The sequence below is a fragment of the Columba livia genome, chromosome 1 (genome assembly GCF_036013475.1).
Source record: "Columba livia isolate bColLiv1 breed racing homer chromosome 1, bColLiv1.pat.W.v2, whole genome shotgun sequence".
Classification (NCBI taxonomy): domain Eukaryota; kingdom Metazoa; phylum Chordata; class Aves; order Columbiformes; family Columbidae; genus Columba; species Columba livia.
The window spans coordinates 77,545,482-77,615,842 of record NC_088602.1 but is presented as its reverse complement, the minus strand read 5'-3'; the positions used below and the strand labels follow the sequence as shown (position 1 = coordinate 77,615,842).

The 70,361-nt window shown below is 44.2% G+C and overlaps 2 protein-coding genes across 7 annotated transcripts; one reads left to right on the top strand and one right to left on the bottom strand.

The window, feature by feature from the left end:
• Positions 1-797: 797 nt before the first annotated feature.
• On the bottom strand, positions 798-19,989 carry PLA1A (phospholipase A1 member A). Of its 2 annotated transcripts, XM_065063541.1 has the most exons (11): positions 19,674-19,989; positions 17,706-17,907; positions 16,103-16,280; positions 14,636-14,744; positions 12,266-12,367; positions 11,321-11,410; positions 10,269-10,436; positions 9,213-9,302; positions 8,674-8,782; positions 5,062-5,226; positions 799-3,777 (listed from the first exon to the last, which is right to left on the bottom strand). In XM_065063541.1, exons 1-11 carry the CDS (start codon positions 19,744-19,746, stop codon positions 3,693-3,695), a joined length of 1,371 nt encoding a protein of 456 aa, XP_064919613.1. In that variant the 5' UTR covers positions 19,747-19,989; the 3' UTR covers positions 799-3,692. The 2 variants fall into 2 exon arrangements, with proteins under 2 accessions (XP_064919622.1, XP_064919613.1); XM_065063550.1 differs by lacking the exon at positions 12,266-12,367 and having other exon boundaries at positions 798-3,777.
• Positions 19,990-24,770: 4,781 nt separating this feature from the next.
• Positions 24,771-57,240, top strand: CD58 (CD58 molecule). 5 transcript variants are annotated; one of them, XR_010472774.1, is made up of 11 exons: positions 24,778-24,942; positions 34,889-35,188; positions 35,841-36,095; positions 38,984-39,088; positions 41,391-41,450; positions 41,656-41,712; positions 44,116-44,187; positions 46,955-47,023; positions 47,358-47,423; positions 51,375-52,276; positions 57,100-57,240. XR_010472774.1 is itself a non-coding variant. In XM_065063505.1 (10 exons), the coding sequence occupies exons 1-10, from the start codon at positions 24,891-24,893 to the stop codon at positions 51,386-51,388; spliced, it is 1,050 nt and encodes a 349-aa protein (XP_064919577.1). In that variant the 5' UTR covers positions 24,778-24,890; the 3' UTR covers positions 51,389-57,240. The 5 variants fall into 5 exon arrangements, 4 of the variants coding, with proteins under 4 accessions (XP_064919604.1, XP_064919598.1, XP_064919592.1 ...); XM_065063505.1 differs by having other exon boundaries at positions 51,375-57,240; XM_065063526.1 differs by lacking the exons at positions 44,116-44,187; positions 57,100-57,240 and having other exon boundaries at positions 24,773-24,942; positions 51,375-52,321.
• The last annotated feature ends 13,121 nt before the right edge of the window (positions 57,241-70,361 follow it).

Below are 70,361 nucleotides of genomic sequence, written 5' to 3'. Positions count from 1 at the left end.
GCTGGAACACAAGAGGTTTGTGTTTTTTGAGAAAAAACTTCTTCTCAGTGAGGGTGACAGAGCACTGGAACAGGCTGCCCAGGGAGGTTGTGGAGTCTCCTTCTCTGGAGACATTCAAAACCCGCCTGCACATGTTCCTGTGCGACCTCACCTAGGTGTTCCTGCTCCAGCAGGGGGATTGGACTAGATGATCTTCTGAGGTCCCTTCCAACCCCAAACAAACTGTAATACTGTGATAGTGATGAACAAATTAACCATTCCACAGGTCTGCTTTCCATTCAGAAATATCAACTAGAGTCAAACTTACAGCCTGCCACTCAAAACAATAGATCAAACTTTAAGCCCCACACATACAAGCCTGAAATCCTTGGAGATTAAACCTACTTCACTCCCGCTGAACAGCCACTCCCAAAAGGCTCCAATTGAGTCCCTAAATCACTAGTGAAGGGACTGTCCATTTCCCCTGCCCATGGCTACTGCATCCCAGGTGACTGTGCAACCTTCCCCTACACAATTTAGGCATATCAACAGATTAATCATGGACTCCTAGTGCTAATCCACCTGTCCCTGACTCTACACCTCTGGGTAGAGAAGCTCCAAGCTACACGCGCACATGCGCAGACTGACATTCCACAGAACACTATGGAAAATATGACTTCAACAGCAACAAAATTGCTCAACAACAAGAATGACCCCTGGACCAGAGACACTGTTGAGCAAAAGAACCTACAGGGACACTGCAGTGAGGTGAGAAGCCTCTACTGCAACCCCAAAAGAAAAAGGAGTCAAACGTAACGGCCCCTTACAAGACGTTACTGTCTAAACAGAGATGATGCATGTGTGAGAAGCTGGCTTCAAGGCCTAAGAACTTTGGGATGCTGGGAAGAAGTGTCAGTTCATTAAACTGGATGGCTAGAGAGCAGAGCTGCCCACACAGGGCCGGATAACACCAAAACACAACCAACCACATGTTTATTAGTATTGATTGTAGCATTAATATTAGCCTGGTTTCTTTGTAGATATTTGTTTAAACATTTTACAGTTACATAAATCTTTGCCTGTTATATGGTATAGTAAGTTCACATACAAATCATGAGAATCCATAGACCCAAAATGTACATTTTATGATGATCCAGAAGACCATGGAGATAGCTGCCAAGACTAGTTGCTGAGTAGGCACACATTTCCTGGAAAATTCAAATAAAGGGGTTCCTGTATTAGGAATACCCCTTCCTATTAACATATCTTGGGACCACTTTCGGGAAAACACTTCATTTGAATGTTGATCAATCTAAAATAAAAACTACTGAGTTGGAGATCTAGAAACATACTACCATTTTACATGAGCTACAGAAAAACAACACATCTTACGGATTTCAAGAATTTTGGACATAATTGATATCCTGGATTCCTGATTTACGAACGTATGTTAAGAAATTGATTGTCATTATTGTATTAGCAATTATTAAATTTGTATGCTCTGTTGCAATGTGTGATGAAGTGTTGTGTTGCAGTCACTAAAAGACTTTAGAAAAGGTGAGACTTATTTGATATATAGATGTATACAAATAAGTCCCCAAAGGTGGGGAATTGTTGTTATTAGCACTTAAAAGAACGAATCCTGACAAATGCTAACCTAAGGATATGCAAATCTTTTCAGTTTCAGGTCAGTCTGACCAGGATGAGAGCAACTTGCAAAACACCTAGTCACAAACTACAGACACTACTGACCTTGCAGCTTTAGACATTTTGAAGTCTGCACAATTAGTTGAGACCTGCTTTAACACATATCTCGAGACTGTTGGATAGAGTGTCCTTTAGTTGAACATTGCTCTTTATACACTTAAAGCTTTATGTAATGCAACATGCAAATCTGTAGCCAATTAGCTCTTTAGGACTGCCCTGAGTAGTGATAAGATTTTGTATATAATGCCTGCTACTTTTCTTTCTGGTATGTTGGCTTTCTTCTAGCACACAGACTTGCCCAGCTCTGTAATAAGCAGTATCTTGTCTCTGTGTGCTAACCTTGGCTTATTTGTATGCACACTGGCTAAGGAACCCAGGTTTTGGGACAACAGTGGGGGATTTCAGCTTACCAAATGTCTGCTGGAAATACAGCACAGCAGAGAGGAAACAGAGCAGGAGACTTATGGGGTGCATGGAAGACAACTTCCTGACACAACTGGTCAGTGAGCCAACTAGGGAAGGCACTCCACTGGACCTGTTGCTTGTGAATAGACAAGGACACATGGGTAACATGTCGGTTGAAGGTCACTTTGGGCATAGCAATCATGAAATGATCAAGTTTTCTGTTCTTGGAGAAGTAAGGAGGGCAGTCAGCAGAACTGCTGCTTTGGACTTCCAAATGGCAGACACTGATCTGTTTAGGAGGCTGGTTAGCAGAGTCCCTTGGGAGGCAGTCCTGAAGGACAAAGGAGTCCACGAAGGCTGGTTGCCCCTTAAGAAAGAAATCTTATAGGCACAGGAGCAGGCTGTTCCTGTGTGCCGAAAGATGAGCTGGCAAGGAAGAAGACCAGCCTGGCTGAATACAGAGCTTTGTCTGGAACTCGGTGCTAAAAGGAGAATTTATAATCTTTGGAAGAAGAGGCAGGCTACTCAGGAGGATTACAAGGATGGTGTGAAGTTATGCAGGGAGAAAAGTAGAAAGGCCAAAGCTCAACTAGGGCTGAGCCTGGGTACTGCTGTAAAAGGGAGCCAAAAATGCTCCTAGAAATACATCAGCAACAAAAGGAGGGCTAAGGAGAATGTCCACCCTTTGGTGGATGCTGGGGGGAGGAACATAGTAATGGAGGATGAGGGAAAGGCTGAGGTCCTAAATGCCTTCTTTGCCTCAGTCTTTAAAAGTAAGACCAGGCATGCTCCAGGTACACACCCCCATGAGCCAGAAGACAGGGATGGGGAGCACAGTGAAGCCCCAATAATATAAGGGGAAGTGGTTAGCCACCTGCTACACTGCTTAGACACACATAAGTCTATGGGGCCAGATGGGAAACTGGGTACTGAGGGAGCTGGCAGAGGTGCTCACGAAGACACTTTTCATTATTTCTCATCAGTCCTGGCTAATCAGAAAGGTCCCAGTTGACTGGAAATTGGCGAATGTCACAGGCAAGAGATTAATTCTGATTATTTAGCAGGAGCACTAACATGAAATCCATAGGGTCTCACTCTGAAAGTGTCTTGTAGACTGAACTAGTGAGTTTCCCACTGGAGCATTGGCTAAGAAAGACTCCTTCCTGTGCCAAACCTGAACCACACAGTTTCCCCTTAAGGAGGAAAAATAATACTTCTCACCTTTAATATGAAGTACTCAGGACGCTTTAATATAAACCACAAATGAATCATCTCAATACTCCTGTTGTAGGAAGAGCAATATTATCTTCTTTCATACAGATTCAAACTTTGCAATTAAATGACTTGCCCATATCACTTTCAGAGCTGGGTACAGAATCTGTAAAAGTCTTAATCCAGACTTTTAATTTAGGTGTCTTGATGTGGTCAGTCAATCTCATACTCACCGATCTGCTACACTCTTCCTTGACATCCTGTCCCTAATGCAGCAAGTGAAAAACTCATCCAGTTTTATGGTGAAAGTACCATCTGTGAGCAGAGATAGCAATAGGCTTAGTACTCCTTTTCAGTTTTGGGTACGTCTGCATGCTCCCAATGCAGTGCTAAGCACAAGCAGCAGGCAGCTCATAGGAGATCTCTGTCTTGCCAGGGAGGGTGACATTCCAAGGCAGGCATAACGTTGTCCTGCTGTGGGAAGAGCACAGGGAAGTCAGCTGAGGTTGCTGTCTTGACACAGAGGCAAGCAAGCTGCTGGTGGACTTTGTGCTGCTTTATAAGTGTATGACGAGCAGGGTGTTGTGTCCTGGCTGGGATTAACTGGCTGGAGAGGTTTGTGTGGGGCTGTGTCCTTCACCTTTCCACCATCTCCTCTTAGCAGCACTTTTATTGCTCTGAGTGCTCCCAGTTTTGCGGTAAGAGTGTGTTTGTGAGCCTGTGCACCTCTACAGCTTTCCACCTGCATCAAAGCCAGGTCTGGTGCTTCCAGGCATGCAGGTTAGCACCCCTTTAAGGCAATGTGCCATGCTGTCCCATTTGTAAGGGACAAAAAGCCCATCTCAACTGTGGAGTGTTTTTTTCTGCAAAGCAGTAAAAGCAGTGACTGGTATTTGCATAAGAATACCTATCTCTATCTGGACCTACTGGATATATTTCTACTGCCTTGTGCTCGAGTCTCCTTGCTGCAGATAAGAACAGAATTTGCATGTGAACACAGGTCTCCCTTCTGCTTCTGAGTTTCCCCACTTTGGAGAGCCCGCTACCTTCCTTCAGCCTGGAGCCAGCATAAGCATCAACTCAGAAGCAATGTGGACAGAGTCCAATCTGTGAGTATAGACACAGCTATTTTTCCCTACCTGCAAGAATTCTGGATCTGCAAAACTCCTGGTAAGCATACTGTATTATGAAGAAGACCATTGTCTTTTTTGGCATGAGAAGGACTTGACTGCTTTTACTCTCGATAAGATAATTACAGCTGAAGACATATACTCTACAATGCTTGTCCTAGAAAATGCACAATTGTTGTCTTTAGCCTTAGTGCTTTATAAACCTGTGCAGTATAACAAGCAGAAATGCATTACTGGTCTTCTGTTGTCTTATCCTCTCTGTTGTGTTTCAGATGGGGGCCCATTGTACACAGAGGGGAGATGGAGAGAGCAAGCAATGACAAAAGGAGAACACTCTAGTTCGTACAAGCTTTTGTCATTGCTTGTGACTTCAGCATCTTCAAGGTGATGTGAGTTGCAGCCATTTTACTTCCATGGCACACTTTTATCCTGGGAGAAGAATCATAGAAAACTAGAAAACTACCTTGGAAATTCTTCTATCTCACGTAGAAAATTATTTTTCTACACAGAGGGGGTGGGATAGACCTCTATATATGTTTATCTAAATGGGAGAGAGAACACATTGTTTCAAACCACAGGCTGCACCCATAGGCTTAGTGAATCCCTGCAAGATACTTCAGCAACTTACTTGCTATCAAGGGGCAGCAGGGCTGCACAGAACTTGCCAACAATGGATGATTCGTCCTTCCTCCAGAACAGATTCCTGGGAAGATACTTCAGTGTCACGCTGTTTATCTGGCAGAGGGGAACTCTATGGGCCAGTAGCCGCCTTCCCATCTCCTTGTGCTTAGGTCTGCAAGGCAGGGTGAGAGATGTGAGGGAGAACATTCAACCAATCTGCAGATGCAGGCTGTATGCAGATGTGCACCCGGGTTATTATTTTGAAACCCTCACATAATAAAAGGGAGTGAGAAGACTCATCTACCAAAACGGGGCATTGCATGAGAGTCTTATTGGCTGTCTCTCTATCTTTCATGTCTGTAGTCAGGAGTATTTCTGTATAAATAGCCTTCTTTCCATCGTACTGCTATATTACAACCCTTCCTGCTATTACATACAGATTAAAACATAGATTGCTACAGAGAGTGAAGTGGTAGGTAAGGTCAACATCTATGAAGTCATGAATGGCATGGTTAGGGGTTGGTTGTTCCCCATGTCTTCTAGTACGTGAACTAGGGGTCATCAAAGAAAGTTAACGGGTGGGAGGCTCAAAAAGATTACACACTGCACAGAGTACCATTCATTTTAAGCTAAGTCCTTGCTGTGGGATGTTGTGGATGTTAGAAAGTTTATATGACTATACAAGTCGTGGGAGGGGGAATGGACAAGTTCATGGAAGACAAAAGCATTGGGAGCTAGTAAGGACAAAGATCTCACCTTCAGCTCTGAAAGTCCCCAAAGTGTAAATAGTCAGACACTGGGAAGCTATTTGGGGAAGTATTGCTACATGTTTACACCGCCTCTTTGTATACTCTTCTCTAGGTATTTGCTTTTTGACCATGTTGGAGGTGGGATGCTTGGATAGAGGAATGTCTGTCTGTCCCTATGCTCTTACCCAGGCAACATGAAATGAGAAATGCCAGAGCTTGGGTGAACAGCCAATGATCAGAGCCCAGTTGGTCATGTGGTAAGAAGGTGTGCTGCTCAGCCATTTTACATAGGTAGGTCACCTCCCTTCTGTGAAGTCCATCCAATGGGCCTTCTTATACTCGATCTAGCTGGTACCTTTAAGAGCCTGGAAATCATTGATTTCCTTGTATTCATGAAGAATATGCATGTAGCTTGACTCAACACAACCCCAGAAGGACCCAGGCAACTGCCTGATCAGAAACATGATGGCAGGGAAAGGGTAGAGGTGACAAAAGTGTCAGGAAGAGACTATAATTCTGCTAACGAAAGTTGCTCCTGGGAGCGGGCTGACAGCTGCACTCAGCATCCTCCTAGGCCAGAGAGGCCAACATAAACCAGTACATCCAGTCTCTCCCTTAGACTGGAGTGGTAGATGTTGGATGTTGTGTGTGTCTGACTTGAAGCTGCCAAAAATAGGAAACATCATTAAATTATGGTTATAAAGGTAAATAATGGATAGCAAATGGACAAACAGAGGGGAGGCCATCTCTCTACTGCATATTGTCCATGGGCAGGATCCAGCCCTATCCTAGGACAGAGGAGCACGGTAAGGTTAAGCATGTTAAAGAAAGGCACTCCCGGGACTGACATTTGGCCCAGCCCCACACAACCTTTGGGTGGATATAGGACTCTTGGCTGGCTTCAGAAGTATGTTTTCTTGGATATGGAAGATGATGTCATGCGATGTGTAAGCAATGGCAATGCTGGGAAGTGTGCAGTGTAACAAGGTCCTTACACTGTCAGCCCCATGGCAGCTGTGGGCCTTGTGGACATGTCTCTTGGGGCACTCTAAGCAACATGTGGGGCAACAGCATCCTAAGGAGTGAGATCAGAGTTGATATTTGGGAGAGGAGAAGGGCAGTGCCAAGCAACATATAACCATGTGAGTCACTTGCTGAAGGTATGAGACTGGTTGAACACTTCAGGTCCCTGTGCATTTCCAGGGAACCAGAGGATGCCACATATGCACGGCAGATCACCTGAAATAAGTCAGTGATCAATCAGCATCTGAACTGTGGGGTTAGAAACTATGCTTAGATGCCTCTTTGACACTCTGGACTTGACTGCACTGGAGGGCTTCGCTTTGCCTAGAGTAGGGAAGATTCTTTACTCTTTGCTACAGTGTGAATTAAAAGGAATATCTTCAATTTTATACTCTCAAATCTATAGATTTATCGCTGTAAGCCTTGTGTTTCTTAGGAAGGCACTTAAATGAAACACAGCTGCTGTTCTGCCAGGGTAAGTGTATCTCTGGCTAGGTTACCCTGTTTCATTAAAGCTTGAGGGTACAGCAAAGCCTCAGGATTATCTGCCTGTCTCTCTTCCGCAGACATCCTTTCCCTCCACTGCTCACATGCCACTTGCTGGACACTCCTGTGTCTGACAATTGCCAAAAGAAGTGCTGCCTGCCTTTCTGAACAGATAAAGGGTCCTGATTTGACCCAGGTGTTACTATTTTCTTCTTCCTGCATCTTTGGAAGGGGCAGATTTGGCTTCCAAGCTGTGGAGTCATTGAAGAGATTGAGCTCCACCAAGCAGGAGTATGAACTCCAAATTGCGGTGTCTGTCACCAAGCAGCTATGTCACACTGGAGCCCACCCTAGAGCATAGCTTCCCATTCCCTATTTCTCACCCCTATCTCCTGGTGCCCAGGTCTGAAGCACCAATACAGTTAGCTTCAGGTCACAATGTTTTGGCTTAATTGTAAGGACTACGTGGGAGCCAGCACTGGAACCTCTCTGAGCCTAGGAAAGCTGGCTGGAGATCCTTAGCGGACTTCCTGAAGTGGTCAGCAGCATGTGCTAGCTGCGTCTCTCTATCGCAGCTTCCAGCCCACAGCAGTGGTCAGGAAGTTGTTAGAAGAAGAGAATAAGACTTCTGTGAAACTTCTTTGTGGTGGGGAGATCCCACTGAGGCAAGGGTTGTGGAACAGAAGTCTGAGTCTCGTTCTTTAATCCAGACACGGTTTGGATGAAGGTGGTGCTTTCAAGAGAGATCCATCTGTCTATACATGTGGTCCTGGTCCCCTGCCCCCTGGACTCTTCCCTACAACGGGAGCCTGGGTGCTCTGCTGCATTACTGCAGAGACAACAAGCTACTGAACACACTTCTGACTGCACAGAGATGCACTTGTCTTCTCTTTGCCACTGCTGTCCTATTGGGCATCAAGAGTAATGTCTGAGTCCATCTGTCTGGAACCTCTGGTGGATGGACTCTTGCTGTAGCCATCTCTGTCTGTCAGAGTAGGGCTAATAACTATCTGAGAGTGATTGTGGTTTGAACTGGCACCAGGCAAGAGTATGGTGTAGAAAAGGAACCAGTGTAGCAACACAGCAGTATATAAATTTGGGGTTTCCAGAGTATACCAGCTGCTTTGTGCCCACAGAGAAGAGGTGGACCTAGCCATGGTTACCAAGTAATGGTGGCACATGCCTGATGCTTGAGAGCATTCAAGGTAAATGTGGAAAGACTCAAGAAGAAAGGTTGTGGTTCGTTCTCAGTGACTGCACTCAGGAAGAAAAGCTATTGTTATGCATTTCCTGGAGCAGAATAAACATCCTTACATGGAGAGCTGGGGAAAAAAAAGCCAGAAGCATGCATGGTCACTCACATGGTGATCTTCGCTGTGTCCCTGGTGCTGTTGCTGCAGAAAGTTATCTCAATGCTGGTGACTATGTTTCTTTTCTTCTGCAAGTGGAACTCAACCAGGCTATGATGGACTGAACAAGAGGAAAAGTATGTGGGAGTGAGGGCACATACTATTGTTTGGACCTACCCCTGCCGAAAAAAGGCCTCTAGCACGCGTTCCCTGTTCCCACCAGCACAAAGAAAATTAAACAATTAAGAAACTAGTCTATGTGCTGTGAGAGGCACAGTGGGCAAGTCTTCATAGTTCAGTGTAAACAGGCAGGTATTTTTGCTACCCTTACTTCAGTTCTGAACCCATGTGTTTGTGTTAATCCAGGGCTCTGCACACACTAAGAAATCCATTAGAAAGGGCTTTTTGGGGGGAGATGTGTGCAGGGTTATTGCTCTTCAGCTGTGTGTCTCAGACTGCCTGAGCCCCGGCAGCTGATTCTGATCCTCCTCAGAGGATCTGTCTCATTTGGTCAATGCCCTTCTGACTCAAGTTTTTCTCATGCTACTTACCACAGAATGGGGCTGAGGGGCCGGTCTTTAAATAAACTTTCACTTCCTTGGGCAGCCTTCTCATGTTGAGACCTGCCTGCTCCAGCAGGCCTGCAGGAGGAAATAAAGCCAGTGCAGGAAAAGTCGTGAATGACCCAGAACAGAAATATATTTGGTCCTAATTCACCCCCATTCATCCCACCCAACTAGCCTGTCTCAGAGGACAGACCCATTTTTATACCTGTGCAAATCAGAGCAAGTACAGGTTTGTGGTGTCTGTTTGACAGGTTAACATTCCCCCAGAAAAACTATTCTGACTACTCCAGGTCACCATCATCAGAATACCTCTTGGTGGCTTTGTTTCACTCCTCTGCTAACAAACTGTATCATCAGTTGCACCTGTGCAAAATGAGCAACGCTGAACACTATGAAGTCAGGAAACTTAGTGTAGATGTAAATGACAATGCAAACACAAGGTGCTGGGAAATTGAATTTCTTGGTCAAGTGAGAAGACCACCATAACTTGAGGCCTGCACCACTGAGTTGCTGACAGTGTGGCTTGGTGAGGTGGGTAGCTGATCTGAGAGCACCTATACCAAAAGAGGGCTCTCCTTATGTTCCTCTGGTACCATACTGCAAGTAGCACCAGAGGACACTTCCTCTCTTAATGCCACAACCCAGTTTCGGTAGCCTAAAAGAGGAAACTATTACCTTCTCCCAGTCCACGGAATTCATCTTTGAGGTGGTCATGGCAGGAATTTATGAGAAGGAGGTGACACAGCAACAGTGAGTAGTTTGTAGAAGAATGGGATTTCAGGCTTGGGCTAAAATTTCCAGCTGCTTCTCAAAACCAGACACTTTTTAAGCTAATTGCCCCCTTGTTAGGCAGGTGTTCCTGGAGACTCTCTTTCAACTCATTTTTGGGCCATGTGAAATGATTAAACATCATAAATGTTCATGAATTTTAGTGTTCTACCTCACGCAATATATGAGCTTTTAGAGTTTATCTATAGAAACCTGAAAACAAAACAGCTTCTCACTATCCCCAAAGAGATCCAAAGCATACTGGTACTTCACCTATTCTGGGACAGGAGAACAGGAAGGGGTCAGCACAATCCAGGCAATGACCATTTAAAAAATCTTGATGACTTGCACAGGGGAATGCCACGACTGGACAGGAATGTTTCAAGGCACTGACATAGAGATGTACTGCCCTCATGTGATCACAGATCAGAAACTTATAGCCTGCAAGAAAAAAAATCACCTGTAGAAAAGCAGCCATGAGCCTTTCTGTTGGCTTCAGCTTTTTTGCATTTTTCCAAGGAACTGAGAGTCAAGAAACATTCTTACTGATCCTGCAGCAATCCCCTTCCCATTAATAACATTTTGCAGAGCATCTCTGTGACTACAAATCCAGTCCCCACTGAAGGAGAAGTTATGCAGGAAGTTAGAAGTGTATCTCCCAGACCAACAGAGTTCTTTGGAAGAGCGGGACCACACAGCTGCCACGCCACCAGTATACCACTGATGAGGCCCCAAGCTCTCTGCAAGGGGGTACAATAGATTTGACTCCCACCTGCAATGTGCTCACAGCTATGGGAAGTGAGGTACTGTCAGTGTCCCCTGTAAACTGACCTTCAATGCAGCTGGCTCATCCAGAGCATATTTGAATATTTATCCATGCTATTTACTGTGTAAAGTCCTATTCTCTGGAAGGAAAGGGCAGTAATTTTACAAGCTGTTTCTCTAGGAATAGGCATAGCTTGCAGCATGAAAACAAAATGTAGCTTTTGCTAGTAGTACCTAAGAGCCTTTATAGCAAAAATGTTTTCTTCATTGATGCAAACTCTATTGATGCTAGGGTTTTGGCTCATACAGAAGTGTCACCAAAACCACGTCTCTTGACAGTGATGATGCCAAGACACTTGACCTGTACGCAATTTTAATTTCAGCTTCTTGTTGTACTGCTGAGAGGAGATGTGGGCTGTGAATCTCTGCTGCCGTGTGTGTTTACGAATACATGTATAGACGTCTGCCCTGACTATAGCAGGAGCTGGTTGCCAAACAGCATTTTCACAGGCTGCTAAATGGCCATGAAAGCTCCTTGCTTGGCCACAGAGTATTCTCACCTGCAGAGATGAATCGGGGGCATCCTGGTTGATCTTTGCCTCCATTGACGAAATAATCGATGTGGCCTACAGGAATCCGGATCCCAAAATCTGAAAGGAGGTGAAATGCCACTTCAGTTTTTCACTTAACTCTTCTATAGGCTTTACCCCATGTGGTGCATGACAGGTCCCAATAATTGGCTGAACATTAGTAGTGCGGGACCCAGCTCCAGTACTGGAAACAAGGAGGACAGATCTCTTGTTCTTACAGCTGCGTTGTGTAGCTTTGCTGCATGGAACAGAGCATGCTCCAGGCCCTGACATCAAAATGACTGAGGGCTGTGATTTAACCACCACCTTCGTGACTTAGGTGACATCTTGTAAAGGAGAACAAAACTGACCACAAACTTTATGGGGTATTATGAGGCATGATTGAGAGTTACGTTGGTAGAGATTTTCATGATCTTCAGGCAAGAGGTGTGACTCAAAGGCACCACATTATTATTCAGCACATGTTCTGCTTACATAGACGCTAAGTGCTTTGGAAAAGTTACTCTGCTGCTGCCTGCTGCTGTTGGTTTGACTCTATTACTTTCCAGCACTCGCAGTAGCACATTTCTTATGTCAGGTGGGAAAAAGCAAAGTGAGACTAAACATGTAAATTCCTTCCAGGGGGTAAAAGCCATGCTGAGCTGGTTCTGCATAAACTCACTTTGCTGCAACAGGGTTAAGGAATAAACATTTGCTAGAAGGTTGGCCTTTGTCTAATGTCTACCTGTCTGTTGCTTGAAATACTCTGGGGTAGGGAATTCATCATTAAAGCCTATGTAATCAAGAAACTTCCTCTGAGTGAAGCTAAATTCATTGTAACCTGGCAAAAAATGGACAATGACCTACAGACTCCTTAGTAATAATGACAGCAGGAGGAACAGAAGCATGGGCTAAAGATGATGGAAGCCAGCTTACTATCAGCATCGGTATGAATGGCCTCCACAAAGAGGGCATCCCCAGGGTCCAGGCGCTCCTCAGGGCTGGCTCTGGTGAATTTAGGGCCTGCGGGATCCAGGCCTGTAACAAAAGCAAATGCCACAACAAGTGCTGTTCAGCCCCTCTCTTTCTTGTTTCTGGACCAGTTATTTTATCCAAAACATTAAAAATGTTGCTAGGCAGAAGTGGTAAGTTATTCCCAGGTCACACTGATGATGCTCCAGAATGGTTTCTGTCCCTGCTAACTTCCACTACAGCTACCTTACCTTGTCCTCCACTGTTCCACTCCCCTTCAGCAGTTTTGTACCTCAGGTTTCTAGGCTGCAAAGCCATGATTGATCTCCCAATTAGCTCTGACAGAGTGGGTGCAGAGTGTCTTTTGGATTTTCAGTGAAAGACAATAAAACTCGTAACACCTTTCCTCATTGTACTGTCATCTGTATTAATGCTACAGTCTGAGAAATGTCACTGAAGACCATCAGTTAGGTGATGAATTCACAATCCTAGGCATTAAACAGTCCAAGCATTACAAAGGCTCAATACTATCAAACATTCTTAAAACAAAGAGGATTCTGAGCCCTCTCTCCGCAAATTAAATCGAGTCCTTAAGCAGCCATTAACAATTTTGCCTAAACCTGGCTACTACAGAAGCTTCTGGGGCGTCAAAGGAATACAGAAATTATCCTCAAAAATACTAAGGAGTGGGATAAAGATAATTTTGCTGTTGTTGTTGTAGCTGAGGTTTATCCTGTTCGATTTTCATAGAAAAGTAATCGCACAAGATTTTTTCCCTCCCCAGGCAATAACAATAGTTTAAGAAGCAGCTCTGTTCTGCATGCCACTTAGGCTCAGAGCTGGCCAGTTTGACTGCCTTGGACTCTGTCCCATTAATTATCAACGGACAAGGAAGGAAATATCAACAATACACAAACTGATGTGTCTGCGTTTGTGAGAGGTGAGGGAAGGAGGAAAAGGGCAAGAAAGGAGAAAAAAATCTTTCCTATTCTTTCCATAAAGAAAGGGGTACAACTGATCAGAAGATTTTGCTGCTTTATTTTTTCTACTGTGTTCTTTAATCTTGACATATACAAAAAGCTGAGAGGTTCCCCACCCACTTCTACAGACTGAGGTTCAAGTTTTAGCTGAAGGCTTTAAGACATATTGAAAAGTGTTATTTGGTGTAGCTTAAAGTTCTTCCTGAGGAGGGAACAACATGAGAAACAGTCAATTCTAGCACAGCTCTGAGGCAAGCACATTTCTTTCCTCTGTTCTCTATGCCTACCTCCTCCAAACACAAGCTGCATAAACTTCCTTGAGACGTACATCCTCAGCAGCTAAGAAAACTGTTCACTGAAGCTGTACTATATGCAACTGAATTCCTTCAGGTTTTTTCACCTCCTCTGCAAGTACTGAAACAAATTGCTCTTCAGCAATTTTGGATATGGGCTGTTCAGTCCAGTTCCTGTACCATTTGCTTTCCTGCACAGGGAGATATCCACAAGATACCCACAAAAACAGGCATGGGTTAAAGAAACTCACTTCATAAAAATAAAGTCTATGCTCTGGTATCCAAAACTCACTCTGGTTTTGCTCCACAGCTCTTTTAAGGTATGTGAAAACACTTCAGCCTTATCTGGGCCCTCCCAACATAGGTTCAGGCTCTTACCTCTGGTCCTTGCCTCAGCTGTAGGGATGCCATGCCCAGCCCTGTGTCTTGTTGGTCCTGCTTTTATCTTGCTGACTTGATTTTCTGACTCAGTCTTGGACTTCCCTCAGCACTACAGACTTGCCTGGTGATCATTGCACTGTGGATGACACTGGTTCCTGTCACTGAACCTGCTCTGCTCTTCTTGCCCAGATACAGTAGGACTGTGTCCCTTGTCAGTGAGGCCACTGCCCCTCCCTGCCTTGCTGTCCTCTTGGTTCTCAGCTCACCATTTCCTGCAGAGCACCTCACTCTTGCTGCTCTCCCTCAACAACATTCATTGTGGGCTTTAATTCTAAGAACTACAGACTCACACGGTATAAAGGGGAAGCAAAGCATGTGGGTGCTGTGGGTTTTCTTTAGTCAATAGGCCTCATATGTTTTAAGCTGGCATCAATTTGATGAGTGGTGCAGAGGCAGAAGGACACCTTTGAAAATACATGCATTGTTTAGAGGTGGTGTGGAGGGGACTGATGTCTGGAAAGCCATTGTCAGGCTCTTCTGAAGCTAGGAAGAAGCCCATAAGCTTGGATCTAGAGAGCCCTTATTCAATTAAAAGACCACCATGGATGACTCCCCTTCCTAGCCCTTTCATCCTCTCCTTTGAAGAGCAGGTGATGATCCAAGACTCAGTTTTATGATACCTGTTATCCGTCCCAGCTGGCCACCATGGAAGTGCCCCACCAGGCCCCCAACGTGTGCACCGAGGCTTACTCCAATGATGTGGATCGATGTCCCTGAGACTCCCAAGGCCTGCAGATTGATTATAATACAAATTAATGTTTCTGTGGCAGAAAGGTGAAATACCCTGTCCCAGCCCAGGCAGCAGTTCTGTAACACTTCTAATACGGGATTGCTTTTGAGGTGTGTGGTAAAGAACCAAATACATGTGGGAATTATGAGTATTGCCCTTTCTGTTTTTCAGAGTCATTCTTCAGGTCCACAGATGCAAACCCAACCCTAACCAGGCTGTTTGGTCAGATGCTCCTGTTCATAACTACACAGTCTGTAGCTGTATACGGTCAGTGTCACGAGGATGGAGCCAGGCTCTTCTCGGTTACAACCAATGATAGGACAAGGGGCAATGGGTTCAAACTGGAATACAGGAGGTTCCACTGAAATATGAGAAGAAGCTTCTTCACAGTGAGGGTGACAGAGCACTGGAACAGGCTGCCCAGGGAGGTTGTGGAGTCTCCTTCTCTGGAGACATTCAAAACCTGCCTGGACATGTTCCTGTGCGACCTCACCTAGGCGTTCCTGCTCCAGCAGGGGGACTGGACTAGATGATCTTTCGAGGTCCCTTCCAATCCCTAACATTCTGTGATTCTGTGATTCTCTTTCCACAGCTTGCTTCAGACTGAATTTCCTTCTCTCAGCTCAGTGACCTGTGATTACCATGTCAATATTTTTCTCAGTAAAGCAGAGGATTTTTTTTCACTTTATACCATCTTTGTACCAATATCCGGATCAATATTTTAAGCTTATGTCTTCAGAGATTAAGGATTTATCCATGGACTGAAATGCCAGGTAAAGCACAGCCACTTAGACCTGACATCTGCAGAGCAAACATTATACATAGAGTTTACACATGGCTGGGCAACACAAAGATGTAACACCCTCATTGTGTAAGTGTTGCTCAGCTGTGCTGTGCTGTGCATGAATGAACTGTGACACATCTGGGGATTTCCAGCTACTGGAAAGTATATCTGCAGCCCATAGCAAATATAAAAGAGCCTCAAATCTCACCCCCTCCAGCTCCCTGGACAAAATTTCTGGGCAGAAGAAAAAGACTGTCCAGTGAAGCATAGACCTGAGAAAACCCAAGGCATCCTGCAGGTTTATCCTAGGCTAGAGAGGCAGCTGACAACAGGAAGGCTTTTCCAGAAAATGTCAAAACTCAAGAGAAAGAAGAAAAACAGTGTCATGCTCAAGTCTGGACTAAGAGAAAGGGAAAAGAAATCTCTTTAGTGCTACACCGCGCTCACTCTGGAATAAAGAGCCTGCTTGTCCAGCTCCTGGAGACAGCAGGTTGGGAGCAATTCTCTGGATTGTTTGCATGAATGAAGTTCACTGGCCATCATGTCCCTCACTGTAAGTGCACAGTAGCTTACCAGTAGCTTGCTGATGAACTGTGAGATGGAGAGGGCCAGCTCTGGGACGTTTTCCACTGCAGAGGCATAGGCTCCTGTAGACCCATAAACCCAGTCTACGGCAATCACATTCACCTGGCTCGTGTGCAGTATGGCATGGACAAGCTCTTCAATCCAGGAAGGTTTGGTACCCAAAGCCCTGTAGATTCATCAGAAACAAGTATGTTTGCTGTCTTCCAAAGTAGGGCATGTGCCAATATGTTGTTCACTGGTTCTGGAACTTCACACGTCTCTGAGGAGGCTGCCAGACAGTTGCTAAAAGTTTATTTCTGGTGTCAGACACACACACCTGCCGTTTCTTTGCAGTGGTGTAATAACACTTTCCAGAATGGGCTGATTCAGAAGGGAAACAGATGTTTTAATGAACGAGATAACATTTGCAGGGCTCAGGCTGAAATCTCATTCTTGGTGTGGTGCTTCAGTTAGGCACCACTGAGCTCATCTGGAGTGAGCTGACCAGGAACACCTGGATCCCACTCTGCTAACAAATGGAGGGAAGTCCTTGATCAAATCACCTAGTCTTCCACTTCTACATTTCCTCATCTGTCAAAAATTTTAAAATAAATTCTATACCCAAGAATTCAAGGAGAACTGAGGAGGCTGTGTCCTACCCACTTTCCCTAATACCTCCTGTTGGGAGGTGTGCTATGCCACACGAGGGCAACAGTTGGTTTTCTGAAAAGACCCTGCAACATCTTCCGTGATTTCATCCTGGTATTTTATGCACTTTCCACTCAGGTTTATGCACATCAAAATTCATAAAGTTATATGGTCACACCTGGTTGAAAAATGACACAGTAAAATAAGCTTGCAGAATGGTGACAACTTAAAAAATCCCAGCTCAAATACCTACAATTTCAAGAACAGAAGTATAATCTATCAGGCAGGGCTTCTAAATGGCTGACTAATCCAAGCTGTTCATAGATCAGACATGAGCTCCAATGAGATAAGTTAAAGGAACAAGAATCTTGAAGAAAAAGCTTCTTAAATAAAAAGTTTGAAACAAGGAAAGAAAGGGAAAGGGGTAAAGGAGGAAAGAGCAAGAGGATGAGGAAGGAAGGAAGGAAGGAAGGAAGGAAGGAAGGAAGGAAGGAAGGAAGGAAGGAAGGAAGGAAGGAAGGAAGGAAGGAAGGAAGGAAGGAAGGAAGGAAGGAAGGAAGGAAGGAAGGAAGGAAGGAAGGAAGGAAGGAAGGAAGGAAAATAAAATTTCTTAACCTTTTTTTTTATTTTTAGGTTCGAAAGAAACCATGAAACACATACAAAAGAGGCAGCTGGTCAAAAAATAAAAGACTTCAAGTTGTGTTGTAATGAGGGTGGTCAGCAGCATTTTCCACGCCTCTGGCCCTGGTCCACAGCCTCCCAGAGAACTTGCAGGTCCTGTTTGGGGATGTGGACTCCAGACTATTCTTAGCAGGTGTTTTGCACGCAGCCACTCTGCTGGGAAGACTAAGAAGGTCACACGAGCAACGGTTTTCCTTGCCAGCCCCACCCAGTGCTTGGGAATGCCCCAGGAGTGTTTAATTAACCAGTAAAAACTTAGTCACAGCACTCTTCTTTCTCTCACCTGAAGCCATGGATTATGATCTTGGTTTCTAGGCTGGTATTGAAGGTGGAGTTCTGGATGTCATCATCAATTAAAATCAGCTCCCCGCAGTTGGGGCTTGCAGAGGTGAACAGGATAAACTGGACCTTAAGTTTACTGCCCCGTAGGAAATTTGCTGTCTGGAAGTCTGTGCAGTGATGCCCTGAGAGTCTGTCCCTGTTCCCTGCAAAGAGAGGGAGTGAATGGCATATTTAGACTGCGCCTGAGCAATGGGGAAAGAAAAAGAAAAAAAAAAAGCTCGTTATCATTAATCAGGAAAATGAAGGTATCAATCTTGCTTCTACTGATAAAGATTAAAAGGATAGAACATAAAATAAAATCAGCCTATTTTGGAAGCTTTGTCTGATAAAGTTGTTTCTGCCCTTGGATGGAATTCCAGCACTGTCTGAGGAAGATAACCATGGATGTCATGGTAGCTTTGACTTCTGAGACTTGTTTTACTGAGACATGAATGACATTCCGTTGGGTTTTTTCCAAATCAGTCACACATGCCAGCAAGTACATTTATGAGCTGGCTATTAGATCTTAAAAATAATGGCTGCCAACAGATAGTCACCACTGAATGGGGATATTTCGATTCAGATTCTGATAGGCTTAGTAGAAGGTACAAGTATAGTTGACAATAGTACCAAAACTCCAGAAATAAATATAAGAATGCCGATGACAAAATGTGTCTGTGATAATTTCCTAATTGATTAATTTACTGGATGTAAATGCTTTATGGGAAGGAAAAGGCAGCTACCGGAAGGCATTTTGATCTAGAGAGGAAAAAAAAATCTCAAACCTGTAGCTGGTAAAAAGAACTGAGCAACCTTTGTCTAGAAAGCAAGCACAGAAGTCTAGCACTATGTATGGCTAATAGTATGCATAAGTAGGTTACCCACAGAAGAGCTGGATTCTCCATCTCTTGTCATTTCAGAGGACTGGCTGCTATTTTGGAAGGCTTGCTGAAGGTAAGATGTTGGATTTACTGAAGGCCTAATGGAGTGAAATTTATTAACCTGCGATGAACAGGAAGTCAAATAATTGATTAAGTGATCTCTTCTGACCCAAGAAGTGTTACTTTATGAACTCGCATAGTTGCTTTCTGCTGCTATGACAATGCATGTACCTTCCCTTTTCTGGATTAGAGGAAGCAAAACAGCATTGAATCTGCACATACAAAAAAATTAAAATTTGAAAATAATAATAAAATATCAAACCACCAGCTTCCTAACTGCTGGCTGTTCCCATAGAAGATACTTTACACTGGCTAGGCAGAACATGGCTTAATGGTCAGCACAAAGGAGTGAGATTCAACATGCAGATTGCCCCTTGTTGGATGTGATTATCCCTTACTGTTGTTTGTTTTGGTCTTCCTCTGTGCTGAAGGCAAGGGAGAAAGTTATGTTCTCTGAGATCAATTCAGAAGACAGTGCAACTCATAAGCCAGCCTAGCCAGCAAGGGCAGGTTGAATGCAAGCACCGTGCATGTCAGAAATACCGTAAGACAAGGTGGATTGTGAGTAAAGGCAGGATGTACACTGCTGTGAAGCTGCAGGTGAAGCAGCGCTGTAGCGATGGTCACAAAAGCAGCTTAATTGACAGTTCAGTTAAAGAAAGAAATGGAAGTGTGGTGTCTGTTTACTTCTTCTCGGCTACTGCTGAGATGCCAGTGCCAGAGGTCAAGTGGTCCCTTTTCCGCTTCCTTACACTTCAGAGCAAATCCGGACCATTCTTTTAAATCAGGTTAGTGGAATTAAATCACTGAGACTGATTGAATCAAAGCACAGGAAAAGAAAGGGCCATTCTTGCACTAGCCTTTCTCCAGGCACCTAACTAGAATATAGCAAGGACCTTTTGACGCACAGGTTGTTTAGGGAGAACGGAATTCAGATCCTTCTATGTAAAATCTTCAGTCCCCTTGCCAGATGCTCATGTTTTTCTTACCTGCTTGTGCTGAGCTGAGCAGCAAGAGAACAGCAAGACAAATGAGCAGCTTTCTTTTCAGATCCTCAACCATCTTCCTGTTAGTCCACTACAAGCACAAGGATTGTACAGAGAAAAACAGCCGTGGTGGGTTGCTCGATCGGCTTGACTCTGTTAATGATCAACCAGCCAATGCTCTTTTGGGGGAAAAAAAAAAAAAAAATAGGGGCAATTACCTCTGCTATTATTTGACCATTAGCCAAAGTCTGTGTCAGCAGAGGGCTTCACTGACTTCAGGGTTAAAAAAGACGCCAACACGCCTTTCCTCCCTACCTCCTTCCCTTTCCTTGAGGTAAGCTTCTTACTCCAGAAATCAGCTAGTCTAACCAGTCACAGCAGCGCTTTATCCTTGCCAACTAGACCTGTTTCCCAAATTCTGACTAGGTACACTGGTGTGTCACAAGGCTTCACAGTAAGTCCACGCCAGGAGGATTCATACTGGCCTTGCATCTGTGTGTTTTCCTATTGCATTGCTGTCTCTTTCCCGTATTTCTGCTTTTGGTCATATTCCTGTAACTGCCAAAAGAAGGCAAAGCAATGGATTACTTCTGAAAACTGAGGAGAAAGTTCTATGAAGATTTTGAAATGACATGTAGTATAAGGCAGGCATTGGTATTACAGCCTTAGAGTAAAACAAACTTGCAGCTAAGAAGTGCAGATCTGATTTAGTTTTGCATAGCTAAGTGTATTTGTAGAGTTGTTAAACAACATCCTGGTATGCAAAAAAAAAAAGAGAACACCTTCATGAAATTGAATATTCTGTTTCCTGAGCAGTTTTTTTCTCCAATCTCAGATTTAGTAATTCCAGAAAATTAGTGCTTACATTAGCACACAGTGGTGATGATTCATGCTAACAGTGAAAGCCACACAGTTCCTCTGTATTTAAAATGCTTTTACCAGTAAAACTATTTTGGTATAAAGGGTTTTATTTTTTTTTGTTTGTTTGTGAACATAATTACTCAATAACTACAGTTATGTTAGTTCAGAAACTTCATGTTGGTGCCCATTATTTTATTCCCCAGTGGGAGTGATTATAATGACAGCGCGAACACTGTTGCAAAGGCTTTCAAACCACATTAGATTTCTTTTAACAGTTCCTTACAGCATCTGATCACAAAGCACAGTGTGATTCCCTTGAGAATGAGTCAGGAATAATGAAAGCAAACAAACTTGATTTTATGCACAAATTCTTTACATAATAAAATTGAAAAGATAGTGCTGTCTGCACATTCAAGCAAATGCTGAAAGTAGTGCCCATCTCAGCTGAAAATGTCATCTCCCCACCCACAACACAACAGTTGGCAGAGGCATATAAGAGCTGCAAATGGCCCATAGTCAAGTGGAAATCTGATCACAGAAAAATTCACTAAAACTGGAAAACTGTTCATAGATACCGAAAACAACGCAGTTGGGGTAGCAGTGTGGGACCTTGGGAGAGACCAAGTGTGAGACAAGCAAACGACAGCTATTTAAAACCACTCCCTGTGGTCTTTGCATTCAAGGGAGGGTATTAAATACATGCAAAGTTTAGCTTACTGTACATTAAGACCTAGATCAAACCAATTGCTTGAATACTTGTTATCACAGCTTCTGTATTTTCTGTTCTTTGCCTGTGGAGTAGAAAATATGGCTCCTGTGTATTGTTCCCAGGATTGACAGAGGAACTGGGTTTAGTTCTCACCCCAAGAGAAAGCAATTCAAACTAACTCCTGACTTTCAGAGGAGTGTCCTAACTATGAGATAGCAGGAAGAAAACATTAAGGATTGACTTGGCAAATGAGAAAGGGAAAACACAGGCAAGTACTCAGTCAGAAAAGGAGGAAGACCAATCATTTTCTCGAATACTTCATGAGTACTTGACGGACCTTCTACCTTATATGGCTGTATAACTACACATAAGAAGGGAGAATGCATCCTTTCCACATATCCGTGTATTCTCCCAAAAATAGAGGAGCCTACATGAGGGCATCAGCCATGAGGCTCATGTTTCTCTCTCACTTTCTCTGTCTCATGAAGCCTTTACAACATCCTTTACAACATGGGTTGTGGGTGATCTCTTGTGGTTCTTTCCACCCTAAAATAATCCATTTCTAAGTGAAAGTCTCAGCCACTGCTTCAGATTTCTCTGTGCTAACCCTGAAGATCATAGAATCATGGAATCAAGCATAGAATGATTTGGGTTGGAAGGGATCTTAAAGATCATCTAGTTCCAGCCACCCTGCCATGGGCTGGGACACCTTGCACTAGACCAAAGCCCCATCCAGCCTGGCCTTGAACAGTTTCAGGGATGGGGCTTATAACCTACAGGAACCTACAGGAAAGTTGTAGTGTGCAATGCGGGAGGTGACGCCCTCCCAGCAACAAAGTTCAATTCAAAATCTTTGACATCTTGGGAGGACATTTTATTGACAAGAGGGCAAGTCAGCAGCAGCAAACAACTGGTCTTGCCATCAGGATATGGCAGGAAGATAGCCATGTTGCATTTCTGGTGTAAACGCTATGACTTGGAGCCTTTACAAGTGTCTTGGTTTCAGCAGGGATGGAGTTGATTTTATTCCTAGTGGCTAATGTAGTGCTGGGTTTTGGATTTGGTATGACAGAAGTGTTGATAACATACTGATGTTTTAGTTGTTGCTGAGCAGTCAGGAACTCTTCAGCTTCTCATACTGGCCTGCCAGCAAGAAGGTGGGGAGTACACAAAAGGTTGGGAGGAGACACAGCTGGGACAGCTGACGCTAGCTGACCAAAGTGACATTTGATACCATACGACGTCATGCTCAGTATATATTTTGGGGGAAGAAGAAGGAAAGAGAGGACATTCAGAGCGCTGGCATTTATCTTCCCAAGTAACCATTACAGGTGCTGGAGCCAGGCTTTCCTGGAGATGGCTGAACACCTGCCTGCCCATGGGAAGCAGTGAATGAAGCCTTCATTTTGCTTTGCTAGCATGTGCAGATTTTGCGTTACTTATTAAACTGTCTTTGTCTCAACCTATGAGTTTTCTCACTTCTACTCTTCTATTCTCTCCTCTACCCCACCAGGGTGGAGTGAGTGGCTTTGTGGGGCTTAGTTGCTGGCTGGGGTAAAACCATGACAGCAGGGTAGGGAGCTCCCTTTGACACTTGGCAGAGATCGAGAATGGAAGGGAAAAGAGAACAGAGGGACAGAAAGGCTAGTTTTGAGTTTCTGCCACTGAGCAAAAGGAACTGATGAGATGGGCCTGACTCCACTTGGAAGCCACTTACATGCTATGTCATTCCAACACAGCTATGGAGAATGGATCAGTATTATTCTGATTTTGTAAGAACTGAATGAGACAGCACTGATTAGCCCAAAGTACAGTGTAATTCTAGCTCATGCTGCAGCCTGCAGTGATGAGGTAAGGGAGCTTACAGAGACTCCTAGAAGGAGGAGGAAAAAAAATTCAGCACTGAAACATCTTCAGTGTTGACTTTGGAAAGTCCTCTGGTTAAAGAACTCCATGGTTGCCAATATATTCTTTTTCTGAACTGCTACAGGCACCATTGTATGAAGAATGGAGCTGAGGTCTCTCCGCATGGTGGTGAATAGCCTGACATATTTGTTGGCAGTGAGTGTGTGGACTGAGCACACTGAGAGCCAACCAAGGATGAACCTGTGATGACAGCCTCCCCATACAGCACTAATGCTATGCTGGTGTTCCTCAAGACAGGCAGTCAAGCTCCTGGGAACTGGACATGCTTTGAAGCTGTATGGTCTGCAGCTGCACCTGCTGGCAGCTGGACTCTTTTCAGCCAGGATAATGCACTGTGAGTGGGATGCAGGCAAAAGAGGCTGAAGTATCCACTTCCAGCAGCTCACTGCCATGGGAGGAAGGCAGGCTTATGGCTGCCACTGGAATATTTGGCAGAATAGCAGTACTCCAGTAGGTGCTGGGTATTTATGTTTCCCAAACTGTTGTGGTATTTTATCTTTGTTCCTCAAAACCACTCTGTAGTGTCAAGAGGCCAATCATCCATGAAAGGGAATGTAGGTTTTAGTTTTGTGAATGAATTTCTGAGCAGCTGGTGTCAAAGGAGACCCCTAGAAGTCAGAGCCGGTTTCTGTTTTATTTCATTCTTTTTATCTTCAGTCAGACAGAAGGATCTCCCCCACAGAAGTCAACCCAGCCTTGTGTGCCATGGGTAAGCACAGCCAGGCTTGAGCCTACCCCTCAAACGAAGGTATTGCCAGGTATCCCCTGATGAGAACAGTGGGCATTTTGGGCCCATTGGTGTCAAACACCAGGCTCCAGGGAGTACTAGGTTCAGATGATCACAATTTTCTGAGGTGGCGAGCTGTATGTTACCTGCAGAACTTTGTTCTCCCCCTAACCTGTGGGGATCCCACTGCACATTAAGTTGAAGGAGAGTCCAGTGGTGGGCTATGAAGGTGATTAAGGGGCCTAGAGCATTTTTATTATGAGGAGAGTCTGAGAGAGCTGGGTCTGTTCAGCCTGAAGAGGAGAAGGCTAAGAGGGGATCTCATCAATGCTTGTAAATATCTTAAGGGTGGGCGTCAAGAGGATGTGACCAAACTCCTTTCAGTGCTGCCCAACCATAGGATGAGGGGCAACAGGCACAGACTGAGGCACAGGAGGTTCCATCCAGACACAAAACTTCTTTACTTTGAGGGTGCCAGAGCACTGGAACAGGCTGCCCAGAGAGGTTGTGGGGTCTCCTTCTCAGGAGACATTCAAAACCCACCTGGACACATTCCTGCGCAATCTGCTCTGGGTGAACCTGCTTTAGCAGGGGGGTTGGACTAGGTGATCTCCAGAGGTCCCTTCCAACCCCAACCATTCTGTGATTTAACTTAAGCTTCTCAGCTTGTGGAGCTGAAACTTCCCTACTGCAAGAGCAACTCGACAATTTCTGCCGGTAGCAGTTGCTGGAGTTGCATCCCACGAAACAGAAACCCCCTTCACGTCACCTCGCACCGCAGCTCCTCCCTGGCAGACACCACCCACCAAGACACACTGGACGCTACCGCGAAGCCTGAAATCCCCCCCGCTAAAGGAAGGGCGGAGTTTCCAGACGAAGTTCCGTCACCCGGCGCCTCTGAAGCATCCTGCTGGGGCGGAAGGGCGGGGAATTGCCGGCCTTCACTTTTCCGTTCGTGCCTGAGCATATGTAACGCGGGCTGTCCTGGCGGGCAGCGATGCGGCTGCCGACTTCTCTGGGTGGGCTCCTGTTCCTTATGTCCCTCCTGGGTAAGTCGTGAGGGGGGCGGTGGCGACCCTTCCCGTGCCCTCCAGCTCCTCTGGCTGGGGCGGAGGGAGCGCTGCAGCGGGGAGGCGGGCAGTAGGTGTTAGCGGCGGCACTGCGGGGAACGGGGCAACCTTAACCGGCCCTGCCGAGGCGGCCCGGCGGGCTTGGGCCGTCCCGGGCTGCGGAGCGGGGGAGCAGCGAGGGCGGTGGATTCGCTGGGGTTTGGCAGCTGCGGTGGGTCCTGGCCTGGGGAGTTGTCCCCACTCGCCGCCCCCGGCTGGCTGAGGGGAGCCCGGCGTGGCCCTGCGGCTGTAGCGGTGCTGGGGCTTCCTGGCCACTTGTGTCCTGTCCTTCTGACTGTGAGTCAGCAGAATCAAACAGCTGCTTTTCCACCCGCATTTAGCGCTAGAATTTCATAGTATCACGCCCGCCACCGTTTTTGCTGAGGGTAATACTTGTGGCCTGATTGTCTAACACCCCCCCCACCCCCGCCTGATTGGGGCGGGGGGGGCGGGTGTTACAGTGGAGAACGGGGGTGATTTTTGTGGTACCCGATGTCATTTGTATTCAAGTTACTGCGCTCCAGGTGAGGTGTGCCTTGTACTCGTTCCTGGTGTGTTAAGGAGTTCAGGAAACTGGCTTTTGTTGTAAAAGTGTTCTTGTTATCCCTGTATATGAAAATGCTGTTTATTTTGTATTCTGTGTTAACATCTTTCCCAGAGGAAAAAAAATCATCAAAGTTCTCAATGGTTTGGTTTTGCGTGTGTGTTTGTGTTTTGTTGTGGTTTTGTTGTGTATTGTTTTGTTGTGGGGTTTTTTGTTGTTTTGTTTTGTGGGTTTTTTTGATGGGTGAGGTGCTTTTTTGTGGAAGTAAGTCACTTCTGGTGAAATATTAAACAAAGGCCTTCTTAATCTAAATTCCACCTATGTGCCTGAGGAGCACAGCTCTCGTGTCCATAGCCCTTGCATGGGGCTATGGACTTAAGAAGCACAAACAAGACTAGCTCATTTTTGAAACTGAACACAGATGTACAAACTTTGTCATCAGAAGTAGCTGCTGCTATTGCTAGACGGGCCAAGCAGCATGGCTTGCTGAATATAGACTTTCTTATCATTTCTCTAGTCTAAGGGATTTGTCAGTGTCATTTTTTTGTTGCTTTGGGAGTTTCCTCGAAGTACCTACAGTCTTCAGAACAACTCCCTGAGATTTCCTCCTGTACTGTTCCAGAAGCCTTCAGCCTGTTTTGTTTAATTAACATTGTGATACCCTCTTCCGTAGTGAAGACTGTAAGAGAGCTTTGGGACCGGATGTGTGCAAAGGACTACTGGGAAAGCTCTGCGTACCTGCGTGGGTCAGTCTGCCTGTCTTCCATCTTAGAAGCAGTTTCTTCATCAGCAGTGCTTTTGCAGAGTGTTCTAAATGAGCGTTAGTAATGCATGATTAATTGCGTATCCTCTTGGACCTTTGTGTGTGTGTGGAGGCATTTTGTTACCTTATGTTACATAAGTTGATGTGTCACTGCTACTCTGAGTGTCTGAATCCAGGTGCTGTGGACTTAATCAGGAAATGAGATTGCAGGTTCCAAACAACATACAGTTGAAAGGGAAAGATGATGGTAACTTGGCAACTAGAGAGGGTAATTGTGGCTGCAAGTATCATAATGTCTTCCTTTAATGAAAAAAATAACTAGCTCTGTATTTTCCTCTCTATAAAACTTTGATTCTGCGGTGGTTGATTAGGGTAGGAGATCGGGAATACAAATACAAATTCTTTACTGTTGTTCACTAAACTAAATGAGCAGGATTTCACTTTCTCTCTTTGTTTGTATGCTTGCATTACTGCTATTATGTGTGTTGTTGCCTGTGTGTAAATGTTCTTATGTTAATTTTATCAAGCTAAGTGATCTGCCATCTCTATATGAGAAAATCAGGAGTCTGAAAGTCAGACTGATTTGCCCAAGTGCATAAAGTAAATCAGTAGCAGTTTGACTTAGCATGTAAGTTTCTAGCCTTGCAAATGCTTGTTGTAAACACCAAGGTATTGGTATTGGGCGTGATACTCATTCTCTGTCAGCCTTTCCCTCCTGAATCCCTGCTTTCCCAGCCTCCCTGCTTCTCCATCCGAATTCAAAGCACTGTACCTATCCCAGTCTCATGTCGCTGAACATCTGGAAATGGGGCTGGGGGAGAGAGAAGCACATAGCATAATCCACCCTGAAGATGTGCTTCTTCGTGAACCTGTGACACACAGAATATGCAGTGGAGCTGTGACATCTTCAGGATCCCCACTTGCCAGATAGGGAAAACTGTTTTTCACAATGCCCTGCCAGGTCAGGTTTTTGTCTGGTAAAACCTCAGATGTGCAGATACAGTGCCTGAAGTGTAAAGGTCACACTGAGGCTATGAAGGACTTTGATTTTGGACCTATCAAGATGATACTCCTTCAGCCATTTGAAATTCAAGCAAGAATTGTGTTCAGTTTTGTATGTGGGTGGAAAAAAAGTAACTGTATCTGCGCAGAAGGTAAAAGTATCTGTGCCCCAGTTTGCTGAAGTAAGCCTCAGAGAGAAATTTGCACCCTTCTGGGATGAGTCGAATAAACTGTTGGCTACCACACTAGCAGAAGGATTGCGATGCCAGCCGCACTGGTGGAGATGTTCTGCTGCACTGTAGGTGCTTTCAGTGGTCTGAGCATCAACTAAGTTTTAAGCAGCATTACTACTATCTAGTTCTCGCATATTTTGCTGTGTGCCTTAATGCTGCATTTCCCAATTCAGCTTCTTTTATAAAAAATTGAGTTGAAGGGAGGCAACCTGATTCACTTAAGAGCAGAAGTTACCGTGTACCATATTTAGCATGGGCTGACAGAAAGGTATTTGTCAGCTACTCTCATGTTTACTTTCTGACTTCTTCTGAAAGTGACAAACACCGAAACCAGACTTACCTTAAATGTGGCTTTTTGTTTCTTTCCAATTAGGCAGAATCACAGGTTTCAGCTTGGTTTTCTTTTTAAATTTCCTCCCTTTCTTTCTGTACGCACACAAATACATGCTCCTTTCTTTTTTTCATTGTTGATCATAAAAATACCAGGATTGCTCAGTGTTTTTTCGTATGTCTTTCCACTCCATGAGAGATGTCATGGATGCTATATTACAAGGGACTTTTCTAGTCATCAGCTGTATGAAGCCAACACCTGATTTTGTTGTCCTGTTACCTTACTCTCAAATCTTCCTGAATAAACAGAGGAAGTTCTGAATTTCTCACAAAGGAAAAATCCTCTGTCTGCTTCTTGCTTAAAAATTAGTGATAAGTCTTTGCCTTCAGAGATGTGGCTATAACGTCATTTGTTTTTGGTATTTAACTCTACAGGATGAACATGGAATGAAAAGTGTTACTGATAGTGTGGTTAATGGTGTTAGACCTTAGAAAGCCAGGATCATTTCTGGATTACATGCACAGGCTCCCATCATCCTGAGAGCTGACAGTGTGGTTAAAGGTGTTTGTCAAAAAAAAGATCGTGTATATGCATTTGTGTTTTTTTTAATGGTCCTCCTACAAGTGTACAGTCTCGTGAGACTATATTCATGTTCAGCATGGTGTGTCTGTAGGCAGCCTGGGTGATAGAGGGTTTGGCAGAGACATGGGTTGTAGTCTGGAGCACATTTAAGCTGGTGTTGCTGCAGGGCATGAACGGTTCCTCTCTATGTTATCCGTTTTTGCCGTTCTTTACAAACAACTACAAAGATGATCCGGCTGAAAATGAACTCAGCTGAAAGAAAAAACATATTGAGACAGGTTATTTTTGTGGTCCTATTAGTCATATAGCTACATAAAGACTGTGCTAGTACAGCAGAGAAGAACAGACTGCATGCCGCAAGTGGCCAGAAGACAAAGGCAGGTACGTTGTGCTGAAAAAAATGGGTGACTGATAACTGAGCCCTCCTTACCCTGTTTACTTTTCCAGTTGCTTTTCCTGGAAGAGATCAAAGGGCACACAGCAGGAAGTACGAATTGTAATGTCATGAGAACTTTCATGGGTAAATTGCTAACAAATTGGATAGTCCATGAGCAGTAAGGCAAAGAGAAGACCTTCTGTGCATGCAGTTCTGTACCCAAGCACACAGAAGTGTGTTTCCAATTGCTTGCCTTCTGAGAAAGTCTTTGTTTCTATGGGATGGCACCAGGCAGAAGAGCAGGACACTTAGTGTGCTGGTAAGCTTTGTTCCTTGACGATGGGGAAGCTGATCTTCTTAAGGACTGGCCTGGATGACCTCCCAACTGCTTTAATGTATGTGGAAAGGTGATAAAATGTGGAGCAAGATGGACTGCTCTTTGTTTTCTGGACTCGTATACAGCAAAGTGACTTCTTGTCTTGACATGATAAGGCTGTAGTATCTGCATTGATTTATATTTTAGAGGGGTTGGTTCATTAGGGTGAGAGCAAAACCGCTCAGGCTGTATTTCGTAGGTGTATATACAACACCAGTCAGGACTGTTGGGTTGGATCTCTTTTTTCGTGCGTCTTTTGATTTCAATGCCAAATCTGTAATTTCTAATTCTATATTATAACATTGATTGCATATTCCTCTAGGGGAATACCGTCTATACAATGCAACCACCAATTGTTTTGGCACACTATGCACCTAAAGCATATAAAAAGGATAACAATTACAACTTCTATTAATACATCTAACTCTATGATTTTTACAAATGGGATATTCATAAACAACTTTATCATTTTTCTGTACTTGCACGATATGATTCAACATGCCCAAGTCCATTTATTGTTTCCGTAGTTTAACTTTCAGAGGGTCGCCTGTGGGCTCTGCAGTCCAGGCGTTAGTCTTGACTGGACCTTTAACTCGGCTGGCGTGTGTCCACCCCTTTTCAGCAGTTCGGATGGCTGTTTCTGTAGTGAGTAAAACAACATAGGGTCCCTCCCATCGAGGGGTTAATGATGTTTCTTTCCATGTTTTTATGAGTATTTTTATGTCCAGAGGTGGACGCTGTACCACCAACCCTTTTTCCCAAAGGTATTTCCTTCGCTTCAACAACTGCACTAAGTAATTTTTCATCTGAAAATCACTCACTTTTGGGTGATCTTGTGGCGTTTCTGAATCGAATGGCATTCCATATAACATTTCAAAGGGTGATATTCCGAGGTCTGTTCTCGGCTGGGTCCTTATGTTTAACAGTGCTAGGGGCAAACATTTTACCCATGACATCTTAGTCTCTATCATTAATTTAGTAAGCTGCTTTTTTATCTCTCCATTCATTCGTTCGACCCTTCCCGAGCTTTGTGGATGCCATGGAGTATGATACTGCCAGTCAGTACCTAGTGTCTGAAAGATTTCTGTAATAATTCTTGATGCAAAATGTGGGCCCCAGTCAGAATCGATAGCTTCAGTTATTCCATATCGGAGAATTATTTCTTCTAACAATATTTTTGCTACCGTACGAGCAGTGGCCCTAGTTGTTGGAAATGTCTCCACAAAGTGCGTGAGATGGTCTACAAGCTCCAATAAATAGCGGTATCGCCCGAGCTTTGGTAACTCTGTAAAATCAATCTGTATTCCTGAGAATGGCCGGTATGTGAGTTCCCTTCCATCGGGAACTTGTTTCCTTGTTTTTTGTTTATTTACTTTCTGGCACGTAAGGCACCCTTTAACAATATGTTTTGCTATGTTATATGCTCCTATGCAAGCATATTTTGTGGCAAATTGATCTACTAATGCTTGCGTTCCCCAATGCGTAATATCATGTAACCTGTTCATTATACCGACTGCAGTTACTTTTGGAACTACTTCTCTCCCATCTTCTAATCTCCATTGTTCACCTTGCTGCTTTGCCCCTAGTTTGGTTAGCTTTTCTTTTTCTACAGTACTAAAGACATATATATTTGAGCATGGATGGCTAGGACACTGTCTATCTTTTAGCCCGAGACAAGTACAGGGAATAGCGTCTACGTTAAACTCTTTCCAGCACTCATAGCAAGGGAAATCGTTTTCCCGTTCTGTTCCTTGTCCGCAGTTAGGGCAATTTTCTCTTAATCTCTTTGGATCTGGCAGCTCACAAGTCAATCCTTTAAGATTTAATAAGGCCGCCCTTTTTGCTTCTTCGTCTGCAAGGTTGTTTCCCCTAATAATGGGATTCAGGCCTTTCTGGTGTCCCTTTGCATGAACCACTGCTATTGCTCTAGGTTTTCTTATTTCTTGCAAGATTTGTGTGATCAATTCCTGATGTATTAAGTTTTTCCCTTGGGAATTTATCAACCCTCGTTCTTCCCAAATTTTACCAAATGTATGTACCACCCCAAATGCATACTTCGAATCTATATATATAGTTCCACTACTCGTGCTGATCCATTGTAAGGCTCTTAAAATGGCATACAACTCACAGGCTTGTGCTGGCCACCCAGGATTTAATGGCCCTAATTCTAAGACCTTATTAGTTTTTCCGTTTATTATCGCATATCCTGATTTAAGTTTTCCTTCAATGACTCGAGAGGAGCCATCTACAAACAATTTTTCTCCTTCTGACAATCCCTCTTCTTCTAAGTCAGGTCTTATTTTTGTTTGCTCTTCAATTGTTTGCAAACAATGATGTGCTAATTGTTCGCTAGATTCCCCATATAAGAACTGTGTGGGGGGTTCTGCAAGGAAGTAATTTCTAGGGTTAATTTAGGGGATTCAATTAAAATACTTTCGTATTTTAACAACCTAGAATCTGTTATCCATTTATCAGATTTTTGTTGCAAAACCCCTCGTATATTATGTGGTGTCAAAACATGCAATTCTCCTCCAAATGTTATTTTCTGTGCTTCTTCTACTAGTAATGCAGCTGATAAGTTTTTCCTGAGCCGTTCCAACCACTCTGTAGGTGTTTCATCTTTCTTTTGGTGTTCACTAAATACCTTGCCAATGTTCTGACCCCTTGGAACAGACTCTCTAATGCCTTGGACTAATATAGTCCGTAGGTCTTGCATATGACCCCTATGTAATGGATCCTGATTGTTCCAGTCAGGTCTTTGCAGCGGCCATTTAGTGTTGGCTGCAGGACCTTGCTGATGCTGTTCATCCCAAATCCGCATACCGGCCCTACGGATCATTCCCCTCTCTTCTGCAGTGAACAATATTCCTATTATCGATTGCAGCTCGTCCCACGTGTATACGTTGGGCACTAAAAATTGGTCAACCCGCTCCGCTACCCCCAACGGGTCTTCTAGCAAACTCCCCATTTCCTTTTTAAAATCTCTAACATCCCGGGAGTTACGAGGTACCGCCACATATCCCATTCCCGCCTGAGGCCCTCCCATTGCGATCTGTCGCAGCGGATATAGTTGCCCTGGTGTTTGCTGTTGCTGTTGTCTAGTCTTGCTACGCGTGACAGGCCCCGTGGACTGGTTATCATCCGAACCCTCTGGGTTTGGTGCCGAAGGGGGTGGACTAGGGACTGGGCTAGGAACTGGTACCGGGGGTGGCGGTGGTGGTACATAAGGTGGGGGTGTCATCGGGATCTCTTCCTCATGCCGCTTATTTCTCTGGCGGCCATGTTTATCACCCCCCTTTTCTTTTAATGGGTATAGATTAACCCTAGTCTCTGATCTTATCCATAATAATGCATATTCGCTTTCTTCTGAACTAAAAGGCTCCTTTGAATTAACATAAATGTCTAAAGCCTGACAGATCCAGTCCTCAAAGGATCAGAAAACTGGCCAATATAGGTGGTCTCTACGGATCTCTTTACCACCCCAAACTTCCATACAATAATGTATCATTTTCATTTTGCCTTTACGCCGCCCAGAGGGGTAATCATCCCAATACCTAATAATTAATCCTAACGGACTATCTGGGGGAATTGGGGGAAGCCTTTCCTGCAGTTGCCCTCCCATGGGAACAGAATGCCTACTTTTCCTCTGTCCCATCTTCTGAGATACCCTCCGCTGTATCTCAGGAATCCCAGCCCCAACTGAGTGGATAACCGGCCTATACTCACGCGTCCTGCATCTTCACTCGGGTCTTCGTGCACAAAGTTTAAGGGGCTGCCGGCATTTACTTTGCTTATTGCAATTTAGAATGTTTGTTGGTGACAAGAGTCCCACAAGGGCCGCTTAAAAAAAGAAGCGGGGCACCTCCCTTAGAGGGGTTGCCACCGAATATCCTTCATCCGAGTCACGGCACCAAATTGTAATAAACTTTGACTCGAAATTAACTTGAATAACACAAATTTATTCCCGATGGATTTCAACGCGGTAAGCAAAGACAGCGCTGGGCGGCCATGAGATTGGCTTCTCCCATGGCGCACCAGAAAAACTTCTGGCCTTTTTTATAGGGTGCCGGGTTCGTTGCTCAGAGTGCCACGTCACTCGTTCTTTCTGCGAATGTGTCCTCTGTTGTCAGGCAGTTAATCTCCTATCTTCTCACCTACCCCTGCCCACCTCCCACCTTTAGAGGATCGAACATTTAAGGCAATTGCATAACAAAGGGCAGGGGCTTCCCATGTTGCACAATAACCCCTGAGCGTTTCCTTTTAAGAAGCTTTAATGAACAAACATCTCTAACTCTTAGAATTGTTTATTACATTGAACAGCAGTAAGTTTTCGTATGATGATGACATGAGAAGCAAGGGAAGCACAGAATGATAGATGGATTGTTGGGTTCTTGACTTGATGCCATTTAGGAATCAAAAAAAAAGTTGAACCCAAAACAAACCCGAAATAGTACCTGTCACTTGGGAGCAGCTGGCTTGAGGAATTGGCTTCTGAAATACTTCTCTTTCAGCATGCACAGTTACTGTTTAAAGAGAAGTTTCCTGCAGTGCATATTGGGAATCTTGCCTTAACATGAGATCTCATTTATATCTCTTCCTTCAACTTAGTAGTAAAAAGTTACCAGGTACCATGGAGCGGAATTGAGTCCTTAATGCAAGTGTAACTTGAACTGAGTATCAACATGTTTTTGTCTATGTCTACATACATGTCTGCCGTGGCAGTAGACTTGTGATTTTTATTTTGGGTTTTTTTGAGAGCAATTTAGAGCTATTTGAAAGCAGGAGGTGATTGGTGAAGACTGAAGCAGGAACACAGAGATGCTAGTGGTTTATAGTATCCCTTCCCCTCAGCAGAATTTGTTTTAATCTGTTAGATCGGTAGATTTTTTTTTTTTGGGTACATATAGTGTTTTTAAATAAAAACTAGGGAAAATCTGTTTTCATCTTCTTTTTTGTTGTTGTTTTTTGTTTATTTACATTGAATATTTGGGCCTTTTTTAGCAGAATATGATTGATTCAAAACTGACAGCAGTTCAGGTTTCTGGACAGGTCCCATTTCTTGCTTGCAGCTCTGCTAGATCTCTGAGGCTGGGATGCTAATTCACATAGATTGACTGTGAAATGAACTTGCTTAAGTGACATTTCCAAAGGAAATCCCTATTATTTCTGTGATTTCAGAGCAGGTGCTTTGAATCGAGTAGCAATTTTCTGTCAGAAGTGTGCTTTTTACTAACTCTGTGAATATTCATGCTGGGAAAACCGCAGTTTATTTGCTCAGCAGGAGCCTCTGCATTCTGCAACAAAATGCTGAGATAGATTTTGCTGTTGTGATAACAATTCTTCATTTCGTCTTTTTCACCAGACCATGCACAGGAGGCCTAATTGGAGTGAACAGAGGGAAAGTACTGAGGATAGAGGAGCTTAGGTTTAGGTTAGGGAAGATGAGGACAAGGATTCTACCTGGGACCAGAATGTGGAAGTTGGATCCCTTTGCAGTGCTTGTCATGTGACTGTGCAGACAGGATGTGTTTGGGTAGTTCTTAGCTGGCTCATGTCTTACTTTGTGACACTGTGATATGCTTCTAACCTAAATTTGAATGTATCTGACAGCACATACAGCATTAGTCAAGCTATAGTTTATAAAACAATTGTTAAAGTAACTTTTTTTCCTCCCTGTAGCACACATTCACTGTGAGGACGTGTTTGGCGTCGTGGGAGAAAATTTTACTTTTCCATTAAAAATAGGCCAAAAAATAGTGGAAATTCTTTGGACAAAAAACAAGCATAAAGTGGCTGAATGGGAAGGGCAAAATGAAACAACATATTATGATCCTCTCAAGAATAGAGGCTTCCTTAGCAAGGAGAATGGGTCCTTGACGATTTTTAATTTGGAAAACAGTGATGCTGGCACATATGTGTTAGACTACATGGATTCACTGAAAAGAAATCATGTTGTCTCCTTCGTACTTTCTGTGTTGGGTAAGTAGGGGAAGAACTGCATAAAGAATTTGCTTTATTTGCTTTAAGAAAGCTAGAAAGGGGATTGTTAATTTGTCATAGAAACAAACAAAAACAGAGCAGACTGTTCTTTGGCTCTGTTGTCAAGTTGCTTAGGCACTTCAAACAAAATTTCAGAGGTGGCATCTAATTTGTGTGCCCATCATTACTAGCCTCAGAATGACTTATAGAATGTGTATATGTGGCACATTGTATACTTTCAGGCAGATAACCAAACACTCTAAGCAAGCTGACCAAGTAATCCCAGGCAATACATATCTATTAAAGATGCTCCTGCAGGCTTTTTGTATGTGCTTGAATATCTGTGGCATCATCCTGTGCAGATCTATGCAGCTTTACTACTAGTCTTTGGGAAACATATTTTACCAGCCTATATATTAGTCCTATTGACAATGAACCATGAGGAGTCCCAAACTAGACACAGAAGAACCACAAACTGGGCCACTTTTAGAAATGCATTTCTCTCTTGCGCACATGCACCGAACACACACCTCACATGTACACTTTTATCTATGTATTTTTCTGCTGCTCTTGTTGTTCCAGCCTTTGTCCAGTGCTAAAAGTCAGCACAGTTTATAACTAAAGTAATACAGAATGTTTTCTCTCCTTTTAGCTCCCCCATCAGAACCTGAAATAAGTTGCAACATCAGTGGTGATGGCCTTCTGTTACGATGTACAGCAGATTTCCAGAAGCCTTTGAATTATTCTTGGAAGTTCAGTAGCGTACCAAGCGCTCATCAGACCCAGGAAGTTTTCATCCCTAAGGAGAAAGCTGATGATTCTGAGAAAGTGACGTGTTTCATTAAATTCTCTCAAACGGAAAAGAACTCTGAAATCTCTTTGGCCCAATGCTATCCAGATGAAAAAGGTAATGAATGGGTCAGGTTTTATACACAAGCAAGGCAGAGAGGCTAGGTTGGGAAGCAGCATGGAGTTGGACTGTAAGATTTCTACTGATTTCTCAGGAAGTAGATTTTAAAGAGTAAAAAGCATCAGAAGTGATTTGTCTGCTGAAAGTGTGCCTAAGGTTGGTGAAAAGGTATAAGGTTTGACAGTCTGATCCCCTGTGGAAAGAAAATTTTTGCAGGGATCTCAACAGAATAAAACTTTCACCTGTAACTTGAAATGAGCAATGATAAAGAGGGAGGCACACTTAGAAGATGTCTTCTGAATCTTCTGGCCTTGTGCAATTAATGCTAATGACTGTTGTGCTCTTTGTACTGCCTTCCATGAATGGGGATGAAACTATTGAGTCACAGAATGTTAGGGTTTGGAAGAGACCTCGAAAGATCTAGTCCAATCCCCCTGCTGGGGCGATGAGGTTACACAGGAATGTGTCCAGGTGGGTTTTGAATGTCTCCAGAGAAGGAGACTCCACAGCCCCCCTGAGCAGCCTGTTCCAGTGCTCTGTCACCCTTACTGTGAAGAAGTTTCTTCTCATATTTAATGAAACCTCTTGTGTTCCAGTTTGTACCCATTACCCCTTGTCTTACCATTGGTTGTCACCGAGAAGAGCCTGGCTCCATCCTTGTGACACTCACCCTTTACATATTTATAATCATGAATGAGGTCAGCCCTCAGTCTCCTCTTTTCCAAACTAAAGAGACCCAACTCCTTTAGCCTTTCCTCATGAGGGAGATACTCCACTCCCTTAATCATATTTGTTGCATTGCACTGGACTGTCTCCAGCAGTGCCTTGAACTGAGGGGCCCAGAACTGGACACAACATTCCAGGTGTGGTCTCACCAGGGCAGAGTAGAGGGGAAGGAGAACCTCTCTCCACCTACTAACCACCCTCCTTCTAATACACCCCAGGATGCCATTGGCCTTCCTGGCCACAGGAGCACAGTGCTGGCTCATGGTCATCCTGCTGTCCATCAGGAACCCCAGGTCCCTTTCCCCTATGCTGCTCTCTAATGGGTCGTTCCCCAACTTATACTGGAACCTGGGTTTGTTCCTACCCAGATGCAAGACTCTACACTTTCCCTTGTTATATTTCATTAGATTTTTCCCTGCCCAACATTTCAAGTGAGTCATCTAGTAGCCATTAGATTCAAAGAATTTCTCATCCAGCATGTTCATGACTCAGTGAGCATGCTTCTCTTCCTCCTTTACAGACATATAAAAAGGAGAAAAGAGTGTTCCTGCTCTTGCTTGTTGCTTTCGGACAGCCTCAGTTGAGCTTCAGGTCAGCTTGAGGCTTGCTTTTTTATTAAGACAAAACAAAAACAAAACAAAAAAACCCCAAAACCTGAACAAAACAAACAAACAAAAAAACACCCTCTACCAATCAAACAAACCAACAAAAGCAAACAAACAGGCAAACAAAAATACCCGTAGGATGAGATCACGTTTGGAACTATTTGGTTTGTAGGGTGTATAAGGCAGCCCCTAATGGTCAAAATTTCCCACTTCTGTGCAAAAGTCATGTTCATGGTTTATCAGTATAGAGTTCTTCCTACTTCACTGGAAATATTTGTTAGAGACTTGTTAGAAATGTATGTGATGGGTTGATCTTGGCTGGGTGCCATGTGCCCGTCAGGCTGCTCTGTCACTCCCTCTCCTCAGTGGAACAGCGCAGAAAATACAACAAAAGCCTCATGGGTTGAGATGAAGACTCAGCTATTTACTGTAATGGGAAAACCAGACCCAACTTAGGGAAACTTTAATTTAATTTATTGGCAGTCAAAACAGGAGCAGGATAATGGGAAAAAAGAACAAATCTGAAACACCTTCCTCCACCCTCAACTTCACTCCCGATTTCTCTACCTCCTATTCCTCCTGAGCAGCACAGGGGGATGGGGAATGAGGGTTGCAGGCAGCTCCTTACATGTTGTGTCTGCCACTCCTTCCTCTTTAGACTCTCCCCCTGCTCCAGCGTGGGGTCATTCCCACGGGAGACAGTCCTCCGTGAACTTCTCCAAGGTGAGTCCTTCCCATGGGCTGCAGTTCTTCACAAACTGCTGCAGCATGGGTACCTTCCACAGGGTGCAGCCCTTCAGGTATTGACTGTTCTAGTGTGGGTCCCCCATGGGGCCACAGGTCCTGCCACCAAACCTGCTCCAGCATGGGCTTCTCACAGGGTCACAGCTTCCTTTGGGCATCCACATGCCCTGGTGTGGGGTCCTCCATGGGCTGCAGGGGAATCTCTGCTCTGGTGCCTGGAACAGCTCCTGCCCTCCCTCTTCACTGTCCTTGGTGTCTGCAAAGTTGTTTCTCACACATATTCTCACTCCCTGCTGCTGTTGTGCAGCAGTTTTTACCCTTTCTTAAATATGTTATTGGAGAGGTGCTCCCACCATTGCTGATGGGATCAGCTTTGGGCAGTGGTGGGTCTGTCTTGGAGCTGGCTGGCACCGATTCTGTCTGACAGAGACTGGGGGAAGCTTCTGGCATCTTCTCCCAGAAGCCACTCCTGCAGCCTCCCTACTACCAAAACCTTGCCATGCAAACCCAATACAAGATATTTGCTGAAATGTCATTTACCTGAGATCTGGCTTGGCCTCTCATAGGCCAAAAAATGCAATAGCCATTACCTTTTAAGCAGTGATGTGCCTTCACTGAACTAAGGTACTTACCATGTAACTTTCCAGGAACTGACTTAGGGTTTTGCTAAGAACTGACTCTACATTAATTTCTTGAGGTTATGTTTTTAAAAGCAAATTTCTGTAAAACACACTCAGGGTGGTATTTCTACTAAGTTGTGTATCACACAGTTGCTTTTTAACTAACCAGTTGTTATTTATTTTTTTGAAGGATACAGCTATCACAAAAGAAGCAGAGTGTTTCTTACTGCGTGTATTCTGGTTCCTGTTTTCTTAATTTCAGTTGTAGCAATGCTAGTCCCCCGATGCAAAAAAGGTACGTATAGCATTTCCTAATTGAGCTTGACATGCTTCAAGATAATGCTCATCCAAGGTTCTGTAGAATGTATGAAAGTTTCTGACTGTGGGATGTACTGTAAATACAGTAGTAGAAACAACTACAACTTAGGCAAATGCTAATAGATTTGAAGGAAATAATATACTGAACTTCCTTGTACTCAGATACTGGGATCTGTGTACTGGGGAAGCACCGTAGTTTGTATATTTCTCTTTCAAACTGGATGTTTCATTTACTGTGTGTTTCTACTTATCAAGTATTTATGGTGTCTCACATTCCTACCTGAGTGTGCTTTCGCTGCCTGTTTTGAGAGCATCATAAAGCTGCTCTCAAGATCAGACTTATTGTTGGGACAAGCCAATACCAGGGCCCATTGAAAACCTTATGCCAAGTTTAATCTGATGACTCAGTGTGCTCAACTGATACATAGGGATTTCTGTGCCTCCTGTCGGCCTATATTGCCATCATCTTGGAGTACTAGATTTGTTTCTTGATCTGTTCCTTCACTGAATTTGGGTATATTTTTTGTAAATCTGACAGCTTATTCAGAAATGATAACTATATCACTGTGTGTTTCTTGCTGCCACCTTTTTAGATTAATATGTCAGATTTTCTTCTGATCTGAAAAAGAGGTGCACACCATTTCTTCTCTTTGTGTTTGAGAGAGTCCCAAACAGGAATACATGTCTTCATCCTCAGAGTGTTCTGCATGGACAATTCCTGTTGGCTTCTGGGTGGGGTCACCACTTAAGGGTGGCTGCAGGGTGAAAAGCATGGGATGCATCTGTGATCTAGGAAGGGCAAATTGGTATTCTCGAGGGAGGCTCTGATCAGAGCGTACGTTGTTGTATATTGCATGGGAACCTTATGCTTTTCTGATCACTCACATTTAGTTTCTCTTGGCATGGAATCATAAAATAAACTACGTGGGAAGGAATCTCTAGAGGTTTCAAATCCAAATTGCTGCTGAAAGCAGGATCAACCTCAAAGCTAAATCAGGTTGCTGAGGGCCTTGTCCAATCAAAATTTGAATAATTTCAAGGATGGAAATCCCCCAGCCTCTTTTAGCACATGGTCGAGCACTGAATCACCCTTGTGGGGAAGGGTATTTCTCATATTTCTGTAGGGATTTCCCTTTTACAACTTGCAGCCATTGTCTCCTGTCTTTTTGCTCTATACCTCTGAGAGGAGTTTCCTTTGTTTTCTGTGGAAGTTAGTTGTAGACTGTAATCAGCCATCCTCTTAGCCCTCTTTAGGCTCAACAAACCAAATTTTCTCAGCACCTCCTTGCACAGCTTCTGCCCCTTAAACATCTTGGTGGACATTTGCTAGACTAGCTTCAGAATGTCAGGTTTTATTTGTAACCTAAAACAGGACACGGTACTCTACACGTGGTGTCACAAAAACTGAGTAGAAAGGGAGAATTGTTTCTGTTGATGGGCTGACTGCACTTCGGCTAACTCAGCCCAGTAGGCTCCTACTGCAAGGTCATATTTCTGACCAATGTTTAACACGTCATCCACCAAGGCTTCCAGGTCCTTTTCTGCAGAGCCATTTTATGGCCAGGCAGAGCTTAGTCTGTACTCTTCCCTGGGGTGATTTCAAGAGGTGCAGAACTTTACATTTGCCTTTGAGCATCACGTCTTTTCTGCCAGCACATTCTTCCAGCTTGTTGAAGTCCCTTGAGTGGCAGCCCTGCCCTCCAGCATATCCCCCACTTGCTTCAGTTTGATGTCATCTGCAAACTTTCTGAGGGTGCCTTCTGTGCCCTTGTCTATGCTGGTGATGTCAAACAACACTGTGCTTGGTATCAACGCATGAAGAACGTCCTTCATAACTAGCCAGCAGTCAAACTCGAAACAATTCAACTACTTCCCTTGAAAGAGCAAAGGCTTGACCATGCTAGGAAATAAACTTGTTATACCTCAGTAGGACAAGCACTTCACAGGTATAATCAAACAGAAGATGTGATTTGCTGATTTGAGAACAAGACTCACAAAGTCACAAAGTGCTAAATTCTGCTTTAGATTTGGTTTGGTGTGTTCCAGCTTGTTGTTGCAGGAAGCCCATTCTGTTGATCACCAATTGTCTTTGCCCCAAAGCAGTATTTCACTGCTTCTTCTTTCCTCAAGTCAAGTACTCAGTTATATGTCTGCAGTGATTTTTTTTAACTATTTTTTTTAATTTGGGAGGTGGGGGTAGGGGCTGTCAGCTAGTTTCCAAAGGCACAAAACTTTATTTCTGACTAATTTCTCCAAGTATTCTATTTGTTTTGGTGCAGGTAGAACTAAACTGGGAACAGGAAGAGCTGCTCAGAGGAACAGTCCGGTGCATGGCTCAGGTAAGAGAGCTACAGTGTCACAAATGGAAATCAGACTATTGCTTTAAGTTGGTCTAGGCTTGTAAATTTTTTCTCTATGACAGTACAGTCTTTAATTGGAGAGGTAAAGTAGTAAGTTTTCTTTCAAGCCTTAGTTGTTTTACAGAGCGTAGGGGTTTTTTTCTAGGTCACTAATGTGTACTTTTTAAACCAAATTTCATTATAGGAGAACATCAGCTGCTTTGCCATGAGGACAGCCAAGAACAGCCTAACTCACACAGGGGTAAGAAATCTGTATTGGAGTACAGATGTTTTTAAACTGCTTTTGGTTGGAACAAGGTATTTGATCTGCTCTTTTCTTTTTTGCAGCATGTAAGCTTTTCGAGTTGATTTTCAGTTTGTGCATGTGGGGCCTCAAAGCCTCAGTTGAGGTCCAATATTGGATAATTATAGAGACCTGCACTTAGTGGATGTTTAGTGGGGCTGGTGGAATTACTGACAGTGAATGGCCCGAGTTTTACCTCGTCAGCAGCTCTCTTTGGAGGTGAATTCTGCTTCTGACAAAGGAGAATGAGAGCAGACCTCAGGACGAGGGCTGGAAAAGCGCACACTACAGGGCAATCTGTCTGTTAGAGAACGTACTCTTTACTTGTTTGGTTAGGGCTGGTTTGCATGCTGAAATGAGGTTAATATTTCTTCCATCTCTTTTAATCTTTCCTGCCTGTCCCACTTATATAAACTTCATTCATAAATTTGGTTGATTATTTGTCTAAACGCAGTGTTCATATGAAATGCCTAGGGATGGGCATGAATGTAATACATTGCTCATTCCCAGTGTGCCTCATGGCAATTTCTTGCTGACCTGTGTTGGAAATGGGGCAGCTAGTCTTCTCCTCTGTGCATTGAATTTGACTTGGAAAGCTTGGTGATTCCGGTGTTTGGGGTTGGTGCTGTGCATGTAGCAATAGATTTAATGATGACCTTTGAAGGTATTATCACATCAGACTGGCAGGAGTTTTAGTTTACCTTGGTCATATTTTGAAAAATAAGACTGGTGAAGACGGGCACATTGCTAGTCTGGTCCTTGCAGAACTCTGAACTTTGCTGTTTCATGATTCTGGTGCATGTTTACATCCTGTGGGTGAGGTGCAATTGTCTCCTTCTCTTTCTCATACCCATTTCAGTTGTTTGAGAAAAAAAATCTGTTGGCAGCACCTTTTGATTCACTCTTCATTTTACAGACCTGTCTTTTCCTTGTAACAGTCAAGATGAGGGAAGGAGACAGTCAGCGGAGGAACTTCCCACCTCTTTCCATTAGTTACCAGTCTGCTGCCTACCCATGTTTCTTTGAGATGCCCTTCTGCAACCAGTACAGATTCTCAGAGCTGTCTGCATTCCTATCTCCCTGTCCAGATCTCCACTTGTGCTTCTGCTGTTCATTCTAATCCTGCTCACTTTTTTCTTTTACCACTTTAATCTGCAGCAAGTTTACTCAGTTCTCTGGCTTGTGCATCTATGTGTTGGGGTGTGGGAATCACTCTACAGGGAGAACAGCTAGGGAAGGGGGGCAGCTCCTTTTGGCTGTGCTCCTTTCACAAGGGTGAATGATACTAACGTGTTCCAGCTTTAACATGTATGTATCTTCCTGAACCACTGTTGTCTGTTCTTATGAAATAAACTCGATCAGGCAGTCAAACAGATTAGGTAGAGCAGGAGAAGACTCTCAAAAATACTTTATGGAGGTCACCCGACCAAATGGCCAAAGCTCCTGCCATCAGATACAAGCTCAGTGCCATGTTGAAGTGTCCTGCTGTTGAACTAACAGTGGCTTCATGTGGAATACTCTGTCTGGTGTCTTACACAAGCTGCTGAAGTTAGCACAAGGCCAGAGCATGATGTTTCTTGGATTGATCTGTTTGTTTAATTCTGAAATCGCTCTTTTTATGTAATTTCTTAAGTTTCTTAATGTTTTAATGGGGTTGGAGGTTAAAAAAAAATAAAACAAAACAAACATGATGAGGGCCTTGGTGAAAACATTGCTAATGATGACAGTAACGAAAAGGAAACCAAGGAACCCCTGGGTTTTGCCACATATTCTTCCTGCATTAATTGTAATGGGCATAGAACAGCTTTCCTTATCTGAAGAAATAGGGGTTGTGTAGCAGATAGCAAAGGTGTGATGTACTATGGGATTGTCTTATCACTTGTGTAAGCATTTGCACATACGTAGACATGGATAAGCTATTGCCACATACATGGACATGGATATAGGAGAAGAAGGTTTATTTTATGTCTGTCTTATGGAAGAAAGGACAGAAATGTACAGTTCAGGCAAAAGAGGATCAATTCTGTAGGTGAAGGTTGTCTGGAGACTAGAGGAACAAACAAAATGCTTTATTTTGTTGCAGTATAGAGTGGGAACATCAGGGAATCAGTGCACCTTTGTGCAGTACACTCTGCAGCACCTAAGCAGCACACATGGAAGGCTATGATGTTCTCTATAATGCCTGTACAAAGCAATTCTGAGTAGGGTTTCTGCTGGTGGTGCAGCAGTGTGTAACAGCTGCAGAGGAGAAGGTGTGCTGCTGAGCTCTGGATGGCACAAACAGTGACCTGGGCTGGTGTGGGAAAGAAGCAACGGAACATGCTCCCGGGGGACTGTAGCTCTTCTCTGATTTCTCTTCAGACAACGAAGTGAACGAGGAAGACAGTGCCCTAGAAGACAAGGAGCCAGTTAGCAATGGTATAAATCAGGAAGGTAAGTGCCTGTTCTGTGGAGCAGTCAGTGGTAATGACCCAGTGGGCAAACTGGTTGGGATCCCTTGGAGCTGAAGGCTGAGAGGAACTTGTGTGTAACGCTTCTCAACGGAGGTGCTGGATGGGATTGTGCCATGAGTGCTGACTACCTGTCCTCTGTGCAGCAGTTTCAGTAGCATAATTAACCAGTTTCAGGCTGTACTTAAGAACAGAATGAGTCTTGCTTTTTTACCACCCTTGGAAATAACCCCAGCAGAGCACACGGACCTGTGTTTTGGAGATCATTGGGGTTTAAAAAAAATGCATAATCCCAGTCAGAGTGATGTGAGAGTACTGGTCAAGTGGCAGTCCCTGCTGAAGTGCTGGCTTCTGATTTTCTGGTTAATGCTGCCTGTTGGGAGATCTCTGCAAGAGGGCCTCAAATCCTCAGTATGTCCGCATAAAGCACTTGAGTAGGAAGCAAGAGTTGATGTGACAACAAAGAAGCTTTGCCAATAGGAAGCCTGGTTTGGAGAGATTGCTTCTCTGTGAAATGGAGTCAGTCTCACCTTCTTTGTCTCTAGTGGAAGACAGTACTGTATTTGTGTGTATGTCTTTTAACCTCCCTGACATCTGCTGGAAAGGCAATGCAGCAATACAAGCAGTCAAGAAGATTTCTGGGGAGCATCAGGGACAACTTCTTCACACAGGCTGCCAGATGCTGCAGCAAGGGCTGATGTGCAGCTGTACCTGCTGCTCACTGACAGAGGAAAACTGGATGGTCATGGGGTCACAAATGGCCGCTTTGTAGTGACCAAGAAACAGCTCCTGATCCTGAAAGGAGTGAGCAATGTGAACATCAGAGTACAGGCCCTATGCTTTTGGAGAGCAGATTTCCACTTGTCCAGGTAGGCAGGATCCCATGGGAGACAGTTCTGAAGAGAAAGGAGCTCAAGAGAACCATCAGGCCTTTAGGGAGGACTTCCTCCAAGCATGAGCACACACCATCCCCATAGTCAGGAAAACAGGCAGGCAAGCAGAAGATCAGCTTGGCTAAGCAGGAAGCTCCTGTTAGGATTCCAGTGCAAAAATTGCTTATACTGGATGTGGAGGCAGGGGCAGCCTGCAGTGGAGGAATTTAGGAACACTGCCCAAGATGGTGTCAGGAAAGCCGAGTCTCAGGGAGGTTTAAGCCCAGTATGGTGTGACCAGGACAATGAGAGCAGCTTCCACTGCTAGGTTATCACTTCCATGTGTGGGAGAATCATGGGGCAAGTCTTCTTGGAGTATGTTTTTGGTTGCAGAAGATGGTGACTAAGAGTACATGTAAATCGTAGTTGACTAAGTTGACAACCTTTTATGGATTAAATGACTAGATCTGTGGATGAGGGGAGAACAATTGGTGTCATATACCTTGACTTTAGCAAGGCTTTTTACAGAGTCCTAAGTTGCGATGTCCTGTCTGGATGAATGTCTGTCTACATGGGTGGAAAACTTGCTAGACTGTCAAGCCTGCAGGTAGTGGCAAGTGGAGTACTACAGAGGTCTTTTTTTTTTCAGTGACTTGGACAGTGGTGAGAAAACGGTGTCATTGAGTTTACAGGTGATAGCAAAATATGGAGTACAGTCAGTCAGGATGAGGGCAGGATTGTTGTTCAGAGGCAGTTGGAGGGGTAGAGATCCGTGCAAACCTCATGAGTTCTGCAAGGGTAACACAGAGTCCTGCAACAGTATGGACCAACACCCTGCACTTGTGCAGGCTGGGGACTGACTGGCAGGAGAGCAACTTTGCTGAAAGGTACAGGACAGGACACTAGGAGTCAACTAGGAGTCCATGGCAGCAAAGGTGGCTAATAGCATTCCAGGCTGTTTTAAGGAGTGCTTAAGCCAGTGGATTGAATGAAGTGGTTATTTTTCATTACTTGGCACTTGTTAGATAACGTGTAGAGTGTTACATCTAGTTTGTGGCCAACTCAGTGCTGGAAAAGTGCTGATAAATCAGAGCAAGTTCAGCAGAGTGCCACCAGTGAGGAGAGGCTGAAGAAACTGGGCTTATTCAATCCCAGAGAAGAGCAGGCTTTCAGGGTACGTAACAGCAGCTGCCAGTATCTATGAGGATACTGATAAGAAGGCTGAGCTGGGGCTGTTTAGTGAGATGTATTAGTGGGGTATCAAGGCGATGGTCCTAAAATGAGGTAATGGAGATTCTGTGTGGATACAGGGAGAAAGATTTCTGCCTCTAATCCTCACTAATCATGAGGACAGGCTGCATGAAGTCATAATGAAGTTTCTCTTGTTGGAGGTTTATAGGAACTGACTGGAGGTAGACCTGAGCAACCTGTGTAGAACTGAATATTGAGCTTTCATGGATGAGAGTATTGGGTTAGAGACCTCCTGGGCTCCCTCCCTGAGTGAACCTGAGTGATTCTGTGTGGATTATGAATTGTAGCTGGCGACTCATTTCTAAGCAATGACTGATACCACTGTGAAGTTAAGCTGTGAGGTACACTCTGGAGGTTGGTAGCTCTACTGTGATCTCTTTTCAGAACACTCTGCCTTGCAGAACAGCACCCTGAACATCCAAGTGTGCAGCTGGCTGTGGTGTGACTGAGGAAGCCTTGTGCCTGTGCTTTGGAGGGCAACTGTCCTGGGGAAGAGGTGTTTACTTTCTAGTGTTAGCTGATAATGTTTGCAACATGCTGAGTTGTAGCTAGTAACTCACTCTTAATGCCAGTACCTTGAAGCTGAGCAAGGCACGGAACTGTAGTTGTCTTTTTATCTCTCCGCAGACATCTCCAAGAAGGAGAACAGCAGCTTGCTGACGAAAAATGCAGATGACTGTGATGTAAATGAAGGAGGTAAGTGCCTGTGCTATGGAGTGGTTTTTGTTTGTTGTGACTTCTGCCTAGCGCTTCTTGACATGGAGTTATGGGTGGCATTGTGGGTGCCAACTGTGCTTGGCCTTTCTGGGCTCTGGAAGGGACCATGAGGACACTGCGGAACTGTTTATGGAGGACAGCGGGGAGGTGTTGTATGGTGGCCCCATTGGGGTGGGCAGTGTTGGTCAGGGCTATTATTGATGCTGAACAAATGGCCCACCTCTCAGACAGATTACTCATGATCCATCTGGGATGGAGAGGGGGAGCATTGTGAGCTTCAGTATTGTCTGAGTGTTGCCTGTTGTCCTTGCAGAAGTGACCGGGGATGCAGAAGGTGGAAATGGGGAGCACCTGAGCAACTCTCCCAGCTGCAGCGAAGGTTTGTGAGGATGTGTTGTGGGAGAGTGTGCAGAATGTCACAGAGGCTGGGAGAGGCAGTGCTGGGCCAGGCTGGTTATAATCCTGACTCCTTGTTTGCTCAAGTAGAAAACAGAGTGAGAATTATTAGGAAGGAAGAGGACATGAGTTGTGGGTACATGTGTATGTGATGTGCACTAGGAAATCAGGTGTTTTTGACGGAAGTGTTCAGAAGACTGGTCAATTTAGCCAGTTCAAAACTGTAGGATTAAATATTACTACATTAACTTTCATTAATAACACACCTCTTGTTCATGCTTGCACTTTTACTTTATTTCGTGTCTTAACAAGTGATAAAGTGGCTGAGGTGTCAGTAAGGCAGTATGTTTTTTTTGTCAGATTTCTGAACTGCAATTCAACCCTGTTAATTATGAATGATGTTGAACATCATATTGAAGTAGAGAGATACTGTGTAACACTGAACTTTTATTGCTTAGGTGTGCAGATGAGTCTTCTTTGGTCGCAAAGAATGCAGAGTTTACTTGTGTTTTTTTGCTTTTTAAACCTACATATGGACATGGTGTGAAAGCTCTTCTAAGTAAACAGCCCAGCAAGCCTGAGGGCTGACACATGGAATGAGAAAAGTGATTATTACTGTGTGTGGGAGAATGGTTGGTCAATATTACATCTTATAGATATTAGTGACATTCAGGCTGCAAGAACACAATGTTTCACAGCAGTTGTTTCATATACCGTGAATTAGTTAGAACTTTTACTCAGTCATCAGTTCTGTATGCTGCATTTAACATGGAGGCATAACAGGCATCCATATATTCATCTCCCAAGCTGTTTTGCCCTCTCAATCTGTTTTCTATGGTGTGTGTGCAGACCAGAGCATCTGTGAGGTCACACAGCTGCTTCTTGGAGTACATCAGCATGGAGAATATAAAAACTCAGATTAATCCTGTCCCATATCTGATAACAGGCTGTAAGCACTGTCCCCCAATAAACTGCACAGGCAAAGGCTTACATTAGTCTGTCATCCATCCAGACCAGAATGTGTGTTTCTGTAGATTTTTTCTTTCTAGAGTAGCAAAAGCCTATGGAATGCTGACTGTTTTCACTCTTGTTACTGATCAGTTTTACACAGTGACTCCCAGGAAGTATTAAAGATCATAGGTTTGGAGCTGAGATCATTGACCTTCAGTTTATAGTGAAAGGTCTTACTGAGACTTCTAAATCTGGCAAAGAGCACAGGAAAGTCAAGCCCTTGCCAAGAAAGCAGTTACTGCACTCTAAGTTTGGCTCCCAAAGCACCTGGTAGTATTGCAGAAAGTCACACAGAATCACAGGTTATCTGTAGAAAAGCCAAAGGTCCTATCTGTGAAACAGGAAGGCTCCAGGCAGAATATTTGAAGCATGGTGCTCTATCTCAGAGTCTTTGCTCTTCATGGCAGCAAGGTGGTAGAGGTAGAAGTAATTTCCCTAATCTAGCAGGTTCAATAGCAGCATGGGGAAGTGAAATCAGCTGCCAGCAATAATAATTAATTCCTTGATTCCCACGGAATATAGTTGAAGTGTTTGGCCTGCTTAGAAAAAAATTGACTGAGTTGTGTTAGATTTTTCCGAAGAAAACTGTAGGTAAATATGTAATAGAACTTTCTCATTGCTGGTGTGCCTGCAAAGTTTACATAGATTAAGATGATACTGAGGACTGTTGCTGAACTTTGAATCCATCTAATAAGGGCAACCAACTTATCTTGGTTTGAGAGACTTGCACTATAAGGCAGTCTGTATCAAAGCATTTTTGTTTGGCAGGAAATTAAGTTTGCAGATTGACTGAAAACAATTTTCATTTCCTCAAAAGAAAAGGAAAAATGTTGTTTTGTCCGTCATATAGGCCTTAGTTAAGTTGTGTAACTGTGGGGGTTTCATGCTGGTTTCTGCTTTTTGTCATGGATCGGTGGTCTCCAAACAATTTTGGTTGTGCACTCTATCAGTAAAATATTTTGAACGTACACACCCAATTTATGTATATTTATTTATAAATTATATACGTGTATTACTGTACTTAAGTATTATGTAAGTTATAAAACATCCACAAAAATAGGAATTAAAACAGGATGAGATAAGGACGACGTAAACAGCATTTTAATTTTATTAATGGTGTAAAAATATTTTCTTCCTGCACCACAATGGATTGCTTCGCGCACACCCTACTTTGGAGACCAATGCTCATAATCCATTTAAAGATTCTCAACATGCATGAGGGATGCTAGTGGCACCTCACTGCTGCAGGGTTTTCTGTTCTTCCAGGTTTGATTCTTTTGTTAAATTACCAGCCAAGCAATCACATTCAGATATTTGCTGAAGACAGTGTTGAAAATGTGAAAAAAGAATCTCCAAATGTCAGAGAACATGGACAAGTGGGAGGGAGTTATGACTGAGTGTAAGACACTTGATGCTGTGATGCAGAAGAAACTGACAATGAAATGTTCAAGAAAGAAGGAACAGACTTGAAACAGGGCTGGGCAGCTGGAGAGGAAGCTGTGGTATCTTGTAATAACTGAGTCAGATCCTGTTAGTTGCCAAGGAGCAATACCAAAGACCAAATGAAGTAATTCAGTGTTTTACACTTGGCCTACGTGATGTGCGGCTTTGCAGGGGCTTACTCATTTGGCTAAGCTGTGCTTCTACATCGTGCTTAAAGGTTTGGCATCTGAAACAGTTATGTTGTTACGTCATGTCAAGACATCAGATGTAGATGTGCTTTCTTTGCTGTTTGTGAGCTGTGTGGGGACAGAATATTTTCGATGTTCTGTGGGGACTGTGAAACCTGATGCTTATCACCACAGCTATAAAAATGGAAGGAGAACACTAATTTCCTATTCAGGCCCTCTCACTGTATAGACACAAGCAAATAGCAGCATGCCCCCACACCCCCAATCTGGCTTCTCAGTCACATTCTTTAGTCCTGTCATCAAGCTGGCATAAGTCAGCCATAGGTAAAGCAGTAAACCTGCTTGGATTTTAAGGATACAAATCATAAAAGGACTTCAGACCTATCCAGAAACCTTGTAAGAACCAGACTAGGGACACTTTTCTTTTTCTCATTGTCTACAGAGAGGAGTGCCATGTGTCAACATATCCTGCTCTCCTTGGCTGTCTCCTGGCATCTTATCCTAGGTTGGAGGGATGCTGAGCTAGAGGCTATTGGGCGGGATAGTGCTATCAAATAGGAGCAAAGACTGAATGACACGGTGCCTTGCACATCCAGTTGGTTCCCCTTATACTGTTGCCCTGTGTGTACCAAGACAGGAACACCAATATAAGTGTATGTGTATGTTTTTTTTTTTGGAAACTGACCTGGTTAGAGGTTGATGCATGCTGCATGCAGTGAGTTGTGTTGGACACGTAGTCTTGAACTTGCTGGATTCAGACTTCTGCACTGTAACTTCCCTTTGCCTTTGAATATGAACTTAGTTCTCAATCTTTAAAAGAGAAAACTCCAAAAGCACCTGGCATTACTGCGTGGAAGAAATAGCAGGAGCATCACATGCTTGTGTGGTTCATAGCTGATACTAAGATTTTAGACCTGAACTTTGGCATAAAAATGGTGTCTTAAGTGCCTCGTTATATGATCCAAAGTCACGAGTCAGAACAGTCTCAGAAGTAACCACCTGCTTAGCAGGTGGCTGGCAGTAAGTGATAAATGCTCTTAACCTGCTCCAGTTGCAGAGGAACGTGTCTAATCATAAGCAGATAATTTGGGTAAAATGACTAGTGGCTAATGGATACCACGGGTCACATGGCTGCTGAAATTGGATTGTTTTGGATCACTTGACAATGTCTTAATTAATCTTCACACTTTATTAGTATTTAAAGCCTGCAGTATTCTTGCATGACTAGTTCTATTTCTAGAAGAGAAGACATAATAATTTACTTGTGTGCTTTGCTTTTTCTTTTGCTTCAGATCTTAAATCATAAGCAAATAATTGCTTTGTGGACCAAACAACGGTGGAAGAGAAGCCATAGAATTCAACAGTGAAGGAGCTGCTATCTTTTCTCTTGGAGGTTTTCCACCAGCACTGAAGTGATCCACAAAGAAGTGCTTTTAAGACTAACTGAGCTGTTTACAGTGCCTATTTTTCTTTTCCCAGAAGGGGCAGCCTCATTTTGTAGCATCACTGCATGAGGACAAATAAGCTGAATCATGAACAAAATCTTTTGTGTTGTTTTGTATATGGTTTTAAGAAACAGTTTTCTACTAACACAAAATGTAAGAACAAAGGCCTTTTTTATAATTGGTATTTGGAGATCAACAAAATCATATCCATTTGCATGAATGTGGATCAATCAAAAACTGATCAGCTTTTTGTGCAATTTTGGATCAGTACCTTGTTACAGTCAGAAGAAAGATGGTTCATCCTTCAGCAGGTCCGGGTGGATGGAAGTTCCCATTTGCTAGTCTCAGTTATCTAGCAGGAACTTGATGCTCCAGACAAATATTCTCCAAGATAACTATCTGGAGCTGGCAGAAGACTGGCAAATTGATCATCTCCTGAAGGTGGTTGACTTTGTGATAAAGCCACAGTGTAGTTTATTGTTGCATTGGAACAAAGCTGACACTCCTAGCAGCAGTTTGGCTTTTTTTTCCCCTTGAACTTTTGATATTTTTGCACTTTTAGTGTTGGTTTGTTTTTTTTTTTTTTTTTTTTAAGATTCTGTTTCACATTATTCTAAGAAAGGGTCAACCTACTGATTTCTAAAGACTGATAGTATGTTTTTAGGTTGCCTGTGACTGGAAAGAAAACTTGAAAACTGAGGTTCTAAATACACTGCAGCTCAAAAGAATCAAAGATAAAAGAATATAAGGTATTAATGTTTTAAATACATCAAGCTATGGTACGTGTTTCCTGACTTCTGCGTGCTGGTTGTTAATGGAAGCTGAAAGTCCTTTCAGTTGATTTTGAGCTTGTTATGTGTAAAGAATCATGAAGGCTTGACAAGGATAACCAGAGATCAGAAGCTCTCCAGGCTTGAACAAACACAGTGCCTTCAGCTTCTTCTCACAGTACAAGTGCTGTGACCATCTTGGTAGCCCTCCACTGAACTTACTTGAACTTGATATCTGTCTTCCTGGAGGTGTTCAAAATAGTATGCAGCATTCTGAATGCAGTCTAATATGTACTGAGTAGAGGGGGACAATCACTACCCTCAATCTACTGACTAAGCTCCTGTTAATATAGCTCAGGGTGTTGTTGGCTACCTTTGCTTCCAGGGGATACAGCTGGCTCATGTTCTGCTTGCTGTTTACTGGGATCCCCCTGCTTCTTTTCAGCAGAACTGCTCCCCTGCCAGCCAGACCCTAGCTTGTATTATTGCAAGTGGTTCCTCCTTTGCATTTTAGCCTGTCTAGACCTCTCTGACAGCCCAGCCCTTTAGCATGTTGACTGATTCTTCACAATTTGATGTCATCTGCAAACTTGACAAAACTGCACTTTATCCCCTCCTCCCGACCACTGATGGAGATGTTAAATGGGACCAGTATCAGCATAGGCCCTTGTAGTGCTCCACTTGTTTTAGCCACCCAGGTGAGTATGACCTGTAGCCACTACCATCTGAGCCAAATCATCCAATCAATTCTTTGCCTGTCTATACAGTCATAGACTAGTTTGGGTAGGAAGGGACCTTTTAAGATCATCTAGTTGAACCCTTCTGATGTGGGCAGGGACATCTTGCACTAGATCAGATTGCTCAAAGCCCCATCCAGCCTAACCTTGAACACTCCCAGTGATGGGGCATCCACAACTTCTCTGGGCAACCTGTTCCATTGTCTTGCCACCTGCATAGTAAAAAATGCCTTATATCCAAACTAAAGCTACCCTCTTTCAAACTGTTGCCCCTTGTCCTGTCACTACAGGCCTTGATAAAAATATTTTCTCTGTCTTTCTTATAAGCCCCCTTTATGTATTGAAAGACCAAAATAAGGGCTTCCTGAAGTCTTCTCCAGGCTGAACAGCCCCAACTCTCTCAGCCTTCCTTCATAGGAGAGGTATTTCAGCCCTCTGATCATCTTCATGGCTCACGTCTGGTCCTGGTCTAACAGGTCTTTATTGTGTGAAGTCAAGGGAGAGAATCACCCCCCTTGACCTGCTGGTCATGCTTCTTTTGGTGCAGCCCAGGGTGCAATTGGCTGGGTCATATCTAATTTTCTGTCCACTAGTATATCCAAGTCCTTTTCCATAGGGCTACTCTCAATTCATGTCCCACATTGTACTGATATTAGGAATTGCAGGTGCAGGACCTTGCACTTGGCCTTGCTGAACTCTGCAAGGTGCACATGGGCTCACTTTTCAAGCTTATCAAGGTACTTCTGGATGGCATCTCTTCCCTTGAGTGTATCAACTGCACCACAGATCACACTTGTTGTCATCTGCAAACTTGCTGAGGGTGCACTCAATCCCCACTATCCATGTGACTGAAGATATCGGTCCCAGTGCAGAACCTTGCAGGACACCACTCATTAATTGTTTCCACTTGTACACTGTACACTTGTACACTGTAATTCTTTGGACATGGACATCCAGCCTGTTCCTTATCCATGCAACAGTCTGTCTAGTTCACCCCTTCAAGCCATAACGTTCTAACTTGGACACAGAAATGTTTTGGGAGATGGTGTCGAAGGACTTGCTAAAGACAGGGTATAAAAATACTAATTTCCCCTCATCCATAAATCTAGTTATTTCATTGTTATAGAAGGCAGTTATGTTGGTTAGGCATGATTTACCCTTAGTGAAGTGCATGCTGACTGTTCTCAACAACTTTCTCTTCCACGAGCCCAGAAATGCATCCTGAGAGGGCCAGCTCTGTGATTCTCCCAGAGATGAAAGTGAGGCCGACAAGCCTCTAGATCCCCAGTTTGACCTTTTGGCACTCTTAAAAAATGAGTGTGCCTTTTTCCTTTTCCCAGTTGTCAGGGAGTTCCCCAATCTCTATGGTCATTTAAAGGTGATAGCACTCACATTATCATCAGCCAGCTCTCATAGCACCTTTGAAGTCCCACAGACTGGCATGGATAAAGTTTTCCCAAGTAATCCTGGTAGTTTCTCTTAAGCCCTTTGACTAAGCAGAGAGCCCATGAGACCTTGTTATTGAAGAATGAGGCAAGAAACACATCAAGTAACAAAGCTTTGTGTGATATCCTGAAATCAACCCCCACCAACTCAAGAACAGGCTCAAGTTTTCCTCCTTTATTCCTTTACAGTCAACATAGGAGCAGATGCAGCTCTTGTTGCACTTGATGTTCTTTGCAAGTCTAAATATAGCTGAACCTTGACTCTCTTAACACCACCCTTACCTGCCTGGACAGTGTTCCTAAATTCCTCCACTGTAGGCTGCCCCTGTCTCCATATCCAGTATAAGCAATTTTTGCACTGGAGCCCTGACAGGAGCTTCCTGCTTAGGCAAGCTGATCTTCTGCTTGCCTGCCTGTTTTCCTGACTATGGGGAGGGTGTGTGCTCATGCTTGGAGAAAGTCCTCCTTAAAGACCTGATGGTTCTCTTGAGCTCCTTTCTCTTCAGAACTGTCTCCCATGGGATCCTACCTACCTGAATAAGTGGAAATCTGCTCTCTGAAAGCACAGGGCGTGTATTCTGGTGCTCACCTTCCACTCTCAGGATCAGGAGCTGTTTCTTGGTCACTACAGCCAAGGCAGCCATTTGTGACCATATCCCCATCTAGTCCTTCTCTGTTAGTGAGCAGCAGACGCAGCTGCACATCAGCCCTTACTGGAGCATCTGGCAGCCTGTGTGAAGAAGTCGTCCCTGATGCTGCCCAAAAATCTTCCTGACTGCCTGAATTGCTGCATTGCCTTTCCAGCAGATGCCAGAAGTTCCCCTGTGTGCCAGTCTGCCAGTCAGAGATTTCTTTAAGCTGTTTAGAGAAACCTTTACATCCTTCCTTACCCTCATCTGGTGGACTGTAGCATGGTCCAACCATGTTGTCATCCATACTGGCCTTTTGTGGGACCATGACCCACGAGCTCTCAGCCACCCTGTCACCTGTATCAGAACTCCACACATTCAAGTCACTCTTTCACAAAGGGGCAGCCTCTTTTCTTCTCCTCCCTCCATGACTTTCCTGGAGGGCTTCTACACATACACTGCAGGGCTCCAGTCATGCAAGCTTGCTCACCATGTCTCAGCTATTCCAACAATGTTGTCATTCTGCAAGCTCATGGAGAACTGTAATTCTTCCTGCTTGCTTTCTGTGCTGCATGTGTTTGTGCATGTACCTTCATGTCTCCTTCTGCCTTTTTTTTTTTTTTTTTCTTCTGAGGTCTATTTTATACCTGTCACCTGTGCCCTTTACTTTGGACCCCTGTCCACTACTAAGCTCTGGATTCTGATCTCCCCATCATTCCTACTTCAGAGCTTTCCTTATGAACTTGGCCAGCCTGTCGGCAGATTTTTGCATTAGACAGCTCTCTAGGACAATTAAGCTAGTCCTGTGTGCTTTTTCTGGTGGTGAAACCTAACAGTAACTAACAATATGAGAAGGATCACAGGTGACTTATGCCTGTGCCCAGTCCTGTTGTAGGAAGCAGAGACCCTATAGGAAACTTGACATCCTTCCTTATTGATGCACACAGCACTTAGATGTTTACTTGTACTTGCACAATTTCTTCTGCTAATTGCAGCTGCATTGCAGGAGTGTTCAGCAGGACCTTTTGTTAGAGTGGTACTATCCTACCTCTACTGCTGTCTGTAAATACTTCATAGTTTATTTTAAAAAAAAAAAAACTAATTAAGGTGCCATATCTTTTTGTTATATATTCCCACACTTTTAATTTAACCTTAAAAGTCAGTCACTAATCCCCAAACTAATCTTTAACCCAAAGTTATATAAGTGCTATATTTTTATGTATACATATATATATATATATATATACGCATATATATTTGTCACAGCTCTTGAGCCGAGTGTCCATCTCTACTGTACCTTCAACAGGTTTGTCAGGGTGATGCTCTCTACTTCTTAGTAACTTTTTAATAAATTTCCACACAAAGATGTCATTTGTTATGTGTATTGAGGTAAGGGTAAACCTGTAGCTTGTTTTCCTGCTTGGACAAAGACTTGCTTTCTGTTAATAATTTGAGAAATAATCGTCAAAAAAATTGTTTGGAGGAGCTGACTGAAATTGCTCCCAGAAACTATACCTGTTCATATAATATACTGTATTCATCCTGTGCAATTTAATACTAAACAGCATGCAAGGGTCTCACATAGGGTGTGGTTTTGAGAATTCCTTGACACTTGATATCATCGACTTTGTTTCCAAAGCAAAAATCACCAGCCCTCGAAAATAGTAAGCAGTTGTGGTTAATTAGCCACAGTTGCCAGAAGACTTCAGCATAATTCACAGAATTTTGGAGCTTCATTGGAAGTAGAAAACCCCACTTTTATGTCAGGTTAATGAAAGGTCGAGAGCTGCAGGCTTTACAGTGTCTCACTGCCTGCTTTCACCCACTCATTTTGCACACAGTGTCTGCTGTGCATGAGAAACTTCTACTCACTGGCAGAATGTCAGACTTTGCACTTCTCAAAGCAATAGTGAAGCTCAGGGCTTTTTTTTTATTGCTTATGTTTTTATTTTGGTTATTATGATGGGTAGATTGATTTTCTTTTTCCACAGGAATGAGAAGCCAGACATTTGGGAAAATAAGTTGACCTGACTTCCTGCTAGTTTTTGTGACTACATTTTGCATGCCAGTCCCCATGACCCTCTGTCCCAATGTCTCCTGCACAATAACTAAATAAATTTTTGTGTGAAAAATTTGTGTCCATTCTTATGTTACAGTGAATACGAAACTAGGCAGTTTCCAAGAGCAAAGAGCAGAAGCTCACTCGAGATGCAAACAGTTGGTTTTTCGGCTCGTGTAGAACTTGGGTCCAGGAAATGCTGACTGTATTCCAGGAAGCGAGCCTGCCCTCTGCCACCCCAGAGACCCAGCTCATGCTGATGTTGAGACCTGAGTGTTGCTAATAACAGCAACTCAGAGTGAGCAGAAGCTGCTGCTAAGTACTCGTGCTCACAAGACACATCCCAATGGATACCTTGGTCCCAGTTCTACTTTTCTTTAACCTTCAGAAGCAATGCCTGCAGGAAGTGCTCCTTGTTTATCCAAGAATAAATGAGATCAGAGATTGGGTCCTGGTATAGACCTGATTTTATGCATTTGGGGCATCAAACCACAGTTGTCAAAGTAGCTTTGCATTGTGCGCAGGCTAGCTTTCCGTTGTTTGCAAAACACCCTGTCCTGGATCTAGCTGTGCTGGTTGAAAAGTTACACCATCCTCACTTTGTTGTTGGGAACACTCTCTAATAGATTATGGTTTGAAAGCCGTTGTGTGACTTGGAAGAACCTTTGTTGGTGCCCAAGCGCTAACTTCATATAGAACTCCACAGGCAGAGTTGTGAGGACTGGCTTCCAGGAGCAGGATTGTAGCAAAAGCCAGGGACAGCAGGAACACCAGCAGGTGGCACAGTTGTCCTTTGAGCAGACTTGTATCTGTGCCTTAAAACCAGGGGCTGATAACACCTGGCAGACTGCAGGGAGGTGATGCACACCCTGTGTGGCACACTGCTGCTGGAACACAAGAGTAGTAGTTAATTCACTAACACCCAAAGCAGCTTGCGTGTTCCCATGGTCTCTGGGTGCAGTTTGAAGTGTGGCATAGGTACAAGGACATGAAACATTTCTATGGACCCTAATGAGCATGTGAACAAGATTCTGAGGAGCTTTGCATTAGGATTGACCTCAAGGGGACTTTTCTTCTTCAAAGGTGGTGCATAGAGTTTACTGTGGGCCACCATGTGGGCTGCTGTGGCTTAACTAGTGCAGTCATGGGAGAAATCAGCATATCCTGTGCCCAAGGATGTATCTAAGTCTCTACTTTGTCAAGTTTTATGTGACCCAAATATAAAACTTGGGTGTAATGCAGCTTCTGCTTCAACCCTGGTGGGTATCTGAGGATGGGGCTGTGAGTCCCAGAACTTGTTAATTTTTTCTAGCAGTTAGAGAGACAAACTTCTAAAAAAATCATCCCTAGCCTTATAGATCTCAGGTTTCCAATTTAGACTGTGTTTTCTTTTTCTATCATATCCAATTGTGCTTGTTTACTATTATTCTTCATTGGAAAATTCAGTGCTCTTTGAGTATGCATATTTGATCGTTGTTTGGTTCCTGGGCTGGGGTGGGGAAGAGAGTGGAGATTTGTACCAGGAAGATGAAACAGAAGGGAAATAAGTGATGAATGGTAAGTGGAGGTAAGCGCATATAAGGTCCAGAAATTCTGTGTACAGTACTGCAAAACAGAGTGGGTTTTAAGGCTCCAAGGGTAAATTAATCCCAGCATAATCTCTTAAAATGCTTGCCTTATGCTGCAATAGACTGTGTCTTGCAGTCCTGGCAACAGAGGAGTCATGACTTGCCATTGACATCAGCATTTCCCTGCTACTTCTGGTTGAGAATTACATACTGAAGAGGTTTCACTTCCATTTGCAACTTCTCAGTTTTAAGTGAATGTTAAGCTAACCAAACTAACTAATTCAACTAAACTAATACAGGAAAGTCCTTGGTGGTGATAGCGTCTGTCACTCAAGCCAGAGGGCTGTCCCAGGGAGACAACATTGGAAAAGAGAGAGGAGCTTGAGGTGCCAGAGTGGCAGCCTGAGGCTCTCTGTGTCCCCATGGTGTTACTCTGCTGGGGCAGGACTTGCCCTGGGGAAGGATGCAGCCGTGTGTGGCGTTTCTTCCTGGCTTTCCTCTGCTGTGTGGAGAGGAAGGGTTCCTAGGGAAGGGCATTGATCAGGGCGAAATAAAAGGGTTCCTGAAGATGAACCACCTACGCATTGTCTGTTTTGCATTGAAAGCTGTAGGAGGCAGGTTGCTGCCCTCTTACGGAAATGGCATTCAGTGAGTGTAGGGGTGGCTTACCCTGTGGGATGGTTTGTTGCAGATGTTTTCAAGGGCCAACCATTTTTTGTTGTCTAGAGGAATTAGAAATTGCAAAGTAGAGGAATTAGAAATTGCAAAGACATGCAACATTTTTTATTATCTTATAGAACATCGGAAAGAGGAGTCTGAACCCATGCAGGGAATGCTCTCAGCAGCATCCTCATGATTTAGGGCATTGCAAGGCCAGCAGCCAGGATGGGCCGAAATTTGGATTTGAGAAGAAGAAAACTATAAGATACTGGCTGTGGGACTTGGAGGTTGAACGCCTTTATAGCTGAGAGCCACCCATGGGGTGGGTGATGTTTTTCTTGTAAAAATATGTTGTGACCCAGGGATGCTGTGAATCACATTTCCAATTACATGTAGACTGCTGGTGTGCTGTGCTTGTGTGCTGGGCTCTAGGGACATTTCTACTTCTCATCTCCACCACTTTTCCCCTTCAAGAGAAGGAGGAGAAAAATCTTACCTGAGCAGCAGAGTTTTACCACTGAAGAGTGGAGTGGGTTCCGTGCAGAGTTTTATTGCTTAATGTTCTTGTGCAGCTGCTAAAATACATCTGCTCTGAAGCCAGCTAGTGTCCTGAGAAGAATTTTGCTGGCTTCCAGTGGATGTGGACCTGGTTGGTTCCCTCGGCCAGTCAGCGGGGAAAAAGGTCATGAGAAATAATACCTAATTTAGGACCACTGTTTTATGATCCCTAAATGTATCAGTGCATGGAATGCAGCCAGGCTTTTTACTGTTCTTTGGCTCCATCATGGCTTTGAATCATGAGTTTTGCTCATCAGCACCAGTTAAGTATGAAAGTTCAACTCTGCAGTATATCAACCAGGACTTATTTAATACGCTTTTTCTAATCATTATGGTATCACAGTTGTAACAAGTATATGGTGAATTGAAACCTTGGAATCATAAGTAATGTGCTCCATATTAATAATTATTTATTATCTGGTTGTTTTCCAGTACTCTGTTTCCAGAGCTAAATAAATTACGACAGAAGTTCATTGTAGTGGCAAAATCAAACACTGAAAGATTAGAGTATCTTGAATTCAAAATTTTCTGCACAATCTTCCCTTATTCCCCCTGTACTTAGTAGATTCTGAAAACAGACTAGTATTTTCAGCAGATATCTGTGGCTGGTAGTGAATGGATCCTGCTTGAACACTTTGTTTAATTGTTTTGCATTAACTTTTTGTAGCCCACTGGCTTTCTCTTTTAAGCATAATCCCAGATACACTTCAGATTAATTCACTTTCTCTCAGGTGTGTTTCAGTTATAATGTTCACATCGTAGCATCTGACCATTTCACAAATAAATTTTCTGCCCTCTAGGACAGATGGTGGTACGGTCCCCTTTCTACAGATGGGCAAACTGACAGACAGTGAGATTACGACCAAGTCTGTCAGATGTGTTCACACACCTGACCAAGTCTTGGCTTTCCTGCACCCTTGTGTAGCCTTGGGGCGTTTGTATGGTTAAGGCAGAGCTCCTTTCACCTTCAGGTGCAGCTCCAAGCTACTAGCAAGATCTTTTGTTGCACACATGGGGAAACAGGGAATGCTGAAACAGCTTTAGCTTGGAAATCCATGTATGAATTCTGTTTGGGTGAAACCCCATGTATTTAGGCAGCAGAGAATACGGAGTTCCCTCTGCTCTTGTCCTCCACTTCTGCTAGAAAGAGAAACAGTGCATTCAGGAGAAAAGTTGTTTATAAATGAGCTGTACAAGCTGGTGCTTCGACTTGTTAAGCAAAGACCTATGATGTCTGGAAATCTTGTGCTTCATGTGTATGCAAATGTTTATGTTCTGTGTACGTGCATGAATATGTGTGCATCTGTGTATTGTTCATTGTTTGTACGGGGAGAGAAGTATGTTGAAGAGGTAAATTATTAGTGTCTTAATATGCTGGAGCTTTTAGAGTAGAAATGGTTTAAGTTACTACGATATTTGCCGGTAGTATTTGATTGTGCAGGGCTATGAACTGTTTGGTGTCTGTTTTGCCTAGATGTAACAGTCTATTGAATTGTGCTGGAGTGGATGTGGAGAGAGGGAAGATTTCTCCTGCTGAAAGAGTAGGATGCTTAAAATCTGTGCAGCTGCTGGCCCAAGACAGACATTTGGCCAGTGTGTACCTTAAATATGTATTCAACTGAATATTGGGGCTTATGTAAAGCATGGAGGAGTTCAAACAGCAGTACAGGTAACATCCAGATCTTCAGCGAGGCATTTAACAGCCTTAGGCTGGTTTTGTCTGCCTGCCCACCTCCCACCTACATCTTCCCTATTTATGCTGAGGATCTAAAATGTCAGCCTCACAGTTCAAGTGTGGCCAAATAACAAACAAATGTGTATTATGGGAAGTCTCTAGCTGAGGCTGCACTTCCTGCCATCAACAAGAAAACATGGGTCTGTTAGTGTCCAAGAGAGAGTTTGCTGTACAGTTCCAGCCCCTGGGAGACCCATGTAGATGAATGCATCCTTTGCTGTTACCAGTCTTACCCATTTTAAACTCCTGCCTTAGGAGCAGGTGTGTGTGTGTGTGTGTGTGTGTGTGTGTGTGTGTGTGTGTGTGTGTGTGTGTGTGTGTGGATATGTATGTGTTATACCTAGAAGAGCTGTATGCTCATGGGGACATAATCCCAATCTTCTGACAATTCTATTTTCTTTCATACCATAAATTCAGGAACTACATGATACACCCCCTTTTTCTTTTGTTCATTTGTGAGTTGTCTCCAAAGTCCAGTATAATACATTGTTATACATCTGTGGAGGTGGCATGGGTGCTACATTATATGTCTGAAGATTATTTCTTTGGGATTTAATCTTTTTTATATTCAGCATTTTGTGAGCATCCAAGACACTGACTCTGTGATGAGAGCTGTTTCACCTACAGCATCATTTCTCTCTCCCAGCACATCATAAGGACATTAAAGGGACAGCAGTTTTGCCAACCCTCCCACCTAGCTTGCATAAGAGTGGCATTTCTGACATTTTGAGCATGTATCTGTATGTAAAAGGTATGGAAAAAGCCAGATCTTTCAGAAACTCTCCGTGATTTGTAGTGCTTTATGTCTTTAGCATAAAACATTAGACAGGTTAAGGAGCTTGCTGGGATGGCACTGCCCAGAATCTGAACTTGCATGGAGAGTTGCATTATTAAAACTACATCAGTTATACCAAAGTAGTAAAGTTTTCTATTACCTTGTGATCAGCTTAAAAATCTTAAAACCTTAAAGAGTAAAGAAATAGGAGAAACAGTGTGGAGCTGGGGGTCCAATAGAAATAAATAACTGACGGATGCACAAAAGCAGGACATCTTGTTTCCAGTGCTTGGGAACTTGGGTGCCAGCTCTCTTTCAGAACACGGTGAGGCTGGGCATGCAGCCCTTTCCTACAGATGTTTTCCTAAACCTGAATGCAAGTTCATCCTCTGTGGAAATATTTCCAAGTGCTTCTGACATGACTGGCCAGCAGGCGCCGCTGTAGCATCAGCAATTGCTTGGCTGCTGTGACATCTGTTTGGGAAGCTCTCCTCGCAGTCCCTTCCAGCTGCCTTTGACAAAGGAATGATGTGGTGTGGCTACGGCTCTAGGTACCAGTTTGGCCTGAAAAGCTCAGGCATGGCCGAGAGGGCTGTCCGCTGCGCAGTGGGTGTATTTAGCTGCTTCCTGAAACAAGGAAGAGGTTGCCACAAGATTTGTGCTTGATTACTGCAGAGCAGTTGTTGAGTTTTTCCTGGGTTTCAGTACAATGGCAATGAAGTGTTAGCAGCAGGTAGCTGGTCAGAAGGGACGTAATTTTAACAGATTATTATTTAACACTCTGCACTTGAAAGTTTACGGAGGAGCTACCTGACTGGATTTTCAAAGAACTGGGAAAACAAATTTCCTGAGGAAAGGCTTTTTCTTACTGAATTGGATTTTAGGCCTCGGGGTGTCCAGTGACTTGCAACCAGGTGCCCTTGTGCAAACACAGTTTGTGTACCCCTCAGCCTCATCCAGACATGACCTGCTCTAGTGCGCTTCTTTCAATACAGCTGCATCTTCCCCCCCCAGCCCCCAGCCCTTCCCTCCACCCTCTGGTCATGCAGATTTTGATCCTAGACTATTAAAGCAGTGCAAAACCTGCATATTGCAGACTAACTGTAATTAAATGGCCCAGCCACAGAAGTAGTTTAAACATGTACAGCTGGAACTGATGGCAATTTTTCTTTACTGCTTTCTGGGCTTATACCAGAGCAGGTGCCCTGCTGCCTCCCTGTAACAGGTAGGGGAGGGAGCTGTAGGATGGGGGCAGAGAAAGACTGTAAAAGGGACAGCTTTGTCACCTAGAAACCAATTGAGTGACCTTTCTGCTTTGGACCGAAGTGGGACAATTTCCTCTGTGTGCTGACATTTGCTCCAGCCCTGTCTTTCTGCCGCTTTCTTCACCTCTATTTTGCTTTGTAATTACTTTTTGCATTGTTGGTTTACCCCACCCATCCCCATCCTTCTTCCCTTCAGCATCTCCTCTCCAGGGATTCCTCTGCATGAACCTGGCCAACACAAGAGGCATAGAAAGGACAAGCTGTTGCTCTGCTTTGTTGCCCAGTCCTTCCCGTTCCTGTAGGCTGGGTCTATCTTATTTGAGATCTCAAGTCACTTAGGGCTTCTGTTTGACAAGAAGAAAAAGGTATGAGGATGCTTTTTCCCTTTTCTTCTTCCTGTGTAGATCTCCTGGGGTACTCAGAGTTTGACGTCTGTGGGTTCTCACACCCTGGCTGGAGCTGCAGGAGAGTCAACTCTTAAATAGCACATAATTTCTTACTGATATTTTGTGCGTCATTGCGTTACTGTGCTTATACAGTTGTTGCTTGCAAACAGCACTTTGTGAGTTTGACTCCATTTCCCCTCTGCTCTCCTCTGCCTGGTTCTTGTTCTCTTGTCTTTCATTTGTTCCTGGTTTTGTAATGATTTAGGCTAGACAGACTGGAGACATTTAGACTCCCAAAGACCTGCATTTCTAATGTAAGAAAACAAGTGGAAAAACACTTAATCTTTTTGCCTTGGACTGAAATCCTACAGGCTCTTTAGTCTATTACAAAGGCACATAAAGGGCACAAGTGGCATTTCTTTTCCTTTGACAGTCATTTTTAAGAAGGTAGGAGGTGTGGAGGAAAGACAATTCAGTTGATAAAACAAGAAACCAGGAGGTAAGAGTTCTGACTTCTGTTCTTGGAAATCTTCTGCCACTTGTTGGCAGTTTCCCTCAGAGCTTGTCACTTAAATTTTGTGTCAAAGTTTACCTAACTGTTAAAGAATAGCTGTGGCTACATTTTCTCAGGCTCTTGCCTGCAGGGGGTGATTACGGAAAAGGTAACATTTCCCTTAACGGCTGAGCTGCAGTCGATTTAATTTGCAATTTGTTACGAAATGGTGGGTATTGTTTTACCTTCCTTCATCCCCAGGCTGGGGGAATGGTACAGTGAGTTCCAGAGAAAAAGGGCGAGCCAAATAATTAAAGGCCTGGCTCCTAGGGGTGGCTTGAGGATTAATGGGCTTTTGTACAGTACGCGGAGATCCTTAGCTGAAATGTGCTTTTAACTCCAGTGCACTGCGGACCGGAGGTGATGGGTGTCCTCGGGCTCTGGCCCAGGTCAGCACTGGGAGGATATCAGATCTTTTGAAGCAGAGGCGCAGCTCCAGGGATGTGGCTGGCCAGACGCAAGGGGAGGTTTATGTTAGACCTGGGAAATGCTCCTATGTAGGGTGGAAAGGTGGGAGAGCCTCTGTCCCTTCACACTCATGGCTTTTAAACAGATGTGGTCTCATGGAAGAGAGACCTGAGGAACAATGTGTCAGGTGAATGCTTCTCTAGCCATCTTTATATCAACCAGCAGTGTCCCAGCTGGTAAGAAATTAGTGCTCAGCTACCAAGGATATAAGAAGAAAAGAGCCTGAATTGCCTTCTGATGCTAGCCAGAGCCTCCTTATTTTTTTCCTCTCAGGAACACATGGGTGACCTCCACAGGCTGCACTTCAAGCGTTTTGGAGCTAATATGCTGCAAACCACCACAACTCATCTAGGCTGAGACATTCACTGTTATTATCACAAGTGAGGAAACTTTTCCGTCAGGTGTCTGCAGAGTGTCAGAGTCCCAGCCTGGCTTTTACAGCCCTAGAAGGAAGTGCTGAGTGCATTGCTTTCTAATCTTGCCGGGAGATTCTCAGAGGAGAGGCCATGCTGTTGGGAAGTGCTGTAAGATATGGATGGATGCAGCCAGCTTGTGCTTGTTTGAATCCACAAGCAGCTGCACTCGGGGAAAGTACTCCCTGTCCCACGGGAGGAGCAAGTGCCTTTGGAAAGATCCTTGAGTGCAGCAGCCGCGAGTGGTGCAGGAGGGGAGGTTTTCTCCCTGGGTCTCAGGAACAGCCCAATGCTCCCAACATCGTCCTACGCAGCAGCTGGTGGTGCTCTGTGGCAAGGCTCTCCTGGCACTGGGGTACAGGGATTCTCAGCGGGCAGAGTGTGTCAGCAACTGCGGTGACAATGGGGAAACGGGCCAGGTCAGGTTATGGCTGGGGAGTGTGCGCTGTACGGACGCAGTGAGTTCATCCCAAATCCTTTGCTACTCATCCTATATTGTGGCAGACAGGAGGACAGCTTATGTCCTTCCCTCTGCAACAAAAGGTTTCAGGAAAATATCCAGCATCTCTAAGCTGCAGAACATCCTCCTTTCTTTGTTGTCTTCCCGTATGAGGCATATTTTAACCTTCTGTCCATTCAGCGCTCAGCCCACCACACAGCAGCACCATGTGTATGGCCCTTCATCTGGTAGGACTGTGTTCCTTGTGCTGAATGTCCCTTCCTCAGTATCTTCAACCCCTCTTTTGGGTTTGGAGGTGCCATCGATCCATGATATAAATTCCTATCTTGCTAAATCAGTCCTCTCTACAGTATATCCTATACCTTCCTGCTAAAAAGCCTTTTAAAATGACTGGTGGTAGTCAGGGTCTTCACCAGTGTCATTATCGTCCATCTAGTTAGGGAGAATTTGCTGTGGGACAGACCTGTCATCTGATCTTTGTTAACTCTTTTTTTTTCACTCTCTTTTTTTTTCTCTTTGAAACTTTTATTTGCATTGCCAAGAGTCAAAGTATTTATCCCCACCACCCCTGCCCCTGGAGAGCAGCACGCTGAAGAGGAATGAAAGGGCCATGGGAATGCTAAGTATGATTTTATTATTATGACCTTCAAGGAGATAGTGGGAGGATGGATGGAGCAAGACACTAAGACAAGACCACACAGACAGTGCTGAAGTGGTGAGAACAAACCTAAAGGGAGTTCGAGAGCCAAACAGATGGCAGGGGAGGAAGAGTGATGGAAACAGGAGACTGAGCAAGACTGGCAAGAAATGGCAGAGCCAACTTCTTCCAGTTTGCCCAGGGAGCCGCAGGAGCAGACCTGGGGCTATCTGTCCATGAAAAAACAGCCTTCTGCACACCATTCTCCCATTGTCCTGAAATCTCTGCTTTTGCTCCTCCAGGCAACCATTAATCTAATATTAAGCCCCTTAACCTCTCTAATTGTTCCCTTTCAGTGTCAGCTGGTTTCCTATTAACCTTTCAATCTCTCAGTAATGCAGTTACTTCTGACTCCAGCCAGCCCCAGCTCTAAAGCTTTACCTCCGGCAGTGAATTTTCAAAGCTTTCACTTTTTTTCTCTTTCTTTTCTGTAATGATTATTACTGCTGTTAAGGAGCCAGTTTGAACCAGCCTCTAAATGCACAGGGCTGAACCAGCTGGAGTCTATAAATAGCCCTTCGCTAACCTTGCGCCTTATTTCATTAAGTTGATTGGCTTCTTCTCTCCACTTCGCTGCATCTCTCTCTCTCTCTACCCTCTCCATTATTGATGCTGGTTCTTTCATTGCCATCTGAGACACTTGCTTGTTGATAGCAGGGTTGATCAGACCCAGGTTTTTCCCTCCTGAGCAAAATAGCATTGTTGCTGGGGAAGCATAACAGAGGGACAGCAGAGGGTGAGGCAGGCCTGAAACAGCAAGTCAGAATATGTCCACACCATGCAATAGGAAATTGCATAGCTGAGTACCAGTCACAGGGACAGAGTTTACCGCCTGTAGGCTGGGTTTCTCCTGTGACACTCAGTGTGACTATACTCGAATGGTGGTGTCCTGTGCAAATGCCATTGTGCAATATCAAAGCCAAGGCGTCTGTGTAAGGACAAATGGCACTGCAGTTCAAATTGAGAGTGCTGGCCTAAAACAGACTTACGGATCCCAGAATGCAATGTGAACTGTCTGCTGCATCTGCAAAAGGTCCTCTGGTGACTTTGACATCAATATACATCAATTGACAATAGACATAAATTGACATCAATATACATCAATTGACAATTGACATCAATTGACATCAATATACATCAATCAATATACTACTGCTGCTGCTCAACCCTGTAATATGGCAGAATATAGTTTGCTTCACTGGCCATCATCAGGTCACAGCTCAACAGTGTCTTTGTGCTGTACCTCCTCTAACTAACCTGCTTCTTTTAGTGCTGATGCAGTTCCTGAGCTCTGCTCAACCCTGATACCTCTCCTGAGGACCTGCAAACTGCTCCTTTTTTTGTGAAATGTCATGAATGTTTGCAGTGAAGACTGAGTTGAAGCAGTTGCATGAGGCAAAATGTCTGGAGTCAGTGTAAATCACAGCTCAGCATCATAAGACTGGTTCTGAGTTGCACTTGCAGACCACTTGTGTGCAGCAATGCAGTGTGGCAAAGCACCTGCCAGTGCTTCACAAGTACTAAGGGTGTTACTGCAGTACCCTAACAGGTTTTGTTTGATGGAGCCCGCAACAGCAATGGCTTCTACAGGTGGGGAAACACCATCTCGTTACAGAAGAGTCAGGATCAGGGATCCAGTCATGCCTCTGTTTCTCTGCATGCTGAGGGGCAAATTCTTTCCCCATGGAACCTCAATTTTCCCCAAAGAAAGAAGAGAGAAACTCAAAGGAAACTTTTCCAGTCCATGCTTAGGCTGACATTTACAGCCTTTGCTTCAGCTCGGAAAAAGGATTTGTGTGTCTAAAAGCTCCTCTGTTTTTCCTAGCTGTATCATTTGTCTAACACCAGCTGTCACCTTTCCCTGAGAGTCCTGCCTCAAAGTCAACAGTGACTTACCAAAATAATAGGAGCTATTCTCTTCCATTCTCTGTGCAGCTCTGTGTGTCCCTACTTGCCCACTTACTGCTATTCCTTGTTGTTGGAAGGCAGATTCTGGCAGCAACGAGCCTTTGTTTTTTTTTCTGGCAAACAACCTCAGTCTGCAATAGGGCAGGAAAGACAAACAGCCAAGAAATGAGAGCTGGTAAAACTGTGGTTAGAGGAGAAGGTTAACTTCTGTTGGCCTTTTTTTTTAACAAGAGAGTTTGACCGAGGAAAGGTTTGTAAAAGCCCTGAATGAGTGGAAAGCTGCCCCCTCCCTGGTCAGCTGGCACTTGTACCTGTTTAATAATAAAGGTTCTCCAGGACAGCTGCATGCTCACTTTCCATCACTCACAGCCTCCTTGCCTTCATTATTATCCTTTTAAATCCTCACGTCTTGCCTTTGTTCCTGTGCCTTTCAGGCACCCAGGACACCTCAGGATGAAGGAGGCACCTGGGTGCTGCAGTGGGGTCCCAAGGTGGCCACCAGGGCAGGGCCTCCCTCCTGCCTGACTGAGCACATGGTCCTCCCAGCTACTTGTTTGTCCACCATTAATCTTGTGAAGCACAAGTCTGATTAGGAGCAGCTGAGGGAATTGGAGCTGTTTATCCTGGAGAAAAGGAGACTGAGAGGAGACCTGATCATTGTAGCATGGAGGGTGTTCGTCTCTTCTCCCAGGTAGCAAGTGAGAGGAAATGGCATCAAGAGGTAGCAAGACGAGAGGAAATGGCATCAAGTTGTGCCAGGGAGGTTTAGACTGGATATTAGGAAAAAATTCTTCCCAGAAAGGGTTGTTGGGCATTGGAACAGGCTGCCCAGGGAGGTGGTGGAGTCACCATCCCTGGAAGGGTTTAAAAGACATGGAGATGAGGTTCTTAGGGACATGGTCTAGTGCCAGTGTTAAGTTATGGTTGGACTCAATGTTCTTGAGGGTCTTTTCCAATCAAAATGATTCTATGATTCTATAATTATGGAGGAAGCTCAGGAAACTCTTCACGTCATGGCTCTGGGTGCCTCATGGTGTGCAGGTTGGTGTCTGAGCCAGGCCCAGGCTGTGCTTACTAAGGGCTGGGTTCAAGCTCAGGAGGTTACCCCTCATTTGTGGGAAAAAGCTGGGCCCAGAGGCCTCTCTGGTCCCTGCCAAACCATGGGGCAGCAGGGGAGGATCGGGTGCTGCTTCCCCATCTTGGGACTGCTAAGGGGCACCATATCTGGGCAGGCACCATCTGGGCAGTGCTCCCCTTGGTGTTGGGATGGTTCCTGAGCCCCAGCAGGGAAGAGGGTCTCCACGAGCTTTGTGGTCCACTTGTGAAGACAGGCAGTCATGTTGAGACCCCACCAGTGGGGGAAGGCTCTATGGGGAGTGATGTTGTGGCTGTGGATGAAGTAAAGCCCTTTGGGCCAGTCAGCACCTCTTAACAGAGCCCCAGCAGAGCCAGGGGCACAGCCTGGCCCCAGAGGAGTACTTGGGGGCTGAGACAAACTGGGTACTCCTCCAAGAGAGGGGTTTAGCTCCTCAGGCACCTACACTAGAGATAGGAGAGGAAGCAAACTCCCCCAGATTACACCAGGAGGTTCCTGATATAAATATAAATGTGCGTTTACTTTAGCACAGCTTGTTTGCTCTCCACCTTTACTCCTCCAGGAGGAGGAGGAGGTGCAGTGGTGGAAGGAAGGGTCAGGCAATATGGCTGGTACAGCTTTCCCCCATACTGCTTCCATACCAACAGGGTTT

Excerpts from the sequence above, each read along its gene's own strand:
- PLA1A (XM_065063541.1), bottom strand. The coding sequence starts at position 19,746 with ATGGTTGAGGATCTGAAAAGAAAGCTGCTCATTTGTCTTGCTGTTCTC. Across the intron at positions 12,368-14,635 it reads CCAGCTGGGACGGATAACAG|GCCTGGATCCCGCAGGCCCT; the intron begins GTATCATAAAAC and ends CTTTTGTTACAG. Across the intron at positions 8,783-9,212 it reads CCCCTCAGCCCCATTCTGTG|TCCATCATAGCCTGGTTGAG; the intron begins GTAAGTAGCATG and ends CCTCTTGTTCAG.
- CD58 (XM_065063505.1), top strand. The coding sequence starts at position 24,891 with ATGCGGCTGCCGACTTCTCTGGGTGGGCTCCTGTTCCTTATGTCCCTC. Across the intron at positions 41,451-41,655 it reads CAGTCCGGTGCATGGCTCAG|GAGAACATCAGCTGCTTTGC; the intron begins GTAAGAGAGCTA and ends ATTTCATTATAG. Across the intron at positions 41,713-44,115 it reads ACAGCCTAACTCACACAGGG|ACAACGAAGTGAACGAGGAA; the intron begins GTAAGAAATCTG and ends ATTTCTCTTCAG.